General features: G+C 53.9%; 3 protein-coding genes and 1 non-coding gene across 7 annotated transcripts; all 4 read left to right on the forward strand.

The window, feature by feature from the left end:
• The first annotated feature begins 257 nt into the window (after positions 1-257).
• EHD2 (EH domain containing 2) lies at positions 258-17726 on the forward strand. 2 transcript variants are annotated; one of them, XM_037059612.1, is made up of 7 exons: positions 258-359; positions 2297-2761; positions 3735-3832; positions 8219-8625; positions 11497-11502; positions 13105-13269; positions 15995-17726. In XM_037059612.1, the coding sequence occupies exons 2-7, from the start codon at positions 2358-2360 to the stop codon at positions 16544-16546; spliced, it is 1632 nt and encodes a 543-aa protein (XP_036915507.1). In that variant the 5' UTR covers positions 258-359; positions 2297-2357; the 3' UTR covers positions 16547-17726. The 2 variants fall into 2 exon arrangements, with proteins under 2 accessions (XP_036915507.1, XP_036915496.1); XM_037059601.1 differs by lacking the exon at positions 11497-11502 and having other exon boundaries at positions 8219-8631.
• Positions 17727-19205: 1479 nt separating this feature from the next.
• NOP53 (NOP53 ribosome biogenesis factor) lies at positions 19206-27822 on the forward strand. 3 transcript variants are annotated; one of them, XM_037059637.1, is made up of 13 exons: positions 19206-19450; positions 19905-19969; positions 21770-21878; positions 22493-22692; positions 23055-23125; positions 24035-24130; positions 25389-25493; positions 25580-25786; positions 26153-26328; positions 26539-26605; positions 27302-27378; positions 27467-27523; positions 27763-27822. In XM_037059637.1, exons 1-13 carry the CDS (start codon positions 19227-19229, stop codon positions 27767-27769), a joined length of 1461 nt encoding a protein of 486 aa, XP_036915532.1. In that variant the 5' UTR covers positions 19206-19226; the 3' UTR covers positions 27770-27822. The 3 variants fall into 3 exon arrangements, with proteins under 3 accessions (XP_036915532.1, XP_036915523.1, XP_036915541.1); XM_037059628.1 differs by having other exon boundaries at positions 25580-25781; positions 26148-26328; XM_037059646.1 differs by lacking the exon at positions 27763-27822 and having other exon boundaries at positions 27467-27527.
• On the forward strand, positions 26648-26756 carry LOC118996498 (small nucleolar RNA SNORD23). The gene has a single exon (XR_005068503.1). It is a non-coding gene; the product is annotated as a small nucleolar RNA SNORD23 (small nucleolar RNA).
• Positions 27823-52093: 24271 nt separating the features above from the next.
• On the forward strand, positions 52094-56392 carry SELENOW (selenoprotein W). The gene is made up of 6 exons (XM_037059659.1): positions 52094-52207; positions 53642-53666; positions 53760-53813; positions 53980-54054; positions 54157-54255; positions 56028-56392. Exons 1-5 carry the CDS (start codon positions 52161-52163, stop codon positions 54235-54237), a joined length of 282 nt encoding a protein of 93 aa, XP_036915554.1. The 5' UTR covers positions 52094-52160; the 3' UTR covers positions 54238-54255; positions 56028-56392.
• The last annotated feature ends 12381 nt before the right edge of the window (positions 56393-68773 follow it).

The raw sequence follows: 68773 nt of genomic DNA on the forward strand, positions 1-68773 counted from the left end.
GGAGAGTTGTGGACGGAGGAGTCTTCTGAACTCACTGAAGTCTTTCATTACCATTATCCGTGCTGCGGTTACTGTTCTTTTCATTCCCTTGTTAAGGTAGAATCTCATCCTCTTCGCGAAGGCGCCCTCCCGCTGCCCACCAGGGGGCGCCAGAGGCCGGGCGCCCGGTTTGGGGGGGGGCGCCTCGTCCCGCCCCCCCTACTCCGCCCCACCCTGCCCTCCTCCTGGCTGCAGGCCCCACCCGGCTCAGACGGCTCCGGACTGGACCACGAGCACAGGCCGCTCCGCGGGCGCCTCTGATCCCCGCGGGACCCCTGCCCAGCCCGCCCGCCCTGTCCAGCCGCCGGCGCGCCCCATCGGTGAGTGGCCCCCCGACCGCGGCGGTCGCGACCCAGCCCCCGCCCACAGAGCCCTGGAGCCAGCCCTGGCACCCAGTTAGTGCCCTGCTGGCCCAAGACCCTCAGTCCTCACTCCGCCCAGTTTAACTGGCCTCCCCCAGTCCCCAGTCCCTCCTGAACCTGGCTCTTCCCCTCCCTCAGCCGCTTCCAGACTGTAACAGTGTCCCCCCTCTCTGCGTCCTTCCCAGTCTTGCCCAGGCCCCTCCACTCCCCCGACCAGCCTCCTGCAGTCGCTCTCAACTTCGCCTCCTCCCCAGTCCACTCAGCTAGGGGAGATCCCCTCCTCGGGGTCTCTCTGCACCGCCCTCCCACCCAGGAGTTCCTGTCCCACCTCACCAGCCCCATCTCGGGCCAGACGCCCCAAGCGTCCTTCCAGCACGACCCCCAGACCCCTCCCCCCTCAGGACGCTACCCAGGCCCCTCTCCTCTGCCGACATCCCAGCTCCCAGCTCCTGCCTCTGCTTTCCCTCTTCTTCCCAGACTCACCCGCCCTCCGCTTTTTTGAAAATCATTATGACTTTATGGGGTTTTAACGTACTTCACTTGCAGGTATTTCTGATGCTCAAATTGTCTGACCTTTGGCCAGTGAGGCCCCTTCAGGCAGGGTCCTGTGTCCCCCCACTCTTCCCTCCCTCTGGTCTGGGCTCATTTCTTTCTGTGTGGCAGCCCCAGAGTCAGCCACTTTTTTAAGGAGTCCCAGTTTCTTCTACTGGAAAAATGGTGTTTAGAGATAGGAGCAAAAGCCGGTCCTGTGAACAGACCAGTAGGATTACAGGCATCGACTTAGACCAATGAGGAAAAAAACAAACAAACAAACAAAAGCAAAGACACAAATGACTGGCAGCAGGAATGAAAGGGGGGACATCACTACAGATCCTACAGAAAGTGAAAGGCTGGGAAGGGCATGAGAACACAGCCTGGGCGCTGGGGGTGCTCATCGCTGCTGGGCTGGTCATTCTTTCTCTCTGTAACTCCTTACACCTATGAGAGGAGTGCAGGCTGGGGGGCCAGGCTGCCTGGAGTCCCAGGTGGAGCACTTGCTAGCCTGTTGGGCCAGGTATTGCTGTGCTTCTGTTTCCTGGTCAGAAAAGTGAGGATAATAACAGCCCTACCGTACAAGGCTGTTGTGAAGATTAAATAGAGCGGTGCCTGGCATTCAGTGATCATGCATGTTATTCTTGTAAGTGCCCCAGGGCCCTGGTGACCTGGGCGCACCTGGGTGCACCTGGGCGGTTTCTCAGGTTTATTTCCCACCCCTCTTCCTGGTGCCCTTGTGCCCAGCCACCCCATCCGTACATTTCACAGCTCCAGGCCTTTCCACACACCATCCTCTCTGCCTAAATAAATGCCCTTGTCACACCCGCCTCTGCAGGGATCAGCTCAAAAGTCAGCCCAGCCAGAGTTTGCCGACCCTGCGGCCAGTTTATCGTGGCCCCTCCTGGTGCCCGAGAGTCCACTGCCTGGCGTTTCCCAGGCATCACTGGCTGCTGGGTGCCCAGATTCCCACCCCTACACTGGGGGCTCTGAGTGGGTGGGAGCTGCTCTCTGGCCTGTTTCTGGGTCCACAGCTCCTGGAGTGTCACAAGGAGTGATTTCAGGGACAGTGAGTGAAATGATGGAAGGGGAGAGGGGAGGGAGAAAAGAATGAAGGGGTGAAGGGACGGATGGCTTCTCAGCAGCTTGCGCCTCCTTCCCTTTGCCCCTTGGTCTTCCACCACCAATCCTCCTTCTTCAGTTGTTCTCGCGTAATCTCTCTTCCTCCTTCGGGGTCGCCTCCTGCCATCCATCATCAGTGGTGTCCGCTGCTCCTCCTCTTCCTGGTCCACCTTGCAGCTCCCTTCCTTCTCCTCCTCCTCCACCAGGCAGCCCCCCATGCACACTCTCTGCCTCTCCCACAGGTAGCTCTGCCTCTGCGCATCCCCGGCAGCCGGCGAGCCCAGCGGGTAGCGCGCAGCCGCCATGTTCAGCTGGATGAAGCGTAGCGGGGCGCGGGGCCAGCAGCCTGAGGCCATCCGCACCGTGACCTCGTCCCTCAAGGAGCTGTACCGCACCAAGCTGCTGCCCTTGGAGGAGCATTACCGCTTCGGAGACTTCCACTCGCCTGCCCTGGAGGACGCCGACTTCGACGGCAAGCCCATGGTGCTGGTGGCCGGCCAGTACAGCACGGGCAAGACCAGCTTCATCCAGTACCTGCTGGAACAGGAGGTGCCGGGCTCCCGTGTGGGGCCCGAGCCCACCACCGACTGCTTCGTGGCCGTCATGCACGGCGAAACCGAGGGCATCGTGCCAGGCAACGCCCTCGTCGTGGACCCCGAGAAGCCCTTCCGAAAACTCAACCCCTTCGGCAACACCTTCCTCAACAGGTAGGCGTGCAGCCGAGGGCAGGGGGCCTCTTCCTGTCCCTCGTCCCCACCTCTGCCCCTTCCCTGCCTGGGCTTCTCTGTTTCTTGGCCCCAAGTCCCCTCTCCCCACCTGCTCTTCTGCCTTCCCTAGGGCAGCTGCTCGGCCAGGACAGCCGGCCTGCTGGGGTCGCACCCCGGCCTAGCTGGGCTGCTTTGGGCAAATGACTTGACCTCTCTGTGCCTCCCCGTCCTCATCTGGGAAATGGGGGGAACCGCAGTCCCCATTCCGCAGGGTCGTTCTGAGGACTAAGGAAATTACAACGCACCAAAGTGCTGAGCACATCCCCTGGCACAAAGGAAGCCTTTAGTAAACCTCAACTCTCATTTTTAAGAAGATATTTTATTTATTTATTTTGAGAGAGAGGGGAAGGGAGGGAGAAAGAGAGGGAGATTTCACATCGATGTGATTAGGGAAACACTGATTGGTTGCCTCTCCAATGCACCCTGATGGGGGGGGCGCAGACAAAACCTGCAACCCAAGCATGTGGCCTGACCAGGAATCGAACCAGCAACCCTCTGCTTTGCGGGACGACGTCCAACCAACTGAACCCCACCAGTAAGGGCACAGCTCAAACTTTAAAAAATATATATTTATTTATTTTTAGAGAGAGGGGAAGGGAAGGAGAAAATGGGAGAGAAACATCAATGTGTGGTTGCCTCTCATGTGTCCCCTCCTGGGGACCTGGCCTGCAACCCAGGCATGTGCCCTGACTGGGAATCGAACCAGCGACCCCATGCTTCACAGGCCCCTGCTCAATCCACGGAGCTACACCAGCCAGGGCTCCAACTTTTTAATAGTTATTTCTCTCTGTGCTGGTTTTCCTTTTCTCTTTAAGTCTTTTCTTCCCTGAACCTGAATGGCTCTCTCTCTGATGCGTCCTGTCCCCCTGTCTCTCCCTGCACCTACTGACCCCTGCCCTTCCTTCTACCCCAGGTTCATGTGCGCCCACCTCCCCAATCAGGTCCTGGAGAGCATCAGTATCATCGACACCCCGGGCATCCTGTCGGGGGCCAAACAGAGAGTGAGCCGCGGTGAGTGAGGCTGGGCGCCCGGGTGCGAGGGAGGAGGGCCCGGGTCTCCGCCAGGACTTGCCCCGGTGTCAGCTGGCCTGGAGCTGGCTGCGAAAGGAAGGGAACTAACTGGTGGAAGGGAGGCTGTGATTCCTGGTGCTGGCGCCCGTTGCCGGTGGGGGAAGCGGGTGGGTGAACAAGTGTGAACAGGCTGCAGCTGCAGGTCCGGGCGGGCGGGCGGGAGGACGAGAGGGAGAAGTGGAAAAGAGAGACAAGGAGAGAGAGACACACACCGTCAGGGAGACGAGAGGCCCAGAGGGCAGCGCCCAGTGGGGAGGCCCCGGGCGCTGGGCGCCCCTGGCTGGGTCTGGGCCACAGATGGGGCTGAGAAGGGGCAGGGAGGGGGACTCTGGGCGGGGGCCAAGGCCGAGGCTGGAATTTATAAACAGCTGTGCAGGGGGAGCGCGGGGGGGGGGGGGGGAGGCGAATTCCAGCGGGGCCTGCAGGGCCCGGCCCCCACCGCTGCCCAGCGCCGCTCAGCATCTGAGCCCCGCACCCCTAGCCTAGTGTGTGTCTCTCCTCCCCGCGCTCCGGAGGCCCGGAACTGGGGTAAAGGAGGCTGCAGTGCGGGCCAGAGGGGGCGGGAGGGTGGGCCGCGGGGCAGGGCGAGGGCGCAGAGGGTTACTGTGTCCCTGGCTGCGGCCCAGCGACACGCGTCCCCCGGGAGAAAGGCAGGGGCAGCTGCAGAAGCGATTGGGTGGGCGCCTTGCCAGCCCCGCGGGGGAGGCGGGAGGGGGGGTGGGGATTCCTGGGAGAGTGGAACGGAGTGGGGTCTCCAGCCAATGCAGGGGTGCTGGGTGGGGAGCCCAAAGGCAGTGGGGCGGGGGCGGAGTAGAGAACGGGGTCTCCTGCTCCGTGGCTGTGAGGGTAGAGGAAGAGGAGGAAAGCCTGCCTGCCTGTCTGTCTGTCTGTCTGGGAGTAGCNTAAACAGCTGTGCAGGGGGAGCGGGGGGAGGCGAATTCCAGCGGGGCCTGCAGGGCCCGGCCCCCACCGCTGCCCAGCACCGCTCAGCATCTGCGCCCCGCACCCCTAGCCTAGTGTGTGTCTCTCCTCCCCGCGCTCCGGAGGCCCGGAACTGGGGTAAAGGAGGCTGCAGTGCGGGCCAGAGGGGGCGGGAGGGTGGGCCGCGGGGCAGGGCGAGGGCGCGGAGGGTTACTGTGTCCCTGGCTGCGGCCCAGCCGCACGCGTCCCCCGGGAGAAAGGCAGGGGCAGCTGCAGAAGCGATTGGGTGGGCGCCTTGCCAGCCCCGAGGGGGAGGCGGGAGGGGGGGTGGGGATTCCTGGGAGAGTGGAACGGAGTGGGGTCTCCAGCCAATGCAGGGGTGCTGGGTGGGGAGCCCAAAGGCAGTGGGGCGGGGGCGGAGTAGAGAACGGGGTCTCCTGCTCCGTGGCTGTGAGGGTAGAGGAAGAGGAGGAAAGCCTGCCTGCCTGTCTGTCTGTCTGTCTGGGAGTAGCGCCTGTGTCTGGCTGACGGTGACTTCGTGTGCCTCTGAAGAACTGCGGGGCGCTCAAGGGACTGTGTGTCACTATGCGTGTGATGGTATCTCTGTACCGTTGTGTGCGTGCGTGTGCAAGCGAGTGTGTGCACAGGCTGGTGTGCATGCTACTCCTTTGTGTGAGTCTCACCGTGTCTTTGCGATTGCTTGACCCCCAGTACCCGCGTAGGCCCTAGACTGTGCAAGAGTGTGTCTGGGGGTCTGCAGCTTGCTGCGTGTGAACACGCGTGTGCTGGGTGTGTGCACACCCGCGTGAGCATTGGTGGGGTGTGTGGCTGCTGCTGTGTGTCCTATCTGTGAGCATGCCTGTGTGCGACCGTAGCACTAGGGAGGCCCCTGGTGCGGCCCAACCTGGGCTCTGCTATTTGTAAATAATGGTGGGACCTTGGGCGAGATACTTAACGTCTCCGTGCCTCAGTTTCCTCATCTGTGAAATGGGACTAATAATGGTATCAGCCCCACAGGTTGCACCGAGGGTTAACATTAAGTGTCAGAATGTGCAGAGCACTGAAAACGGTCTGTGGCACACAGTAGGTGCTGTGGAAGGGCCATGACTTTTCCCAGTGTGAGTGTGCATGCGCCTGGCTCCTCTTTGCCACGTCCCCTGTTCCCACTCTGACTCAGTCTTCCTCCCTCCTCCTTCCCTCCTATGTGAGGCATACTTTCCAAATCCGGGCTGGTGTGTGTGTTTGTGCAGACGCTGGGGAGGGAGGGGCCCCGGCGGCCGTCCCTCTGGCGACCCGCCCCTTCCTCCCCCCAAACAATGTCCCCCACCCATCCCATCCAGTCCCCAGCAGCCACCAGGAGTGAGATTCCTACTTGGCAGGGTGGGCTCAGCAGCAGCTCCCCAGCTGAGCGGGGTGGCCCGTGGGGGCCCCCACTCTGTGGCCTCCTGCCAGTGTGTCTTGAGGAAATCCCTTAATGTCTCTGTGCCTCAGTGTCCTCATCTGGAAAATGGGCATTATAGAGATGTCTGTCTTCCTGGGGTTGTTTTGTGAGGAATCAGGAAAAACGTGAAGTGATGTCAGGTGAGTCAGCTCTGGCTCATCCTCCTTCCTGCCCCCTCTGCTCTGAGGTCCCACCTCCCTCCTCCCAAAGCCCTCCCTGATCCTCCAGGCTGGGTCAGGCATCCACTCTGGGCTCCCGCAGCTCCCTGGGCTTCCCCATCCGGCCTGGCCACTCTGGGGACAGGTCTGTGTCCCCGGTGGACTGTGAGCCCAGTAGGGACAGGACCGGGCTGACTGAGCAAGCTGTGCCCCAGCACAGAGCAGGCAGCTCTGGGGACAGTTCCTGATGCCCCCTCCCACCCTCGCATACGCACACACACGCACACACACAGTGTAACACGCACCGTGACTAAACACCACGGAGCACTTGCCATGCGTTCGGTACTGGGCTTTGTTCCTTTAACAGTTTTATTGGGCTCCAACTTACAAGCCTGACTCACCCGTTTTAAGTGTAGCAGTTCAGTGTCAAGTACTGTTTTAAGCTCTTTATATACATTATTAGCTCATTCATATTCTTTTATTTTTAAAGATTTGATTTGTTTTTTTTAATTAAGATTTTATTTCTTTACGTTTAGAGAGAGGGGGAGGGAGAAAGAGAGGGAGAGAAACATCAGTTGTTTCTTGGTTGTTTCAACCAAGTTGGTTGCTATTCATGCACCGCCCCCCCCCCCACCAGGGATCTGGCCCATAACCCAGGCATGTGCCCTGACTGGGAATTGAACCAGCGACCCCTTGGTTTGCAGGCCGGTGCTCAATCCACTGAGCCACACCAGCCAGGGCTCATTGTTATTCTTTTAATCTTCACAACAGCCCTATGAGATCTGTTTTAGTATGAGCTCCACTTTACAGAGGAGGAGAGGCTCAGACAGGTTTCCTACTTGCTTAAGGCCACACAGCTGATGGGGGCAAAGCTGGGGTTCAAACCAGGTCTTCTGCTCCTGATCAAAGCTGGGGAGTGGCCATTGTGAATAAGTGAGTGAGTGGGGAAATGAGTGGTGAAAGGAAGGAAAGAATGAACCCATTGTTGGGATGGGTACTCCTCAAAGGCAAGGTCCTCGTCTGTGTGTCCTGTGTGGTATCAGGACCTGGCACACACCAAGACTCTCAGTAAATAGTGTTAAATTAATTAAAAAATATTTAGCCATGGCTGGTGCGGTTCAGTGGATTCAGTGCTGGCCTTCGAACCAAAGGGTCGTGGGTTTGATTCCCAGTCAAGGCTCATGCCTGGGTTGCAGGCCAGGTCCCCAGTAGGGGGTGCTCAAGAAGCAACCACACATTAATGTTTCTCCCCCTTTCTTTCTTCCTTCCTCCCTTCTCTCTAAAACTAAACAAATAAAATCTTTTTTAAAAATACAAAAAACATTTAACATCTGCTATAGCAAGAGCATAGCCAGGTGGCCAACATGAACTCTAGTTGCTGAATGGTGGGGAGATCGGCAGGTCTGGGGGGCGCCAGGGTGATGGAGGTACTTGCGGGGGGGGGGGCTGGGGAGGGATTCCACAGAAACACAGTCGTTAGGAAACATTTCATGTGTTAGCAACTTGTACATCGGGGCCAATGCACACCACTAATATCTGCTGAATGCATGCGTGCATGCATGAATGAATGGGGGTGATCGCCCCCTGTAGCTAGATGGCTTGAGGGACTGGGGCCAGAGTGAGGGGGAATTCTGGGGACCTGCAGGGCCAGAGCAGTGGGACACTCTGGGGACCTGGGTTATATCACAAAGACAAGGATTTTGGTAGTTCACAGCCTGGACATCTGGTCAGCCCGACATCGACCCAAAGGAGCCGGTGCCTCCGCGCGGCTGGAGGGTGGGGCCTGATCTCCGTCCCCTCCCGCAGGCTACGACTTCCCCGCGGTGCTGCGCTGGTTCGCCGAGCGCGTGGACCTCATCATCCTGCTGTTCGACGCGCACAAGCTGGAGATCTCCGACGAGTTCTCCGAGGCCATCGGCGCCCTGCGCGGCCACGAGGATAAGATCCGCGTGGTGCTCAACAAAGCCGACATGGTGGAGACGCAGCAGCTGATGCGCGTCTACGGGGCGCTCATGTGGGCGCTGGGCAAGGTGGTGGGCACGCCCGAGGTGCTGCGCGTCTACATCGGCTCCTTCTGGTCCCAGCCGCTCCTGGTGCCCGACAACCGGCGCCTCTTCGAGCTGGAGGAGCAGGACCTCTTCCGAGACATCCAGGGCCTGCCGCGCCACGCCGCCCTGCGCAAGCTCAACGACCTGGTGAAGAGGGCCCGGCTGGTGCGGGTGAGCCGTCCTGGGCGCGCCCGCCGGTGGCGGGAGTGAGCGCATCCCTAGCCTTTCCTCCGACCCTCCTCTACTTGGCTGCTAGTCACGGGGGTACCACCCAACTCTCTGATGGGTTCATTGTCTAATCTAAGAGGCTGGGCCATTCTGGTGCACTGAGGACCCAGGGAAGCCCAACTGCCCGGAGAGACTTGTTCCTCTCCCATTGCCTTCAGGTCTCTGCCCCTTTCCATGTCTCCCTGTCTCATCTCTCTTCTATTATTCCTTCCTGTGTCACCTACAACCAAATCGTACCATGTCCCACCCAGGACTCCTGTGTTGCTCAGCAAAAGCCAGGCCCTCCCTGTGGTCCACAGCCGCCCCCTTCCACCCTCCATCCCCACCCCCAACCCTCTCTGTCCTCATCTTCCACCCTCTTCCTATCGTTCACTGTACTTCACATTGGCCTCCTCAGTCCTACCTCAGGGCCTTTGCACTTGCTGGTTCCTCTCCCTGGAGACCTCCCCCTCCCCACCCCTCTCCCACCTGGCTGTCCCCCTGGCTCATTTGTCACCTCCATCTTGTCTTTACTCAAGTGTCACCTCTCAGGAAGTCTTCCCTGCCTGGCCTCCCTTTATATGAAAATAACTCTGCCCTCCCCCTACAAACCCCGCTTTATTATTTTTATTTATATGTTTATTTAGAGAGAGGGAAGGGAAGGAGAAAGGAAGGGAGAGAAACATCACATGCAAGAGATACATTGACCTGTTGTCTCTTGCACATCCCCAACCCAGGCACGTGCCCTGACTGGGAATCGAACCAGCAACTTTTTGGCTTGCAGGCCTGTGCCTAATCCACTGAGCCACACTAGCCAGGACCACCATTTGCAGGTTTCTTCATAGTAGTCATTACTAACTGGTCCTATGTTATGTTCATTCATTGGGGTTCAGTGTTACCAGATGCCTGTCCTCCACTTGCATTTCAGCTCTACAGAAGCAGGGCTCTTTCTTCCTTTGAATTTGTTCCCTGCTGTATCCCAAGCCCCCGGAACAGAGTTGGTGCTCAGTAAATGTTTACTGAACAAATGACATTGAACAAGCACTCACAGTGAACTAAGTCTCTTCTGGGCCTGGCCCTGGGCCACAGACAACGAAGGCCAGCATGGTCAGGGCTGGGACTGGGGAAGCCCAGGGGCAATCAGAGAGGGCTGCTTGGAGGAAAGGGCACCTGAGCTGCAGACTGGAGCATGAGGAGGACAAGGAGGAGAAGGGATTCTAGACAGTGGGAGCAGCAAGCACACGGACTGCAGCTGAGAACAGGGCAAGTTCAAGGAAGAGGGAGAATGTCAGGTGGATCCAGTGCAGGCCATACCAGTAACTGAGTCTGAAGCTGGGGAGGTGGGTGGGAGTCGAGCACCTAGGGCTGTGGCCAGGGACGTGCGCTTTGTCCCAAGAGCACTGGGGAGCCATGGCAGGGTTCAGAGCAAGGGGGGGGGACAGCGTCAGACTCCAGCTGCCTTCTGGCAAGGGTGGTGAGACCAGGGCACAGACCAGGGGGAGGCTGGGCTCCGAGGAACAAGGTGGAGCCTGGATGGGGACAGGGCCTCTGGGAGGTGGCAGAGAGCACTGTTTCCAGAGCCATTTTGGAGGCCAGATGGAACATTCATGGGGGAGCCTGCCAGGATGGAGGTGGGGCAGGAAGCTGGGCGAGCAGGGAGGCCCAGAAGGTTGTGGGGGGGGGGGTGGGGAGTGGAGAAGCTGGAGGTGTTGGTTTGAGGAGCCCTGAGAGGGGTGAGTCAGAGCCCCTGCCCCCACCCCAGGAATCCTCCCTGGGAGGGAGCGGCCGGTGTGGACCGGAGCCTTCAGAATCCACCTTTCTTGCCTTCTCCTCTTCTGTCTGCCTGTCCCTGTACAAACCCTTATTTCCACCTCGTTCTCCGTTTCTTTCTCTCTTCCCCTAACTTTTTTTCTTCCTCCCTCCTTCCTTCATTCTTTCTCCCTTTCTCTCCCCCCTCTGTCTCGCCTGGTCTCTCTCAATCTCTCATTCATTCTCTGCCTCTCTTTTCCTCTGTCCTCTCCTCCTGCTCTGCCTTATTCTCTTCCTCTCTCTCCTCTCCCTCATCCTGTCTGTCTGTCTATCATCTGTGTATCCACCTAGCTATCCCTCTGTCTGTCTTTCCTCCCGTGGTTCGCTCTCCCCCCCAGCCCCCGCCCAAAGGCTCCAGGCCACTTCACGGAGGCAGACAGCGCAGGAGCTGGAGCCCAGGGTCCCGGGCCGAGGGGCAGGGTCGGATGGGACACCTGGTGCCCCCGTCGGACAGGAGGTGGCTCCGGAAACCCGGACAAACCCCGGAGTCCGAGCCTGGGACCCGAGCCCAGGCCCACCCCTCCCTCCCACCTTATCTCTTCCTGGCACCTTCCCCTGTTTCCTCTCTGGAAAAGCCATCAGCTCCCTCCCGCCTCCCCTCTTCTGGGTCCCCCCAGTAGCCGCCCTTAGGCTCCACCCCCTCACCCGATTGGCCTGCTCTCACAGGCCACACCCACCATCCCAGCCACACCCCTACCCTGATTGGCCCTTCAGACACCTACAAACAGTTGTCCTTCCTGCAGATCCATCCATAGCTCCCCAGTGCTGCTCCAGGTGCAGGGTGCACTGTGACCAAGCCGCTGTCACATGTCACCTGCTCAGCCCCCTCCCCCCCGCGTACGATTCTGCCTGTTTTGGTCCCACCATCAAACATGCTCTTCCCCAGGGGTACAAGGCCTTTCTGGACTCCTGGTAGCCACCTCCCTTCACGAGGTCAAGTGTGGATGAGCCCTCTGGCCCTGCCCTTTCGCTGAAGCCAGAGATGCCAGGAGGGAATTTTGCTGGGCTGGGATAGCTGAGGCCAAGGTCTCGGGAGGGTCCACCTCTCCAGAAGCCAAATGCCCTTAACCTTCATGCTGAGCCTCTCTGAGCGGCCCAGGGACATTCACTGAACAGTCAGGGAGTGCCTGCTACGTGCCCCTGGCTGTTCCAGACCCTGGAGGTACAGCAGGGAGCCAGTTGTAATGGGGAAGTGGACATTAAATAAGCTATAGAACGATATTGTGCGTGACAAGGATTATGAAGACAAATGAAGCAGAGGATAGAGAGACTGGTGAGAAGTTATTTTAGGGACGTCAGGGAGGGTCTCCGGGGGAGGTATCGGAGCTGAGAAGAAGGGGAAGGGGGAGCTGAGTGGCGACGTGGGGGAGACCAAACTAGGCAGAGGGGGCAGCAAATGCAAACGGCCCCGAGGAGAGAACACATTTGAACCAGGAGCCAGGGCTGCTGGAGGAGATGGGCGGTGGAGGTGGTTGTGTGTGTGGGGGGGAGATTCAGAACCAGCCAGGGTCACCCAAATTTTTAGCATTCTGGACGTATGATTCATTTCACAAGTGCTTTAAATTGAACACGTCAGGTCATTCAGGCCGGGTCAGACAGGCTCCTTCCCACCCCTGACCCCCGGCTCTCTGGTCCTCTTCCCCAGAGGCAGCTCTGCAAGGGGTTTCTCATGCTTTTCCCGAGGGCTAATGTTTTTATGCAACCGTTCACCTTGAATTATTTAGCTTTCTACTTCACATGGGACATAGTACGCTCGTTACTCTGCCCTCCTTGTTTGCTTTTTGATAACGTACGTATGAGACTAGCTCACAGGTTCCCTGGTGCATTAGTTTATTCCACAAATATTTCTTGAGTGTTTTCCGGGCACATTGTGCTGGGGCTGAGGGCAGAGGGAACAATGAAGGTCCCAGCCCTCCTGGAACTCCCATTCTGATGGAAAGAGACAGAATACATACACCGACAGATCAATAAAACAATGATGAATGGCGATAAGTGTGGTGAACAGAACAGCCGTGAAGCTAGAAAACAATTGGACGGTGGCCGCTGGGGCGCCTGCTTGCCATTGGATGGCCTGTGTGAGGAGGCGGCCTCTGCCCAGGAGGCTGAGGGAGCCAGCGGCAGGTGCAAAGGCCCGGAGGTGGGAAAGGAGTTGGCATCTGGTAAACCCAGGAGGGCAGGGGAGGAAGCTGGAGCAGTGACTAGTGGGAGATACTGCTGGATGAGGCGGCAGGAGCCAAATCATGTACAGCACTGCTTCCCAAACTTTTCAGTCTGAGGGCCTCCTTACAGTCTTAAAATTACTGTGACCCCACAGAATTTGCCTGACTATATCTGTCTGTGTTGGCCGTACTAGAATTTACAACTAAGCAAACTTTTTTAAAAAAATATTTATTTATTTTTAGAGAGAGGGGGAGAGAGGGAGAGAAACATCAATGTGTGGTTGCATCTTGTGCGCCCCCTACTGGGGACCTGGCCTGCAACCCAGGCATGTACCCTGACTGGGAATCACACTGGTGACCCTTTGGTTCCCAGGCTGGCGCTCAATCCACTGAGCGACACCAGGCAGGGCGGAAACCTGTGTTTTAATGAGCCGTGAGGCAGGCTCAGGTGAGCTCTCTTTCCCCGCAGGTTCATACCTACATCATCAGCTACCTGAAGAAGGAGATGCCCTCCGTGTTCGGCAAGGAAAACAAGAAGAAGCAGCTGATCCTCAAGCTGCCCGTCATCTTCGCTAAGATTCAGCTGGAGCATCACATCTCCCCCGGCGACTTTCCCGACTGCCAGAAGATGCAGGTGGGGGGGGGCCTCCCGGGACGGGGAGGAAGGGTGCGGGTAAGGTGGGCTCCCGTGGGCTCTGCGTTGGGCCTGGAAAACGAGAGGGATGGGCGGCAGGTTCTGGAAAGCACCTTCTGCAAATAGTTCCGTGGGATCCATTTGAGATTTGTGAGTTAGGATAAAGGAGGGAAGGAACCCCCTCTCCAATAACTGTGGCTTAATTAAGATAGAAGTGTATTTCTCTCTTTTATAAGGGTTCTGGAAGATGATTTAGGGCTGGTTTGGTGCTTCCCAGGGTCAGGGACCCAACTTTTCTTAGTTCCCTTCTATGCCTGGCCTCCTGGCCCAAGAACCCCTCATGGTACAAAATGGCTGTGGAAACTCCAGCCCTTGTGTCTGCATTCCAGCCAGCAAGAAGGCAGTGGAGAAGGGAAGCTGATGGGATGGTCTATCTCTTTATACAACAGTGCTGTCCACTAGGACTTTCTAGGATGATGAAGGTGTTTTATGCTGTGCTGGCCAATATGGTAACCACTAGCCACATTAGAACTGACAGTTTAGGTTTTATTTAATTCCAACTCATGTCAGTTGAAATAACCACATATGGCTCCTGGATTGAACAGGGCAGTTCTACTCCAGTTGCACTTGTAACTTGTGCTGACATTTGGTTGGCCAGTACTTTGTCAGGTGGCCACAGCCAACTGCAAGGGAAGCTGGGAAGTGTAGTCTTTTCCTTAGGTGGCCTGGAACCCACATAATGTTCGGGGATTTCCCTACTGAGGAGGGACAGATGGATTTGGGGGACGAGTGGGAGGCTCCTTGTGTGGACAGGCCTAGGACTGACCAGCACTGGGGAAAGTGTTGGGCCTGGGTGCCGCGGTATGGGGTAAGTGAAGAGTGACCGGAGGTGGGCAGGGCAGGAGGGACCAAATCAGCATGGACATAGAAGTCCAGGCTCAGGCATGGAGGCGGGGCCTCGTCCCTGCCCAGGCTGAGCCTGTCCTGAGGGCCGATCTGCAAAGCCTGTGACCTTCGGGCCTGAGGGGTCTCCAAGCCCAGACAGAGGAATTACCTTGGCGGAATTGTTGCCTTGGCCGCTTAGTAGCACCACGAACTTGCATTAAGTCACTTCGTTTTCTGAGCCTCGGTTTCTTCAACTGGAAAATGGGCATCCTGCCAGTTTCTACCCATTGCTGCAAGTACTGAGTCGGCTAATGCTTGCCAACCCCTCAGAACTGTGCCTGGCACAGAGTTCGCACTGGATGAAGACTCTTCGCCCTTAGCACCACAGACACTTGGGGCCAGAGAATTTGTCCTTGTGTGATGGGTAGGGGTATTCCTGGCCTGTTTAGAGGCAATAAAAAGTGTCTCTAGACCTTGCCAACTGTCCCCTGGGAGGGAAGGGGCACCATCACCCACGGTTGAGAACCACTGGGCTAGATAACTAGCAGCCGTTACACTGGCATTTTTAAAAATTATTTATTTATTTATCTTTAGAGAGGAAGGGAAGGAGAGAGGGAGAGAAATATCAATGTGTGGTTGCCTCTTATGCGTCCCCTGCTGGGTACTGGCCTGCAACCCAGGCATGTGCCCTGACTGGGAATCGAACCGCGATTGTGTGGTTCGCAGGCCCGCACTCAATCCACTGAGCTACACCAGCCAGGGCTACACTGGCATTTTTATCCAGACAAATCATTGAGGCTTTCCCTCCCTGCAAGTGAGGGGAGTAAGTGGCAGAGCTCGGCGGAACCCCTGCAGCCTAGCCTTGGAGTCCTGTCCCCACTCTGTCTCACTGTTCACACCCCCATCTCTTTTCCTTTTGTAAATATTTTGTTTATTTTTAGAGAGGGGAAGGGAGGGAGAAAGAGGGAGAGAAACATCCAAGTGCAAAAGATATATCCATCAGTTGCCTCTCCCACGCCCCTCACTGGGGGCCCTGGCCCGCAACCCAGGCATGTGCCCTGACTGGGAATCGAACCAGCGACCTTCCGGTTCACAGGGGGGCGCTTACTCCACTGAGCCACACCAGCCAGGGCTCACACCCACATGTCTTTATGGTCACAGTCAGTGGGTCTCTCTGCCTTGGCTTTGGAAATTAATGTGGTGCCATAACACGGGTCAGCCTTTGTTGTCACTCTCCCGGGGGCGGGGGTAGGTGACAGAGAGGAGAGCTGCAGACTGAGAAGCCCTGTGACCACAAACCCCGCCCCTCAGCTGCTCTAGAGAAACAAGATGGCTTACCGGGGTGGGGGGTGGGGTCCAGGATCCCCTAACAGCCTGTCCACCCCAAAGCTAACCTCCCCATCTGGCAGCCAGCGCCCCAGCCCCTGCTGTGTTGTGGGGTAACAGAGCTCACGGAGTAACAGGGATTGAATTTTCTTAACTTGCAGCGCCTTGGGGACGCTGGCCTGGCCGGGCCGATTCTCCAGGGCTCTGGTAAAGCTGGAGCTGATGTCGAAACGTTGAAATCCTCCTCGACCAAGCTGGCAAACAGCTGCTGGTCTGAGTCATCGGAGGTCCCCGAGCTCTCTGCTGCCCAGTGATTCTGGGGCGCACCCGGCATGGGGAGGGGGGCGGTGGGACCCTGTCGCCCAAGTCCCTGCTGAGTGGTGGGTGACAAGCAGATATTCAAACACGACTTTCCTCTTGAGAAAGAGCTGCCGCCACCCAGTGCCACCAGGGGGCTGGGGGCCTTGGGGGTGGTGCCCCCTGACTTCTTGGTGCCCTCTTCCCCACCCCACAGGAGCTGCTGATGGCTCACGACTTCACCAAGTTCCACTCGCTGAAGCCGAAGCTGCTGGAAGTTCTGGACGAGATGCTGACGCATGACATCGCCAAGTTGATGCCCCTGCTGCGGCAGGAGGAGCTGGAGAGCACGGAGGTGGGCGTGCAGGGTGGCGCTTTTGACGGCACCCACATGGGCCCCTTCGTGGAGCGTGGGCCCGACGAGGCCCTGGAGGACGGCGAGGAGGGCTCGGATGACGAGACTGAGTGGGTGGTGACCAAGGACAAGTCCAAATACGACGAGATCTTCTACAACCTGGCACCAGCCGACGGCAAGCTGAGCGGCACCAAGGCCAAGACCTGGATGGTGGGCACCAAGCTCCCCAACTCGGTGCTGGGGCGCATCTGGAAGCTCAGCGACGTCGACCGGGACGGCATGCTGGACGACGAGGAGTTCGCCCTGGCCAGCCATCTCATCGAGGCCAAGCTCGAGGGCCACGGGCTGCCCACCAACCTGCCCCGCCGCCTCGTGCCGCCCTCCAAGCGGCGCCACAAGGGCTCCGCGGAGTGAGCCAGCGCTGCCCGCCGGCCGTCGCGCCCACTCGCCCTGCTGTGGCTCCCCAGCTTCGGTCAGCTGCGCGCACATCCCTGGCCCACGTGCACCCTGCCTGCCCTCCTTCCCCGCTGGATGGCCGGGGGTCTCTCCACCCCCACTGCCAGACAGAGGGGATCAGGGGAGGGGCAAGACTTCTCTGCTCACCCTTCACACCTCTGCCCGCCCATCCATTTAGGCACATCACACTGACACTAACACACACACACACATCCATCCATTCACCAATCATTCAAGTATTTATTGAGCACCTACTACATTCAGTGCTGGGGGCTCGTTCTAGGCACTGGGCATTCCAGAGGAGAACAGAGCAGGCACAGCTCCTCATGGAGCTGAGGTTCTTGGGAGAGAGCAGCTACCTGTCACTCACACACACACACACACACACACACACCCAGCCCTGACCAGTCACTCCCACCCTGTATTCCAGGTAGGACCCCTCACCGCTCCTGGTGAATGAGCAGCCACTTGGTTGAAATGACTAACAGGCCCCCTACTCTACTTCCTCTTGCCCACCCAGGCAAGGGCCCCTCCCACCCCATCATATGCTCAGGCCTTGGGGCCACTGGGGGCCCTGCGTGGGGAGACACAACCTCCCACTTCCTCAGATGGACCCCTCTTTGCCCCTCCCTCCAGCTCTGGTCACAGCCTGCTTTAACGAGGATCTTTAGGGGGTGGAAAAGCCCCTCCGATTTTTGCTCCTACCAGACTTCCCCCACTCGGGGGTATTTCTGTCCTCCACCCTCCTGCCTGGGGTTGAAAGCCCGGCCTGGCCCCTACCTCCCCCACAGCTGGTGGTCATAATTTGAGACTGCCGGGGCCCAGCCTCGCAGCCCATCAGTCCATATGGAGGTATAAAAGACCCCAGAGCTTTATTTTAGTCCCCTTTCAGGGGTGTCGTGGGGGTACAGGCTCTTGGTGCTACAGCCCCCTCCTCTTTCCTACAGGGAACTTGTACCCCCTTTCCTGCCATCACCCCACATTAGTGCTTGATCTTGGTGGGAACCCCATGGAAAAGACGGGGAAGAGGAAAATAGGGCGCTGGATGGGATTCCCACGCTCACCCCCCCACCCCCCGGGTTGGGAGGGGCCTGTGAACGTAACCCCACAGAGCGAATAAAGCCAAGGCTTTTCTCCACGTGGGAGTCAGGCTGTCTTGGGTCGGCCTGTGTGTGTGTGTGTGTGGGGGGGGGATCGCTCTGCTCCCGACCCCCAGGGAAGGAGAGCCCGGGGTAGGGCTTGAGGGTGGGGGCTCCTCTCCAAGCTTTCAGGGGCTGGGGTGGAGGCCATGACTCAGTGCCTATTGACTCAGCCTGGGCTGGGGGCCAGAACGACATATTTTCCGAAGAAAAGTTGCACTGGGGCCCTCCCTCCGGGACAACCCTCCCTCCCACCGCCTGCCGTGGGGCCTGGGAACCGAGCCCTGGGGCGCGGGGTTGGGCGCAACCTACCCCCGCCCTGTCCGCCAGCGTCCACCCATCGACCGGCATCCACAACTCCTGACACGTCACTCCCGAGCCCACGGGCTCCAGGCGGGGAAAAGAGGGTGCCGCCCGCAGGACCTCCACGTGCGCGCGCGCGCTCCCGCCCGGAGGGTTCGCGGTGGGGCGGACGCACACCCAGGACCACACCCGCGGCGCCCCGGGACGCCCTGGCCCCGCGCCCTGCCCGCCTCCGCGCGCCCGCTTTCGCGGCTACCAGCGCCCCCTGGCGGGCACTCGGGAGCTGGGCGGGCGGGCGGCGGAATCCCGCGCCCGGGACCTGCCACCTTCCTGACCCCCTGCGCCAGGCCGCCGCCGAGCTGGGCGGTGCGACCCCCCGCCTAGCTCCCTCCCTCTTGGTGCCTTTTTCCTTTTTGAGTCCGGAGCAGCCTTTATGAGGCCCTGGATCCCTTGGACGGTTGCCCGGGCCCGAGGGCCTCTGAGCTTCCTTCCTTATTTGTAAACAGTTAAGATTTAGTTGATTCTAGGATGAAGTTCAGGGGGCGAGACGGTAGCAAGAGCTAACATGTAGATGCCGGGCATAGTCTTCAGCGCTTTGAATAAATATATGTTGTCTTGTTTAATCTTCGGAATTATCTGAGGCAGAGGTACTGTTATCATCCCCATTTTACAGAGGGGGAAACTGAGGCAGAGTAAGAAGTTTGTCCCAGATTAACGACTTTGAGTGTGTGCTTCTAGGGTTCTAATAGTGTATGTTTCTAACATTTCTCCCATATAAACTTCTGTGCTTCCAACCTCAACATTCTGAACGCTCTTTGATTTCCAGGATTCTAGGAATGGTATGTAGCTAAAGGCTAAACTTTCTGAGATTGGGACGTATCTTGTTCCGTATCGGCCATTGATGGCTCCGATTTTTCTTTTCTACAAAAACTAGATTAAAAAATAATGCTCAGATTTAGAAATATCCCCGGGCGGCCGGGTGAGATGTAAGAACCTAGCACGCACCGCGGACGGGAGTCTGCAGAGGAGGGAGGAGCCATGCAACCTTTCTCAAGATGGCTGCCTCCTCGCGCCTCCGCCGCTCCGGCCACTTTACCAAGATGGCGGCCACCGATGAGTGAACGGGACATCTGCGCATGCGCACCAGTCCCAAACCGGATATCTGCTGCCGGCGCCTGGCTTCTTCCTTTAACAAGATGGCGGCAGGGGGCAGTGGCGGTAGCGGCCAACTTCGCTCGAAAAGCGAGGCCGATTCCGGCTTCCTGGGGCTCAGGCCCACTTCGGTGGACCCAGCGTTAAGACGGAGGCGGCGAGGCCCCAGAAACAGAAAGCGGGGCTGGCGGCGGCTCGCCCAGGAGCCGCTAGGGCTTGAAGTTGATCAATTCTTAGAGGACGTACGACTGCAGGAACGCACGAGTGGGTGCGTGGGGCGGGGCTGCTGGCAGCTGGGCCACGTTCCGCGTGGTCTGGCGTGAGGGCGAGCGTGCAGGGGCTCCCGGGGTGCTGGGGTCACCTGTCCCGGGTGTCCCCAGGGAAGCCGAGAGCGAGGGCTGGGGGAGGTCCCGGGTCGCTGGCTGGTAGTGTTACCAGGTAGAGGATTCCCAGTTACATTAGAAATCAGGTAAACAAGCGCTGTCATTTCCTAGCGTTTGTGTGCCCCGCTCAGCCCCCGAGCATAGTGAGTTTTAAGTTTTAAGTTCTGTAAACTGACGGGAGAAATCTTAGCCTGAAAGGGCCCCATGCCAACCAGAGGATGCTTGAATGAGCGTCAGCAGAGAGCTGGGCCCTTTCTGCGAGGTTAAACCTACTCCTTTTGCAGCGTCGTGCTGCCTCCCCAATGTCTGTGGCTGACGTTCTGTATTTCCATCTGCCAGTGGCTTGGTGTCAGAGGCCCCGGATGAAAAACTCTTCTTCGTGGACACCGGCTCCAAGGAGAGAGGTAAGGAAGGGCTTTGCGTGTTGCAAGGCAGTGATTGGTCGTTGTCCAGCCCACCGCAGCCTCTGAGAGCATCTGAGCTGACGACGTGGCTTGGATGGCAAACACCTTCCAAAAAGGGGCTTCACTATGAACAAGAGGACCTGGAATGAACAGAAAGCAGGCTAGGGACTGACTTAAAGGAGTCCAGTTTTCCTTTTGAGGTATCCGAGATCTCAGTGTGCAAAAGAGCCGGCAGGGGTCTGCCTTGATGAATAAATGAGACACAAAACAGTGGGGCTCGTTGGTTCGCTGAAAAGCAAGTCAAGGACCTGCTGTAATGAATCAGACTAGTTTTAGTTAACATGTGTTTTACCAGGAAATAGAGGATCCATTTTAATGAGTGAGAAACTCTTCTTAACCTGCTAGTCATACTTTGCCAGACTGCAGGGTTGGAAGTGCTGGAACAAGTGGAGGAGTGAGTTAGGGTTGTTGGGCTGTATGTCCAGTACTGGAAACAGACTAAGAACAGGCCGTCTGCTTCCACGGGGCTTGGAGAACGAGCTACAGGGGCTGCTTCTTGGGGAAGCTGATAGCTTTAATGGGCAATCGGCAAGCCGCTTTAACAGCCGACCCCCGACAGGGTCGTGTTGGAGATCAGTCAAGGGGCCTGTCCTGGCCAAAGTGAGGGCCTGCCCTCAGGAAAGGAGACCTGCAGCGAGCAGGTGAGAAAGGGCCAGTGAGGAGGATGACTTTGACCTAAGTGCGTACATCTGGGCTGCGGACAGAAAGGGTAGGTTCAGGGCCCACCAAGTAAAGGGTAGGGGGTAGTGAACGCCGCTTTGGCTATTGGGAAGTCTCCTTGGGGGACAGAGGAGGGGCAGCTTGTAGGTTCTGCTTTAAGTTAAAAAGGGAGAGTACTTGAACAACAGTAAAGTATATCAAAAAAGGTAGAAAGACCTTAGTGATTCTTTGCTTTCACAGGGGCTCCCTGTGCTTCCCGCCCGCGCGGCCCGTGAGGCGGGCGTTGACATTGGCACTGTGGGAGCACAGGGGAGCGAAGTCGTTTCCATGAGGTCCCACGGTTAATGGGAGGCTGTGGGTTTTGTCCCTGTATGTTTTCTCCTAGAGGCCTTATTTTTATCTTCTTAACTTTTTTTTCCCTTTTACTGATTCTAAAGAGAAGAATAGGGAGGGAGAAAGAGAGGGAGAGAAGTGATCGATGTGAGAGGGAAACCGATTGGTTGCCCCTTGGACACACCCTGAATGGGGACCAACCCAGGTGTGTGGCACGACTGGGAGTCAGACCCGAGACCTTTTGGTTTGCAGGACAGTGCCCAGCCCGCCGAGCCACACCAGCCGTGGTTACTATTAGGTTTTAGAAGTAAAGGCAGGAAACCTTCCTGTGCTGATGATCGGTCACACTGGGTCCTGAGTCCAGCTTCCTGGGCCTCAGCGTCACCGGCCACCTGTTCTCCTCATCGTTAGCATTGCTGGTTCTGTGGCCATTTCCCTGCTGTGCTGGAAAGCCTCCGTGTGCAGGGCTCTGGGTCTGACTCCTCTGTCCCTGGCACAGGCTGTGTCCAGTTGGCCCAGGAAATGGGTATGGTGGCAGTGGGGGGTGGGTGTGTGGCAGAGCTTAGGCACCTTGGGCCCTGCCTTTGGGGGCCTCATTCCTCAGGTGGGGGCCTGGAGTTAGCCTGGGGCCCCCACGTCTGTGCTGAGGTGCAGGCCCCATGGGACAGAAATGGGGTGGGTGGGGAGCTGGACTTGGGAGTTGGGGAGGCCAGAAGCCTCAACCCCTCTTCTCTCTCCCACCCCCAGAGCTGAACAGAAAGAGGACCAGAGAGCAGAAGAGGTCGTTGCTTGTGAAGAAGCCCCTCCGGGTCGACCTCATCTTAGAGAACACATCCAAGGTCCCCGCCCCCAAAGAGTGAGTGTCCTGCCACCCACGGACCCTCCTTTCCCACTGGGGCTGGGCCTCCTGTTTTCTCCACAGCAGCCCCACTCCCTGGCCCTAAAGGAACTTCTGGGGAGTTGGGGAGGTGAGGCTCACTGGGAGAACAGAGATGGGGGGTCGGGGAGGCCAGGGGCAGACTCAGGGTTGGAAGCACGGATTGGAGGGAGCGAGGCAGGAGCCGGGTGTTGTGGCTGAAGCAGGCGGGGATAGGGCCTGGACTGCTGGCCCAGGCTGTGGGGATGGGGAGAGGAGGGGACGGCTGGAGCCGTTGTCGGGAGGAGGGTCGGGCAGTCTCTCCCCTGAAGGGGCTGATGTCGGGATAGTGGGTGGGGTTATTCCCCGCCTCCAGATGGGAGATCGGTAATGTGTGATGCCTGGGAGACATCAGAGCAAGGGCCCCACAGACCACTATTGTGTGTGAACGGCCTGGGCTGGAGATGGACCTGGGGCTGGACAGGGTGGGAGTGGGCGAAGCTTGCCTTCTGAGGGCGGAGCTGCCGGAGGAGCTGCCCCGGGAGGGGTGGGGGAGCCCAGCTTTGGGAGGCCTCTGCTGCACCCACCTCACCTTGCGGCTCCTCCCGCCCCAGCATCCTCGCCCACCAGGCCCCCAATGCCAAGAAGCTCAAGCGCAAGGAGCAGTTATGGGAGAAGCTGGCAAAGCAGGGCGAGCTGCCCCGAGACGTGCGCAGGGCGCAGGCGCGACTCCTCAGCCCTCCTGTGGCCAAAGCCAAGCCCAAGCCCCAGGACACCGTAGAGCAGCCCTTCTATGATCTCTGGGCCAAAGACAGTGAGTGCCCCCGCTGTCACCTGGGGGCGGGGACACTGTGCCCTGCGGGTGTTGTCTCCACCCCGTGCAGCAGGGTTGTGCACCCCGAGGGGCCCTTTGCCGGTTTGAGCTTCCCTTTCCCAAGTGCGCTTTCCTGGGGGCCGGCTCTTGCCCCTCAGCCGCATGTCTCCTGCCTTCTGGAGCCTGACTGGGTGCTTTTGTTGCCTGCTGTTCTAGGCCCCTCGGGGTCTGAGAATCAGTTCCTCCCTGGCCTGGCTTCAGCGCCATCCTTGTGCAAAGGGGCGGGGTCGGAGAGAGCTCCTCGAGGCCCCAGGGTTCCCCACATGGGCAAGCCCCTGCAGCCACCCTCCCTGCCTCCGCAGACCCCCTGGAGCGGCCCCTGGCCGGCCAGGACACATTTTTCCTGGAGCAGACCAAGAAGAAGGGTGTGAAGGTGAGACTGCGTTGTGGGGCAGGGGTGTTCTGGGTGATCGAGCTCGGAGGAGGGGCTGGGAGCAGTGGGGACCGCCTGGTGTTTGGGCCACGGGGCCTGGGTCTCAGAGCCCGTCCATCCTGTGACAGGCGGGGCATGTTGGGGCGCCAGAGGGAGGGAGCGGAGAAGGTCAGGGAAACCCTGCGGCAAAGGGAGTGGCGGGCCTGCGAGGTGCGGGGTAGGGAGCTCGAGGTGCGGGGTAGGGAGCTCGGCTCCGGTTTCCAGGTTTATTCCTGGGGTGGTTTGCGTAGGGGAGCAGGGGAGCCCATCGTCGGGCTGTTCTGAGGAGGTGGGACTGCGGGGGAAGGAGGCACTAGGGCCGGGGTGTCCAGGGCCACCCTGTTTCTGCTGGAGGCCAGTGGAGGCCCGCCGGGTAGGGACGAGGGAAGTCCGAGGGCAGAGGGCCTGCCAAGGGTGCCGCTCAGCCCTGAGCCAGCGCTCCCCGTCACCGGGGTCTTGTGGAGAGGTGGAGGGTCCGGGCGGGCCCAGATTCTGTGTTTCTCACAGGGCCCCAAGGGGTGGAGGCTGCACTGTGCGTCTCTGTCGCTGTGCCTGTCCTGACAGACTCAGGGGTGGTGGCCAAGTTGGCTGTGCTGGACCGAGTGTTCACACAGGCCTGCCTCACCTTGGCTGCGGCTGGGTTGCCAGCACTTGTCTCAGGGAAGATAGGCAGGGCCCCTGCCTGCAGGGGGCTCTCGGGTCCTGGGATGCCACTCCAGGCTGCCATCCGTCCCTGGTTCCACCGCCTAGTGGGAGGCTGTGGGTCACCTGGAGCCGCGCCTGCCCCCAGGCTGGAGTCCCAGCTCTGGAGTCCGTGGGAACTTGAGCCCGGGCCCCGGGCCTCAGCCTGCTTTGGTTTTTGTCCTCCAGCGGCCAACACGTCTCTACACCAAGCCGTCCCGGGTGCCTGCCGTGGAGGTGACGCCCGCCGGAGCCTCCTACAACCCGACCTTTGAGGACCACCAGGTACACAGCCCTCCCCTGAGTCAGTGCGGAGCCACTGGGCTGGCATTTCCCTGCCTGGCACTTTCTCCGTGCCCACTGGGAGCGCAGGGTTCTGCAGTGACCGAGGTAGTCCGGGGCCTGCCCTCTTGGGGCTCACAGTGCAGTCGGGGAGACAGAGCTGTTCCCGGTGACGGCCCAGCGTGGGCAGGGCTGGGGAACCCCGAGGATCGCCCAATCCAGCCTTGGATTTCGGGGGGGGGGGCTTCCTGGGGGAGGGGGCAGCCACTGAGCCTGAGGGGGAGTGGCTGTGGGGAGAGGGGATGGGAACTTCAGGCAGGGGGCCAGCACGCACAGAGGCCCGGAGGCGAGTGAGTTCCTGGCATCTTTTGGGAATTTTATGGGACGTCCGTGCCGAAGGCCTCAGCGAAGCGTGAGCACCCGGACTGTGTGGCTGGAGACAGGCCAGCAAGGGCAGGCTTGGCAGTGAGAGTCCCTGCGTTCGCTTCACAGACAGTTGAGGAGCACAGGTGTCGTGAGCGGTGGGGACACACCCTGCCCGTGGGGAGCACGTGTCCCAGAGAGAAACCCGAGTCATAGAGTAGCTGTGGGCTGTGCATGAATGGGGTTCCGCGTCGTTCAGATTAGAGGGTTTCTTGTCCCACCGGAGCGGAGCCCGGCGCCCTCGCCCACTGATGGCAGTGTCTGCAGAGGCAGGCGCTGGCACCTGTCAGTGGGAGGGTGGGCGTGGCCACATGAGGGGACGGTGTGACCGCCGGCTGTTCCCAGAGGCACCGACAGGGCAGTGTGGGTGCTGGGGAAGGCGGGCCAGACAGGCCTCATGTTTGAAAGTCACTGGACTGCCTTGCAGAGATGTCATTCCTAGCACATGTGATTTACTCACAGGTGCAGCCCAGTGATTTTCCGTGTGTTCACTGAGCTGCATAGCCATTGCCACAGTTCTAGAATATTCTTACCACCCCAGAGAGAAACCACAGGCCCATCGGCCGTCCTGCGTCCCCAGTGTTAGGCAGCCACCACGTCCCTCCTGCCTGTGCACTTGCCATTCCTGAGCGTTGCGGGTAGACGAACTGCCCTTGAAGGGAGCCGGCAGAGCAGTGGGGAGGTTAAGGGTCAGGGAGCCCCCTCTGGCCACTGTGGGGGGCGGGATGAGCCTGTGACGGGGGCATCAGGGTAAGGAGGGCGGCACGAGTGGGGGCCGGGTCTGGAATCCTGGGAGAAGCCCCTGGGGCTCAGTTTGAACCCAGCCCTGCTCCCCCAGTCCCTGCTCTGGGAAGCCCACGAGGTCGAGCTGCAGCGGCAGAGGGAGGCCGAGAAGCTGGAGCGGCAGCTGGCCCTGCCCCCCGCCGAGCAGGTGGCCACCCAGGTGAGCTCGCGCCTTTCCGCCCGCCCCTCCTTCCCTGGCTTCTCTCCTCCCGACCCTCGCTGACACTGTCCCTGTCCCTGTCCCAGGAGTCTACGTTCAAGGAGATGTGCCAGGGGCTGCTGGAGGAGTCCGACGGGGAGGGGGAGCCGGGCGAGGACCAGGGCAGGGGCCCCAAGGTGGCCGGAGAAGATGCGGACGGGGACACCCAGGCCTTGGCCACGCCTGCCCTCCTGGCCACGGTGGAGAAGAAGACGGAGCAGCAGCGCCGGCGGGAAAAGGCCGCCCGGAGGCTGGTGAGCACCGCGGGCTCCGGTCTGCGCTCCCTGCCCCTGCGGCCCTGTTTCTTCTGCTTTCGCTGCTCTCTGTCCTGTCCATGGCCCGCCTTCTCCACTAGCCCCTGCAGGCGTGGCTCCTGGTTTAGGGGAGACAGCAGGGGCAGGCTGGGTCCCACTGCTCATTGTGGGGTCAGGGGGTACCTGGGATTTACGGGCCACTGACAAACAAGGGGGGACGGTTGCTTCGGCAGACCACACTGTCAACTACCTAGAGCAGTTGGCCTGTTGCGACCTGGGCTTGGTGGCCAGGAAAGCTGTCCTGTGGGACAGGCCCCGCAGGGCAGCAGGTGCTGGGCGGGGCCCTGACTCCAGCTGTCCCTGCAGCGCGCACAGCAGGCCTCGTTGCGGGCTGCCCGGCTGCGGCACCAGGAGCTCTTCAGGCTGCGTGGGATCAAGGCCCAGGTGGCGCAGCGGCTGGCGGAGCTGGCCCGGCGGCGGGAGCAACGGCGGGCAAAGCGGCTGGCGGAGGCCGACAAGCCCCGCAGGCTGGGGCGGCTCAAGTGAGGCCCGGGCTGGAGGCTGCTGGGCGGAGGGGGAGGGGGGGGCGGTCCTGGTCCCCGTCCTGGTGCCTTCCTGCGGGTGCTCAGCCTGGCCCCCCTGGAAGGCCGTGTTTTTCCCCAAAGGCCCCCTGCCCAGCCCACTCGTCCCCAGGTGGCGATTTGTACTCTGTACCCTGGCCCAGGCCCCCAACACCTTGTCCCCGTCCCCAGGTACCAGGCCCCCGACATCGACGTGCAGCTTAGCTCAGAGCTGTCTGGCTCCCTGCGGACCCTGAAGGTACTTGCCTGTCCAGGTGGGGAGGTGCTGGGGAGGAGCCTGTGCCCAGTGATGACACCCATCCTTGCTCCCCGTGCCCCCAGGGGCTATGGGCGACACCATGCCTGCCCCAGGCTGGGCCGGTTGGGCTGAGGCCTGGGGGCTGAGGGCACGGGCCCCGAGACTGTGGTTCCCTGGGGTGAGGGATTGGGTGGCGTGTTGGTTTGGACCTGTGACCCTCAGAGCGCCCTTCTCCCGTTACGGCCCCTGCCTCCTTCCCTCGCCCTCTGCAGACCCAGAGGACTCAGCCTAAAGCGCAGAGTGGACCTTGTCCCTTCCCACTGAGAACCTTCCATGGCTCCCAGTGCCCATAGAGGAAGCCCAGGTCCTCAGCCGGCCACAGGCCCTGCGTGGGCTGGCCTGCTGAAGGCTGACTGCGCCCCCCTCTCCGACCCCTGGCTTTGCCTCCCTGCTCCCTTTCCCACTGCACCAGCCTCCTTCCTGCGGTTCCTCCAAGCCTGGCTCAGAGGCAGCCGCGGGTGGGTGCCCATCAGCCCACGAGCTCCGGGCCGGCTGAGCCCCTGGTGCCTGTGGCGAGCTGGGCGCCTCTGCTGTTGGGGAGATTCCGCTGGAGCCCTGGCTGGACCCTGTGGAGAGGTCGCCGGGCCTGGGGTCCCTGCCAGGCGCCTTCTGAGGCCTCCTGCTCTCTGTCCGCAGCCCGAGGGCAACATCCTCCGAGACCGATTCAAGAGCTTCCAGAAGAGAAACATGATCGAGCCGCGGGAGAGAGCCAAGTGAGGGCCGGGCGCCATGGGGGAGGCGTCAGAGCCGCCGGAGCTGGCTGGGCTGGCCCGTCACCGACTGCTCTTTTTTCTTCTCCAGGTTCAAGCGCAAGTACAAAGTGAAGCTTGTGGAGAAGCGGGCATTCCGGGAGATCCAGTGAGTGACAAGACACCCCCTTCTCAGTGGCGTCCACTGGGTCGTTGGCCCATCTCAAACCCTGCCTCTGTGGCCAGTGGTTTTGAGGGTCAGCCCACCAGATGCACCTGAACTCGAGTTGGGGCAGGAGGGTCCCAGAGCAGAAGCAAAGGGGTCCAAACCAGAGGAGGATGTCGAGTGGGCAAGAGTGTGGGACCCCACTCCCCTCGTGTCCCCTCAGCTTCCCCTTCTGTCCCCAGGTTGTAGCTGATGTAGATGCCGGAGTCCTCACCCTTCAATAAAGCACCTTTGGACCACCACCCTGGGCCTCCTGTGTTGCTTGTCCCCTGCTGGGGGCAGTGTCTCTCTGTCCCCTGCTGGCACCGAGCCTGGTGAAGACCCAGGACGTGACAGGGCCCCACCCTCGGGGCCAGGTGGCAGCCTGTCCCCAGAGTGAGGAAGGTCTTACAGGGGGCGGGCGGGTGGGCTGGTTGGTGTGCAGGGGAGTTGAGGGGGCAGGTCCACACCTGGATTTCTGCCCCAGCAGGGAGCCCCCGCTCTCCGCCCCAGGGGAAGGAGGCGGGTCTGGAGGACAGCCCTGTCCCGTGGGGGTGGGGGCAACAGTCAGCACTTAGCTGTCCTGGAGACACTCCCTTAGTGACCTCCCCACCAGGGGGCTCTACACGTACCCCACTGTGAAGGGGAGGGAGCAGAAGCACTTGGGAGGGCGTAATTCTCCCCCCCATACCTGCTGACCACTTTTGGAAACAATTCTGTAAGTGGTAGAGAACTGTATTCTCAGTGTGTGTCATGGATACGTTGCATAAGGTACCAAAACCACGCTGTCATCCTTGACCCCTGCCCTGCGTTCAAACCTGCAGAGGCGGCTGTCACTGCAGTTTGGGTTGACGGTGCCATTATGGCCCTATTTTACTTTTTAAAGATTTTATTTTTAGAGGGGAAGGGAGTCAAACACTGACGTGGGAGAGAAACATCACTCGGCTGCCCTGTGCACACACCCTGGCCGAGACCGAACCCGCAGCCCAGGCACATGCCCTGACCGGGAATCGAACCTGTCACCCTATGGTTCTCAGGCTGGCACTGCATCCATTGAGCCACATCTGCCAGGGCTCTAACTTGCTTTTTAGTGCATCTTAGAGAACCTCAGGTGTCTGTACAAGGTGCTTCCTCATTCCTTGTCACACCCGAGGACTTCCGCTATAGGAGCGTGTCATGATCTCACTTGGGCCCCTGTGGCCCCTAGTGACGCTGGAATGAACAGCTGTGCCTGGACCGTTCCACGTGTGTTGGGGACAAGAGCCCAGAAGCGAGCCTCTGGGTAAAGCGGGGTTACCTCTGAGGGGTCATTGGACGGTCAGCCAGGCGGCCATGCGGGTCCTTCCCCTCCAGCTGCACGGGAGCCCACTGGTTCCCGTGTGGCTTCACTGCTGCGTGGCCTGGCCGTGTTCACGGGGCCTGGTTCCAGCAGGTCAAGCATCTCTTCGGAGGGTCCCTGGCAATTTCTTCCTCTGTGCGGGGTCAAACCGACCATTTTCCTCCTGCGCCGTTTGTCCTTTTCTTGTTCATTTGTAGTTGCTCTTTGTTAATTGTGGCCCTGAAGTCTGTCATACATGTTACAAGCATTTCTCCTGGGCTGTGCCTTGGGGCTTTGTGGAGGGTATCTTGTCAGAAGTGCTGAGTGTTTTTAGTTTTCTGTTATCTTTTCCTATCTTTTACTGCGGCCACTTGGGAGGTTTTCTCCAGGACAAGATATTTATAAAAATAGATCAAGCAATTTATAAAAAATACTGATGAGGGGAGAGCCTAATGTCAGAGCCTCCCCCGTGTCCTGTGACAAAACATTACAACTTGAAGGAACTTCAGCCTTGACCTCTGACCCAGTAAATCCCAGGGAGGGAGGCCGAAGGAACCTGCTGGAAGAGGGGAGGAAGCTTCACGTCCAGTGGTGGCCGTCAGCACATCCGCCAAATGAATGGACGGGGTGAGGTGGTCACAGCTCCTGGGGCAAATTCCGCAGCCGGGACGCGAAGCCGAGTCCACAGGAAATGCACGCATTTTACTGCCTGGGGAAATTGCCTTCCCCCGTTGCCAGAAAGAGAGTTCTGTGACAAAGGCGCGTGTGCGTTCCATTGCATGTCTGTTACCTTTCACACTGGCGTTTTACAGCAAAAGAAAAACAAACCTGGAAATGCTGAGCTCCTGTTAAACGATTTGCAAAGAGCATAAAACAACAGGGGTGAACGGACCGGTTGGGGGCAGATGGGTGCCCAGACGGACCGTGAACCAAGCTCAGTGAAACGTGACTGTTGGAGTCCAGGCGGTGGGGTATATGGGAGGTTTGACTCCACCATTTCCTAATAACCACAGGGAGACCAGCACTTAGGGGTTTAGGGAGATGCTAATGCAGGTTTCAAGTTTCGGCCACTTAACTGGCGCTCGTTTCTTCCAAGGCCTTATGCCTCCTTTTGAATTTGTAACTGATTTTTTCCTAAAGCAGGTTCCCCAAACCATAAAGCTTCAAGCCCCAGAAAATCTGGACCTGCCTTCTGATATAAAAGGAATTGAAAGGACTACCCACCAACGGGGTAATCGATGCCGCAGAAGGAACACGACTTGGCTCTTTAAGAGGGTGGCCCTGGCTGGGTAGCTGAGTTGGTTGAAGCCTCATCCCCATACACTGAGGTTGCGGGTTCGATCCCCGGTCAGGGCACATAGGGAAGCAACCAATGAGTGCATGAATAAGTGGAACGACAAAGCAATGTCTCTCCCTCTCGAGGGGCTCCCCGCCCCTCAACTTCCTTTCTCCAAAAAACAGAACAAAAAACGATCAGAGCTCATCTGTGGGCAGCAGCGTAGGATTGTCAAGGGCATGGTCAGGGAGCCGGGCGTCCTGATTTCAAACCCCAGCTCTGCTGCGCAGCAGCTGTGTGGCCCTGTGGAGGGTACTCACCCTCTCTGATTCAGGGTCCCCATCTGCAACGTGCACACCACGGTGGCACCTTGCGGTTTGTCACTGGGGTTATGGGAATTTGCACAGGAGAGCGCTCAGAACAGGGCCTGGCACGTGGTAAGCCCGTGATGAGTGATACGAAAACAATGTCCAGAAAAAAAATGGCTTAAAAAAATCCATGGAAACTTAGGATCTGTGCCAAAGGCGTCTCTACCTTTTGACCCAGTGATTGCACCCCAGGGAACTCACCCTGAGGAAGTGGCCGGAAGCGCAGGGGAGGCGTAATGCGGAGAGGCAGGTCCCACAGAACGCTGTGCAGAATGGAAGGAAACCTGGTAATGGACTTGGGCAGGCCCGGCTGCCCTCCGGAGGGAGACCTCTGTGGCCACTAACGCAGGGGCCGGGATGCTTGTGTAATTACCGGGACTTGTTTGTGCGCTGATGCTTTTGTGGGGAGAGCAAACCGGATCTGGCACCGCTCACAGCGGGGGCTCACCAACCCTGGGCCCGGGTCTCTGGGTGTGGGGCAGGGGGCCGTTCCAGGGGCTCCTTTCTCCTTTTGCTCGGAAAGCGGAGCGCTGTGTGTTTCTGGCTGAGCTGAAACACCGGAGATGTCTGGCTGGCTGGAGAGAGCGGACAAGCACAGTAGCGCAAACCCAACCCAGCAGAGCAGAGCAGGCCAGCGGGGGGTCCAGGCCCCGGGGCTGCCTCCCAGTTGTGCTGTTTTCCCGACCATGCTGGGTCACGATGGAGCTGTTTTGCATTAAATAAAGTTTCCTTTTCCACCGCACCCCAAACTGGGATCCCTGCTGCTGCTGGACTGGCGCCAGAGGCCCTCCTTGGCGTCTCTGTCTTCCTCACATCTGCTTTTCTGCCTCTTTGCTTCCTCCCTGCTCTTCCTTTCCGGAGAACGCTGGGGGGCTTGGCTGACCGCCACCCATCCTGGTCCCTGCAGAGGCTGGAGCTGCCACCGCATTTCCCAGGCACTCTTGCAGCGGGTGCTGGACGCAGAGCAGCCCCCGCAGTTAGAGTCCCTCCAGAGAGGTGGATGGCGGAAGGGATTCATGGTCACAGCCAGGACTGAATGTTCTTGAACCCGGTGGTGCCAGGTGGTGGTCTCAGAGGCAGCAGGGCCCCTGCTCCCTTGGTCCGTGGGTTCTGCAGTGTGTCGTCACTCTGGGCATCGTCCCTGAGGGTCAGGCCCAGGACCCACGGCTCCAGCCCCCCAGGGTGGACGCACACCTGGTGCCCAGCATTGAGTACCTTCCCGTTTAAAACACCGGGAGTGGTTTTTGTGAGATTTCAATCCTTGACCTTGGCAATCATGCACAGCTTTCATTTTTTTTTAATTCTAAGAGCTTTCTGAGGTAAGCATGAAACAAAACCCAGTGTGAAAAAGTAATGTAGTTTCTGTGTTCATTTGCCAGCAAAAGAGAGGGGGGTTCAGAGAAGGCAAGGGACTTAACCAAGGCCAAGAGCCAGGGTCCAGGCAGGACTTTCCTCCATTCCACTCAGAGAGCCCAGGCTTCCAGGAGCCTGTGGATTCAGCTGAGGCTACCTCCACCCCTCTGTGCCTTACCTGCCCGGCATGTACAGGAGTGGGGGAGAGGAAGTGATGGTTTACAATCCTGGACCTGCTCTGGCTGCTGTGGCTCAGGCGACTGAGCATCAGCCTGTGAACCAAAGGATTGTCGGTTCGATTCCCAGTCAGGGCACATGCCTGGGTTGCAGGCCAGGTCCCCAGTTGGAGGTGTGCGTGAGAAGCACTCAGTTGATGTGTCTCACACATGGATGTTTTTCTCCCTCTCTATCTCCCTCCCTTTCAATCTCTCTAAAAATAAATAAATATAATCTTAAAAAATATTTAGCCGAAGTGAAGTAGGAGAATGGAACTCATTTAAAAGATAAAAAAATAAAATAAAAGCCTGCAACCCAAACTCTGGAGTGACACTCACATAAGTCCCCCAGGCCAGCGACATTACAGATTCCTCTCTCTGTTTGTAATTGATAACCAAGGGGAGAATGTGGCAGGTGAGGCCCAAGCTGCAGCCTGGGGCCAGCGAGAGTCCTCCGACCCTGGGTGGGGAACAGATTATAGGATGCAAGAGATGAAGCAAGGGGCTGGGGCTGGGGTGGGTGGGGGCACCCAGGGAGAAAACAGTTGTAGTCGTCCAGGGGGGAGATGATGGTGTTGGACCAGAGGGGACTCAGTGGTGGTAGGAAAGGGTCAGATTCCGGATCACTTTGAAGGTGAAAATGTCCAGACTGGAAAAGAGGCTGCGTGTGGGGGTGAGAGGGCGGGAGGAAGACAGAAGACGACCCCAGGGATGTTCTGGGTGGAACAGGTGGGTGGATGGAAGGGCCCTCTGCTGAGATGGGGCGCAGATGGTTTCGGGAACGCAAGCTCAGGGGGAAAGCAAAGCCCTAACTGGCTGGCGCGGAGACGCAGAGGGAGACACGGTGCGGGAAACCGAATGCACGAATGGTGGAGGCATGAATTAAACAGGCAGCTGAGCTGCAGACAACTCAGGTGAGGGGAGTTTGGGGCAGAAAAACTCGACTTTGTCCGGATTAAGCCTGAGCTGCCTGTTAGGCTTGTAAAATGGTGGAGAGTGGGCAGCGGCTGGAGCCAGGAGCCGGAGCTCGGGGCCAGTCCGGGATTCGCGGGGTGCGCGAGCCTGTGGGACTCGGGCATTCGAGGCAGCGGGAGTGGGCGCTAGAAGCCGAGTGTAGACGAAAGCGGGCAGGAGGGAAGAGAGGGAGGTCGAGTGGAAGGAAGGGCGGGAGTAGGGGATGGGAAGGGCGGCAGCAAAGAGGGCACAGCAGATGAGGCCAGAGAGGGGAAGAGAGGAAACCTGGGCGGCGGATGAACCACTCTGGCCCCCATCCCCACCCCACAAAACTGGAAGTAACCCCAGCAGGGAGGGGAGGGCTGGGCGTCCAGCCAGGGGATGGATTTCTGCCAACTGCTTTGGGGAGGGGAGGGATCCCGGGCGGAGACCCACCCCCGGGAGTACGTGGGGGTGGCCTGGTGGCGCTGCCGGTGCTCCTGCGTGGACATAAATGGCCCCCTCTCTCGGCACGTCCCTTCGTGGACAGTCAAATGCAGCATCTCCCAAGTTCAAAGGGAAGCGGCACGATGAGAGGCAGTGGCCGCCAGGGGGCGCTCAGAGCCCGCGCCGAACCGGCCTGGGAGCCCCGCCTGGGCTCTCCTGTCGCTTCTCCTATGCTAAGCCCTTTCCCGTTTCACTGTCCCCGTCTTTAATAAATGCACCCTCATAGTCACCTGGACTGATGTTACGAAATCTTTCCCACCAAAGAACCCACATACTGCCGGCTGGCCTGAGGCAGACCCGCTCAGGGCCAGGCCCCCTGTCCTGTAACAATCTCAACCAGTTAGGTCAGAGAGAAGCAGCAAATGAGAACAGAAAGTTGTAAAATACAAAAATGTACCATAGGACTCCCGGCCACGATGGAGGTGTAGGTGGAAACACTGTACCTTTTGGCACAACCAAATTTAAGGACAACAAAGATTTAGGAAAAAAAAAAACACAACCAAAACAGACAGAAAATTAAACTGTACGGAAGTCTGACAATGAACCATTCATCCAGACCGGTAAGAGGGGCAGAGGCAGCGGCTGGTGGAGTGAGGTCGTGCAGGAAAAAGTGACCAGACCGACTCAGGTGCACAGGTGGCGGATGGCAGACCCCAGCTGTGGGGTGGCGACGGGCAGACCCAGTGAGGGGGCAAGGCGTCTGGCTGACCGCGGTCACACATTCGTGCACAGATAAACCAGGTGAAAAAATAAACAGTGAGACAGACCACGAAACCCAGAGCCCCAACGCCTTGAAATAACGCCTAAAAGCACCGATTGAAAAAACTTTCGAAGGTTGAGGTGCCGGGAGAGGCTCCCAGCCTCACAGGAAAGTTTGTTGGAGAGACCCACACGGTCCTGGCACATACACAAGTCCACGCACCTGGGAACCAGCACCAGAAGGGCCCAATTTGTTCGTGGAAAGCGGCAGAGGGGACCGAAATCCGAGAGCGAGAGGAACAAACGCCATGGCCCCTCTCTGACCTTGCCCCCACATACAGGTCACAACCCAGTGACTGGGCTGCCCCGCCCTGGTGATCACCTAGGGCTCCGCCCCTCATATGTAACAGGTGTGAACAGACCAAAACATTATGGCTCAAGAAGAACAGCTCAGAGCCCCAGAGCCAATACTTCTAAGCAACAAAGAGACAGCCAACCTATCAGATGCACAGTTCAAAATACTGGTGAACAGGATGCTCACAGAACTGGTTGATTTTACTCACAAATTAGATGAAAAAATGAAGGCTACACTAAGTGAAATGAAGCAAAATGCACGGGGAATCAATAATGATGGAAAGAAAACTGGGGCACAAATCAATGGAGTGGACCAGAAGGAAGAAAGGAGTATCCAACCAGAAAAGAATGAAGAAATAAGAATTCAAAAAAATGAGGAGAGGCTTAGGAACCTCCAGGACATCTCTAAATGATCCAACATCTGAATTATAGGGGTACCAGAAGGGGAAAAGAAGAGCAACAAGTGGAAAACTTATTTGAACAAATAATAAAGGATAACTTCCCCAGTCTGGCAAAGGAAATAGACTTCCAGGAAATCCAGGAAGCTCAGAGAGTCCCAAAGAAGTTGGACCCAAGAAGGAACACACCAAGGCACATCATAATTACATTAGCCAAGATTAAAGGTAAGGAGAGAATCCTAGAAGCAGCAAGAGATAAGGGGACAGTCACATACAAAGGAGTTCCCATCAGACTGTCAGCTGATTTCNTGTCCATAAACTCCCTTTAGTTTATGCCCACATGTCTCAAGTTCTTTAGATTCTATATTTCCCCTACTCTTCTTGCCCTCCTCCCTATCTATTTTTTACCTACTGTCTATGCTACTTATTTTATGTATCTTCTCCCCCCTTCTCCTCCTCCCACTCCCCAGTTACTAACAATCACACCTAAAACAAAAGCAAACTAAGCGGACAGCTAGATCAGGAGCAGAACCATAGAAATGAATAATAAATGGAGGGTTAGCAACAGGGGAGTGGGAGGAGGAGAAGGGGGGAGAAAATACAGAAAATAAGTAGCATAGATGGTAGGTAGAAAATAGACAGGGGGAGGACAAGAACAGTATGGGAAATACAGAATCTAAAGAACTTGAGACACGTGGACATAAATTAAAGGGGGGGAATGTGAGGGGGAGGGGGGTGTGCTGGGTGGAGGGGAATGAAGGGGGGGAATAGAACAACTAATGGTATAATCATTTAAAAATATTTTTAAACAAGAAGAAAAATGTACCATAGAAAAAACAACAAAGACGTATTTTGTTAAAAACGAATACAATCAATAGCTCCTGCAAACACTGACAAAGAGAAAAGGAGAGAAACTACAATATGAAGAATGAAAGGACATGACTGCAGACCCAACACTAAAGACACTAAGAACGGCCAGGGGGCATTATGAACAATTTTATGCCAAGAAATTTGAAAACTTACACGACACATTCCTAGCAAAATACAACTAAGCAAAAATACAACTACCCAAAGCAAACACAGACACAAAATGGGAAATACCTATTAAAGAAGAGAAATCCATTGGCTGCGATGGGAGTAAAAGACAGAAAACTGTGCTTGAACAATTAAATCTTAAAAAAGAGTAATCCATCATCTCAAATTTTCACACACACAAAAAAACACTCCTTGAGCATTTGGCTTCCTCAAAGGACATCACGTAACAACTAAGAAAGAAATTACAGTGACCTCATGCAAACTTTTGAGGCCTTGACGTAGAGGGAACCTTTCGCGTTTTCTTTCGGGAGGCCTGTGCGAAGCCCCCTGTCCAAAAACTCGGCAAGAACATTAAAATGAAGGGAAGGCACAGGCCCTGAGCGTGGGCAGCCGCGACCTGGGTGAAACGCTGCCCCACGGGGCCGGGATGTGTGCAGGAGAGCGACACGCGCACCCCGGCCTGGCTGCATCCACTTCGGGAATAACATCGCAGGGACGCAAGAAGCGTTTGATGGTCAAAAACCAAGGAAGGTGCTTTGCCGCTTCATCATCTTAAAGAGAACATCACATCCTCTCAATATACACAAGAGAAGCATCTGATAAAACCCCCCAAACCCACTTCTTTTCTCCTTTTTTGAAAGTTGTACTCTCTTTTATCTTCCTTTTCTCCCCGAAGATTTTATTTATTTATTTTTAGACAGGGGAAGAGGAGAGAGAAACATCAATGTGTGGTTGCCTCTTGCACGCCCCCCTACTGGGGACCTGGTGCGCAGCTCAGGCAGGTGCCCTGACTGGGAATCGAACTGAACTGGCAACCCTCTGATTTGCAAGCCAGCACTCAAGCCACTGAGCCACACCAGCCAGGGCTCTTTTTTTTCAAAAATTTGTTGTTGTTTTTTTAAAGATTTTATTTATTTATATTTAAAGGGGAAGGGAAGGAGAGAGGGAGAGAAATATCAATGTATGGTTGCCTCTCGTGAGTCCCCTGCTGGGAACTGGCCTGCAACCCAGGCATGTACCCCGACTGGGAATTGAACTGCGATTGTGTGGTTCACAGGGCCGCGCTCAATCCACTGAGTTACGCCAGCCAGGGCAAAAATTTGTTTTTTTATTAAAGATAACAAACTCTTAGAAATGAAGAAGAGAAGTGAATCCCTTAACTCGCAGAAGGACATAGGCAGAATTTCCCTACAGGAAACTCCGTGGTTGACGGTGAAGGGCTACAAGTTTCGTCTTTCCCCGGGAGTGAGACGGCCATCAAGTCCTCGCCGCCCCTGGGTGCCGTTCCGGTGGCCCCCATGCAGCAGGAGAGAAAGATGCGATCGAGGGAGGAAGGACATAGAGGGTTTCCTGGTTTAGAAAAAAAGAAAGAAAACCATAATTTTTTAAATGATGTCATGAGTGTTTAGGTAGGAAACCCAGAAGAATCTATAGATAATTATTTAACATTAATGTGGAAATGTCACAAGATTACTGGATACAAGTTGATAAAACACTTTTAGTTTGCCTTGGCTGCTGTGGCTCTGTGTACTGAGCACCAGCCTGAGAACTGAGAGGTTGCCGGTTCGATTCCCAGTCAGGGCACAAGCCTGGACTGCGGGCCAGGTCCCTAGTACGGGGTGTGTGAGAGGCAACCACACATTGATGTTTCTCTCCCTCTCTTTCTCCTTCCCTTCCCCTCTCTCTGAAAGTAAATAAATAAAATAGAAAAAAGAAAGAAAGATATACGCCTGTCCCTTTAAGGATGCATACTGGCTTCTTATCAGCCCTGGGCCAGTCTGGAAGGAAATGCACTCTCACCTCCACCCCATCCGACTGGCCTGAACTCTGTCTGATGTTTGCCTGGAAAGAGATAAGAATTATTGCAGCGAGAGGAAGATAAGAGTCCTCCTGGTGCTAACAAATGACTCGGTTCAGTTTGCTTTCCTGTTTCACAGACAGTTCTCGCACAAGTCAATTGTTCCGAATGTTTGCGCACAATCAAACGCATGACATGTTTTAAAGATTTTTTTGTGTGAAAATAAATGGTGCTCACAATGGTAACCAAGGACATAAACGATGCAACGGTGAAATCACTGGGTATTTTCTCCAAGGCGCGTTGATCTGACAAGTGTTTATGGAGTGTCCATGGTGTGCCAGCCTCTCAGAGCTTTAGACGCTGGGCACACACCTGGGAGGGGATGAAACAGAAAGACCCAGAGGGCACCTTCTCGCAGGGGGAGACAGTTAACAGCATCAAAAGATCATACGAGCCCTGGCTGCTGTGGCTCAGTAGATTGAGTGCCTACCCAGCTATGAACCAAAGGATCGTGGGTTTGATTCCCAGTCAGGGCACATGCCTGGGTTGTGGGGCCGGGTTCCCCAGTAGGGGGCGCTCAAGAGGCGACCACAGATTGATGTTTCTCTCCCTCTCTTCCTCCCTTCTCTCTCTCAAAATAAATAAATAAAATCTTTTTAAAAGAGGCAATATCATTGTAAAAAAAGAATTGGGAAACTTTAGTTTAAGGTGATAGTTAATAAGCTTTGTAGTTAATATGGGTACAAAGCTATTGTTGCAGGAACTGAAGGTACGTGCCCCACTGTCGGGAGCCGACCAGCAGTCCCTTGACACAGTTGGGACGGACGAGATGCATCTACACAGCAGAGGCCACTGTGCCATTCACCTGTTCCTTTAATGTTATATAACAATCTCTATAAAAATAAAGCTTAAATCAAACTCTGTGAGTTCGGTCAGACCCACAGAGGCTGGCTGTTCTCCGGCATCCAATTGGGTGTCTGACTCGTCATTGGTCGCCTCTGCCATCCATCCTTTGGGGACCCTGAGACCTGCCGAGGCTGGACCCCGGCAAGCAGTGCCTGAACAGGGACCTGGAGGTAAGCCCCCTCATTCTCGGGTTGGCCAGGACCCCACCGTAGGGTTTCGCGAGCCCCCTCGTGTGAGTGAGGTTGTGGTGGGAAGAAAATGAGAACTATATTGAGAAGCTATGGGCTGTATTGAATCTAAATAGAGAAGACTCTTTATTGAAATCATTCAACATATGCTTAATAAGAAAGGTATAAGAGTTACTGCTCATCAGATAGGTAGGTTCCTACATTTTGTGCAACAATGTTGCCCTTGGTTCCCTGAAGAGGGTGCAGTTAATATAGACACCTGTCTCCTTTGATGACAGTATTAAGCAATACTATGCTGACCATGGGCCCAAGGATGTCCCTGTTGACACTTTCTCTCTCTGGCTATGGCCGTACCCTGAGGGCACAGGTCAAGCATTTAAAAGCCACAAGGGTGCTCACTGCAACTAAGCTACCTGTGACAGGCCACGCAAGGAGAGGTAGGCTTGAGAGAGAGCGGAATAAATTTTCCTTTCAAATAGCTTTTTTCCTAAGCACCTCTGCGTATTCTTTCTTTAAAAGCTGCTTTCGCAGCCCTTTTGATTCTGCCTTTTCCCTCTGCCTGCCTGTGAACAGAAAAACAGACAATAAATGAGTGTTTCCCCAGTAGCTAGTTAGGGTTTAGAACGGGCTGCGGAATCTGAAACGGCAGAAATCAAAAATAAAAAGGAAACCTTTTAACAACAAGTACGGGCTCTCTAAAGAACAAGAGCAATGTTTTATGCTAATTTAACAGTTTTTTCAAGTTGCTTCATATCTCTCTGATAAAGAATCTTTAGACTTATTTAGGAAAAGTTGGGCAGAAATGGAAATAGCACCAGGTGGTATGAGATAAAGACTAGGACTCACTCCCTCCTTTGGAGGATTTACTTTGAAAATACTGGTTTGCTTGAATTTTATTTTTGTTTCTGTTTTAAAAATAACATCTCAGTCTCAAAATATTTCTTTTTAAAATATATTGTATTGATTATGCCATTACAGTTGTCCCATTTCCCCTCTTCATTCCCCTCCACCCTGCACACCCCTCCCCCACCATTCCCCCCCTTTAGTTTATGTCCATGTGTCACAAGTTCTTTAGATCTATATTTCCTATACTATTCTTGCCCTCCCCCTATCTATTTTCTACCTACTGTCTATGCTACTTATTCTCTGTACCTTCTCCCCCCTTCTCCTCCTCCCACTCCCCTGTTGCTAACCCTCCATGTGATCTCCATTTCTACGGTTCTGCTCCCAATCTGACTGTCCGCTTAGTTTGCTTTTGTTTTAGGTGTGGTTGTTAATAACTGAGTTTGCTGTCTTTTTACTGTTCATATTTTTTATCTTCTTTTTCTTATATAAGTCCCTTTAACATTTCATATAATAAGGGCTGGGTGATGATGAATTCCTTGAATTTGATCTTATCTGAGAAGCACTTTATCTGCCCTTCCATTCTAAATGAAAGCTTTGCTGGATAGAGCAATCTTGGATGTAGGTCTTTGGATTTCATGACTTGGAATACTTCTTTCCAGCCCCTTCTTGCCTGTAAGGCCTCCCTTGAGAAATCAGCTGACAGTCTGATGGTAGGTAACTGTTACCTTGGTAGGTAACTGTCCCCTTATCTCTTGCTGCTTCTAGGATTCTCTCATCTTTAATCTTGGCTAATGTAATTATGATGTGCCTTGGTGTGTTCCTTCTTGGGTCCAACTTCTTTGGGACTCTCTGAGCTTCCTGGGTTTCCTGGAAGTCTATTTCCTTTGCCAGACTGGGGAAGTTCTCCTTTATTATTTGTTCAAATAAGTTTTTCACTTGTTGCTCTTCTTTTCCCTTTCTGGTACCCCTATAATCCAGATGTTGGAACGTTTAAAGATGTCCTGGAGGTTCCTAAGCCTCTCCTCATTTTTTGAATTCTTGTTTCTTCATTCTTTTCTATTTGGTTCTTTCTTCCTTCTGGTCCACTCCATTGATTTGTGCCCCAGTTTTCTTTCCATCATTATTGGTTCCCTGTGCATTTTGCTTCATTTCACTTAGTGTAGCCTTCATTTTTTCATCTAATTTGTGAGTAAAATCAACCAGTTCTGTGAGCATCCTGTTCACCAGTATTTTGAACTGTGCATCTGATAGATTGGCCATCGCTTTGTCTCTTCTCTTAGAAGTATTGGCTCTGGGGCTTTGAGTTGTTCTTCTGCTTTGCCATAATGTTTTGGTCTGTTTGTGCCTGTTTTGTATGAGGGGTGGAGCCTTAGGTGTTCATCAGTGCGGGGTAACCCAAGTTGCTGGGTTGTGAAGCTGTATGTGGAGGCTGGGTCAGAGGGAGTGATGGCACTTATTTCTCTCTCTCTCTCTCTTGGATTTCCTTCCCCTCTGCCGCTTCGCACAAGCAAATTGGGCCCTTCTGGTGCTGGTTCCCAGATGTGTGGGCTTGTGTGCATTTTAGGACCCTGTGGGTCTCCCCAACGAACTCTCTTATGATGCTGGGAGCCTCTCTCAGCACCTCAACCACTGAAAGTTTTTCCAGTTGGTGATTTTAGGCATTATTTCCCGTCGCTGGGGCCCTGGGTTGTGTGGTCTGTCTCACTGACCATTTTTAAACCTGCCTGGTTTGTCTGCGTGTGAATATAAGTCTGCTTGTGAGCCTTACTGGGTTTTTGTCTCTGCACACACCTGGTCTGCCAACCACTGCCTTTTCCTGCTGAGACCCCTCTCTGCAGGCCGCCAACTTCGCCCCCCTTTCAAGTCTGGATGAATCATTCGTTGTTGTCAGACTTCCGTACAGTTCAATTTTCTGTCTGTTTTGGTTGTGCTTTTTGTTTCTAAATCTTTGTTGTCCTTAAATTTGGTTGTGGGAGGAGGTACAGTATTTCCACCTACCCCTCCATCTTGGCCAGAAGTCTGACAGTGATCTCAGTCTCAAAATATTTCAGTGACTACAATGAGATCTCTAATATTGTTACATCATAAGGATTCTACTGAGAAAGAATTTAATTTGATTGTTTAAAGCAGGAAAAGAGATCTCACTTCCCTCAGCCAGTAAAAAGCACAGGAAGAAAGCTAATGAGAAAATGTGTCTTTTAACCACCCTGATCCTCCTTCTGGAGGCCCAGAGAGTGCTTTAGTCCTAAGAACAAGAGGCATGGAGCTTAGCATCTCCCCCCTTGCAGTAGTCAATAAGAATTAACAAAAAAGTAAAGGTATTTGCCAACAGAGAGAAAACTGTTTCTAAAAGTTGTGAATGTGTTCATAAGTTTGTCAATCTAAAGCATGATGGAAGTGATATAAGAAGTGTGACATGTTAAAGAAATATTAAGAATCTTCCATATTGATGCCAGAGCTGTGACCTTTATTGTAAAACTGAGAAATAGGTGTACTATCTCCCAGGGAGAACTAGCCCTTCTCCACGGGAGACAAAGTACCATTTTTTAACTCAGTTCCTGTAAACACTGATCATCTCCTTGGGGAAGAACTGGCTATTCTGCTGAAGGGAACGGTCAGTCAATCGAGTCACAATAGGCCCTTGGCGCATAACCATTTTTGTGTCAAACATGTTCGAGCAGAATGCCCCTCACACTCCCCATTTTCCTTGCAAACTCTAAACCTAAAAACTACCAAGTCCTAAAGACAACAAGACCGTGAACTTGCTGCTCCAACTCATTGCAGTTTGCAAAAACAGCAGAGGGCCTGTCTTTCCAAGTTAAAAAAAAAAAGGCACTTTTAAAACTGAGGCTATTTTTCCACCAACTGCTCCCTACCTACCGCAAACAGGAAAACCAAAGGGTTAATAAAGGAGCCCTTCTAGAGGGGCAAAAATCAGACCCTCGACGTTACACAAAAAAGTAACAGAAAAAGTTAAAAGACTGCTTCTTTATCATTCCTAAGCTGAGCGAATTATGGAAGAATGCCCTGACTGCCAAGCCCTTTTGAGACTGATCAGGAAACGGGCTCCTTGAGCGACTTCGTTAAACGGTGATGTACAAGGAACGGCCGTTGCTGCAGCTTTGAAAAGTGAGGCACAGCCTCTTTAATTTACACACTGACCCTCAAGACATCACTCAGCTCCTTCCTCACATTGAAACTGCTTCGTTGCAGACAACAGAATGGCTCTCTTTCCTTGGTTACAAGCCTGACAAAAGCACGGTCATCGGAGAACACAACCCTTCTTCGTGGGACGTGTTTGGGCTCATGCTTCCATCCCAGGACCTCTCCGTGAAGGAACTAGGAGAGCGGATTTATTAACTCAACATATTATCTCCTTAGCAGCGGGGGAAGAAGCTACTAAGTCTCATGCCTTACATCACCAAAATGCTTCTACACTCAGACTGCAGTTCCGTATACCTATAGAATCGGCCCCCTAACATTGTAGGCGACAGTGGTCATTATCCTACTCATAGTTCTTGCCTTAGTGCCGGAGTTAATCCTCGAGGACTCAGACCCAATGATCTCTGGCAGACGGATGTTACTCACGTCCCATCATTTGGAAAACTCTGCTGTGTGCACGTGTGTGTGGAGACCTCCTCACAGGCTATTATGGCTTCTTCGAGGACTGGAGAAGCTTGCAAAGAGGTAGTACAGCATCTGTTTCAGGCATTTTCTTACCTGGGGATGCCCAAGTCTCTGAAAATAGACAGTGCCCCTGCTCAAAAACGTTTGTATTACTTTCAATTTAGTACATTGAACTAACATTCCCTATCACCCCAAAGGGTGAGCTATAGTGGAACAAGCTCATCAGACTTTAAAAATCCAAATATGAAAATTGCAGGAAGGAGAGTGTAAGTGCTGCTCCCCACATCAGATTTTACAGCATGCTCTTTTTGTTCTTAATTTCCACAATGCCAACTCCGATGGAAGTGCAAACTTCCAAAAACATTGGAATCTGGAGAATACTAAACCGAACCCTTTAGTGACATGGAAGGACCTGATTACCAGGCCACGGAAGGGTCCCGGTGTGGTTCTGACCTGGGGAAGAGGACACACTGTGTTTTCCCACAGGACGCGGACTCCTCCGTTTGGATGCCAGGTCGCCTAATCTGACCCTGTGGATAAAGGCCGTTGTCCAACTCCACCACCTCCACCGCCAGCGAGCACACTGTTGCAGAAACTTCCTTCGACTCTCCCAGGAGCGCCGCTGTTTCTAATCCAAACACCCCTCTCGGCGAACCAGCCGATTCCACCACTCGGCACCAGGAGCCGAGGAGACAGAAGCCGCCGCGGCCTGGCTTGACCAACGCGAACACCACGCCCCCTACGTGGGGCCAGATCGAGGCACTCACTGAGGAAGCAGAACAGAGTGCTGCTCGGCGGCACGCGGCTAAAGCCCCTTCTGCCTCGTGTGTTGCCGTGTTAGCTGTGCTCGCGTGTCAGGTTCTTTTGCTTTCGCTTTACATCAGATACGTGGGCATACATCCCTGAACCTGCTATCCTTCAGTTAGCAAGGTGGGAAATGGAAAATATCCCCGTCTTTATACGTAACCCCAAACTGCTGGGAGGAGAGTCCAGTTCTCCTAGTACCCTGCAAACTAAGGACAATTTCACTTTCTCAGGAATTTCCGCCTCGCCACTTGTTTGCTTTTCCTTTATGGGTGATCCCCCGACTCCTGGATGCTGAAATGCTTCTCTCAGACCTAGACTCACCGACTCTCCTCCAGCCACTGAGAGACGCCAAGACCTTCAAAGCCTACGAGAAATACGGTCTATAACCTTTATGGCTGTAGCAGATGGCTGCCCCTATGGCCGCCCCTCCTGCTCATTTTCTCCCCTGCGGTCCTCTGAGTGATACTGTTGGGATTTCTATAGACAGGGTACCCCGCCGTGGAGTTCTTGTGTGTTTCCCACAGGAGTCCTACAACAGGTTCCGCAGCCTTCCTAGTCAGTTGTCGATTGGTCTGTCACCAATCCCACTCTGCCTTTAGGCAAATCTCCTGTTCTCCCCTTCAGCGTATTTTCTCCTGGTTATGTCTCTGGAGCAGTTCCTCCAAATTCTTCTATAGCACAACGGTATTCAGCAGGATGGGTTGATGGTATCTCGACCAGGACAGTTGACAATAAACAACATATTCAATCTAAATTATGGCAATTAGTTGCCGCCACGGATGCTGTGCACATAAGACGCCCTAATAAAACTACCGTTGCCCCAGAAATCCATTTTATTTCGGCTTGTGTACAAGCCCCTGATGCCCTTTTAATAAAAAGGCCCCAAAGTGCACTAGACATCACTATAAGAGATAAGGAAACTCCTGTCTACTCTGTCTCTGGCAAAGACTGCATATTAACTAACTGCATTTCTCAAAGAAGCCAGACAGATGTAGTTATAATTGCCCAGCAGCCGCCATACATTACGCTTCCTGTGAAATTAGACATTCCTTGGTGTGACAGTCCGGGTCTGCACGCTACTCAGGACATGAGCAATGCACTTTCACATCAGAAAAGGTTTCTTGGGGCTTTAACAACTGGTGTCACTGCCCTTATGGCCGTCATTGGAGCAGCAGCAGCCCCCACCGCTGCTTCAATACAAGGAGTCCACACAGCCTGGCCCATAGATCAACTGACAAAGAATGTCACTTTCGCCTTGGCAGCTCAAGAAAATAAAGACACAAAAACTAGAGGCGAAAGTTAATGCTCTAGAGGAAGCAGGAATCCACATAGGGAACCAACCACTTTTACTTAAGGGAAGACTTATGCTAAGATGCCACGCTGAATATCAGTGGGTTTGGGTTACTCCTCTTGAATATGATGTCTCTATAGTTGCTCGGTTCAACATCGTTTGCCAGGTATGTGGAGTAATAGTGATATGGGTTTAGATTTCAAAACTTTACATCAGGAAATTCAGGATATGAGTTATTCTAATCATGCGCTTCTACCTGGATCTCCAGTAGCAGGTGGTTTTTAAAAATAAACTTCAAAGCTTTGTCAATGATCAAGATTTCATATCCTTCATAATTAGTTTGACACTTATCATGGGAGTCGTGCTAATTGGAATCTTTCTTCTTCCAGTTGCCTTCCGACTCCTTGCAAGAGGAATCAGAGGAGTACGATTAGAAGTGGAAACCTTGAGCTCAAAAAATAAAAAAGGGGGGGGATGTCGGGAGCCGACCAGCAGCTGTCCCTTGACACAGTTGGGACGGACGAGATGCATCTGCACAGCAGAGGCCACTGTGGCTGGACTTCCTGTCTGTCTCTCCCTGCCTGCTTGTCTTTGCAATGAATAGGTGGTGGGATTTTTAGACACCTGCATTTCAGGCACAATGATCCACATAATTCCAATGAAGTTGTACAAAGTGATTTCTTGGCCAGAGAACAAAGTCCCCCCTAACGAAGTAGCCCCTAAATGTCTAAAAATTGATGGAGTAACTGCCCCTCCCCTACCTTGGACAGGAATATATATCAAGTAGAATGAGCCAGATAAAAGAAGCAGGAGAAGCTGGTTAACTATTACAGACTAAGCACGTAGAAACAATTACCATAGAGTTAGAGTTCATAGTGCATAAAGAAATATTTTAGTTCTGCCAAGATGGAGGCATAGGCGGAAACACTGTGCCTTCTCCCACAACCAAGTTTGAATACAACATAGACACAGCCAAAGAACAGAAAACTGAATTATGCGGAAGTCCGACTACAACAAACCGTTCAACCGGGTCGGAAAGAGGGGCGGAGCCAGCAGCGGAGCAGGGTGCGGCAGGACAGATCCCCCCACCCTAGGCGTGAGATCGCCCAGTCTGGGTGTGGGGCAGACTGACCGAGGTTGCACATTCGTGCACAGTGAGACGGACCACGCAGGCCCCAGGGGGCGAGGGCTGACGGCAGCGGTGCACTCGCATGCAGTGGGATGAAACGCACAGGCCTGGTGCGGTGGCAGCTGCCGCACATGTGGGGGCTGAGGCGGGAGGCGGCAGACAGGACGTCATTGCTCCTCTTTGACCCCGCCCCCACATACAGCATCACAACCCAGTGACTGAGTTGCCCTGCTCTGGTGAACACCTAGGGCTCTGATCCTGCTACGGAACAGGCACGAACAGCCCAAAAGATGGTGCAAGAAGAACTCAAAGTCCCAGAGCCAATAACTCTAAGTGAAAAAGAAATAGCGAACCTCTCAGATGCACAATTCAAAACACTGGTGATCAGGATGCTCACAGAACTGGTTGATTATGGTCACAAATTAGAGGAACATATGAAGGCTAAGCTAATTGAAATGAAGGGAAATGTCCAGGAAACCAGTAGCAATGGAAAGGAAACTGGAACTCAAATCAATGGAATGGACCAGAAGGAAGAACAAAACATCCAACCAGAAAGGAATGAAGAAATGAGAATTCAAAAAAATGAGGAGAGGCTTAGGAACCTCCAGGACATCTTTAAATGTTCCAACATCCGAATTATAGGAGTACCAGAAGGGGGAAAGAAACAGCCATGAGTGGAAAACGTATTTGAACAAATAATAAAGAACTTCCCTGGTCTGGCAAAGGAAATAGACTTCCAGGAAACCCAGGAAGCTCAGAGAGTCCCAAAGAAGTTGGACCCAAGAAGGAACACACCAAGGCACATCATAATTACATTAGCCCAGACTAAAATGAAGGAGAGAATCCTAGAAGCAGCAAGAGATAAGGGGACAGTCACCTACAAAGGAGTACCCATCAGACTGTCAGCGGATTTCTCAAAAGAGACCTTACAGGCAAGAAGGGGCTGGAAAGAAGTATTCCAAGTCATGAAATCCAAAGACCTACAGCCAAGATTGCTTTATCCAGCAAAACTTTCATTTAGAATGGAAGGACAGATAAAGTGCTTCTCAGATAAGGTCAAGTTCAAGGAGTTCATCATCACCAAGCCCTTATTATATGAAATGCTAAAGGGACTTATATAAGAAAAAGAAGATGAAAAATATGAACAGTGAAAGGACAGCAAACTCACAGTTATTAACAACCACACCTAAAGCAAAAGCAAACCAAGAGGACAGCTAGATCAGGAGTGGAACCATAGAAATGAAGAACACATGGAGGGTTAACAACAGGGGAGTGGGAGGAGGAAAAGGGGGGAAGAAGGTACAGAAAATAGCATAGACGGTAGGTAGAAAATAGATAAGGGGGAGGGCCAGAATAGTGGGGGAAATATAGAATCTAAAGAACTTGAGACACGTGGTTATAAACTAAGGGGGGGAGAATGGTGGGGGAGGGAGTGTGCGGGTAGAGGGGAATGAAGGGGGAAATAGAACAACTGTAATGGTATAATCAATAAAATGTATTTAAAAAAGAAATATTTTAGACAGAAAGATAGCTAGCTAAGTTGGATACCACAAAGGCCTTGTAATAACTTTCCTATAACCACTGTTCAGTGTGACGTATCCTTTGCCCCATGCCTAATTCTAAGAACCTTAATAAATGATAAGACATCTAAAGCTGTGTACATATAGCTAGTTCTAATTGTCTGATTCATGGCTCTCCTGGTCAAAATAACCTTTGTTGGACATAACTTAATCTGTGGACTTTCCTGTACTTTTTCTAGTTACCTCTGCATTGGTTTTTTCTGCTTAACTGATCACGCCATGCACCCGTTCCTTTCATGTTATACAACAATCTCTATAAAAATAAAGCCTAAAGCAAACTCTATGAGAGTTTGCTCAGTCAGACCCACAGAGGCTGGCTGTTCTCCGGCATCCAATGGGGTGTCTGACTCTTCATTCGTCGCCTGCGCCATCCATCCTTTGGGGACCCTGAGACCGGCCGAGGCTGGTCCCCAGCACCCCACCCCACAACCCCATTCCTGGAGACCGCAGGCAGTTCCACCTCGAAGCCCCAGGAGGGCTGGACGTCCTCAGGATCATATCTGAGCCCTTGTGCTCCAGGGAGAGAGGTCCCGCAGCCCAGGACACAGGACACAGGACACAGGACACAGGACACAGGCAGAAAATTGCGGATCAACAATCAGCAGATGGCAGGACGTTAGGGAAATTGCCGATGGCAGCTCTTAACGGATGGACCTCTTCCCGGAATCCCAAATCCCTCACCTCGGCTTTTTCCTCCTTATAAAAAGGCTAACGTGAGGGAAATGCAAGAAGGTCTGTGAGGGCACAAACCCTCCATCTTCTGAGACCACAGGCCATCTGAAGAAAGCGTTTGTAAGGACTCAATCCATCTCTGTTTATGGGGCCTGGTAGGTGACAGGCGGCACGAACGCCCGTGTTTGTGGTTTCCTAGTTCTCACTAGTGCTTTTGCGTCATCCTGAGGTGACATTGTGAGGTGTGCACTGTCGTCGTGCTGTGTGTCTGGCTGGGTTGCGGTTTGCCTGGGTGTGCAACTGCGTAGCAGGTTCCGGTGCACACGGAGTGTTACTATTGGTTGGTGTGTGTGTGTGTGTGTGTGTTTGTGAGAGAGAGAGAGAGAGACCCAGCCCCGAAGTCCCAACGAATTCCTCCAGCTTCCCCACTTCAGGACAGCAGGGAGCCCTTGGTCCTGGGTGGCAGGAGTGGGGGTATCTTTCTTCTATTGAGGCCCCGGGCAAGTTCTCAGATGGTCCACAAAACACCCTTTGAGCTTCTGCCCTGTGTCTGGCCAGCTGCAGAATGTGCTGGGAATGTTCCGGGAGCACGAGAAAGTGCAGAGGGGACACGGACTCNCAACGAATTCCTCCAGCTTCCCCACTTCAGGACAGCAGGGAGCCCTTGGTCCTGGGTGGCAGGAGTGGGGGTATCTTTCTTCTTTTGAGGCCCCGGGCAAGTTCTCAGATGGTCCACAAAACACCCTTTGAGCTTCTGCCCTGTGTCTGGCCAGCTGCAGAATGTGCTGGGAATGTTCCGGGAGCACGAGAAAGTGCAGAGGGGACACGGACTCAGCCCAAGGAGACACGGACACAGCTTGTAATGGTATTGTTACAAGAATAATTTTGGGGGGGGAGGGAAAGTCATGACTCCTACAGATGGAGAAGTAAACATGAGTTAAAGGTTGGGGTGATACACACCAGCAATGCCGGAAGTTCCCAGCGAAGCACCAGACACGAGGAGAGGAGAGAGAAGCAGGACAAAGATTATTTCTCAGCCTCCAGAGGAAACCTTGCCGACACCTTGGTCTTGGAGTTCAGGCCTCTGGAACTGTGCTGCAAGTTTCTGTGATTTAGACGCTCAGTGTTTGCCATTGTACTGTGTCACGATGGCCCCGGCAGCAAACACAGATGCGTCCCAAATGAGATGTCGTTTTCCACTGAAGACAAGCTTTCCCTACAATATGTTGGGGCTGATTACTGGAGGGTTGTTGGGAACCGCTCTGCCGGGTTTCAGGAGTTGTAACTGCCCCCCAGGGCTAAGGCTGAGTGAGCGACCTCCAGAATGTGAGCCACTAAGGAGACAAAGCTTGTCTCTGGCAGCAAACGCTGCTTCTGCTTCTTCCCCTGCCTTGGTTAGTCAGTGACCGGTAAGACTCCTCAGAGGAGGGGCAACCTAAGCCAGACACGATCACTTGGGAGGCCATCATGGAAGGACTTGGGGGGCTGCAACAAAGAGGGAGTGTTGACCCTCCCTGCCCCCCATATTCTGACATAGCCCGAGTCCCCATGTCCTCTGGGAGAAGCGCTTCCTGGCTCTAATCCACTTAAGCCTGAAAACCTATGATGGGGTAGGCAGTGCAGCCCTTTGCCAGCTGGAGAGGGTTCTAGGGTGATGGGGCATAAGAAAGAATTCCTCAAGTCCTGTTATACCTGCTTTGCTTTCATTCATATGATAAGGGTTGAAGCAGGAAATGAGTATGTCTCCCAAAGTTTCTGCAACCGCCTTACCTGACAGACACTGACTCAGGCTAAGGCTTTGGATTTCTTTGAAATGTTATCTACTGTTTGATCTTTACCGCCTGTATTCCTGTGTATTACAACCCAATAAAAGCCGTTGAGGAAGGGGCTCTTGGTCTTTCTCCTCTGAGAGATTGGCCACCTCTCCTCCCCAAGCAGATCATGTCTTGGTAGTTTCATTTTCATCCGTGGTGGACCGGGGGACTTTGCAGGTGCAGTTGCCCCCACAGAGGGTAAGCACGAATCTGGCAGGAGAGGGTAATGACAGCCTGTGCAAAGGCCCTGAGGCAGGGCAATGGGTGAGGTTCCTGAAGAGAAAGCAGTGCTTCCCTGTGACTGGGGCTCTGAGACAAGGGGCAAGAAGGGACCCATGGCACCAGGCAGAGGCAGATGGTGCTAAGGTTTGGGGTTTTGTTCTGACAGTCCTGGAAGCCACTGAAGGAGAGTGTGTCCAGGACAGGGACTGCGTCCAGCCCCTGCCCTTAAGTGCTTCACGTCACAAGCTCATCACGTCTTTCCGAGACCACCAGGATCAGAGGTCACACAGCAGCAGGGGTGGAGTGGCGTTTGAAACTTGCCTGCCACCTGCCCTGAGACGTCAGGGTTACAGCGGGTTAAGAGGAAGACAGAAACCGGGGCAGGAAGACTGCCCAGCAGAGTCCGTCTTTACTGAGCTGCTCCCATGGGCCGGCCACTGGTCTAGTTCTTCCACCCACGTGAGGCTCACGTGGGCCCCAAGAGGGAAGTGCCCTTTTCAGGTTGCCCTCTCTCCTTAGTCTCACCCTCCCACCACTGTACCCCCAGAACTAGGGCTGCAGGTAGGTCCCCTGTACAGTCCCTGAAAGTCCCGACGCCCGTCTTCCAGACGGGGAAACGGGGGATCAGAAAGAGGCGCAGGCGCTCCAGCACCTTGCAGGAACCCCTCGTTTCCAGGAGCTGGAAGGCCCAGAAAAGAAGGGTTGCTATGGTGATCAGGCGTCAGGCGGGTCTTAAAAAGGCAGCTGGAAGCCCTGGCGCGCTCCCTGGAAACCTCGGTGGCGTGGGCCGGCCACTGCGAGCCCCAGATCCTTCCGGACCCGGCCCTCTCGCCCTCTCCAGGGCAGAGGAGGGGCCCAAAAAGCAGCCCCTCTGGGACCACCTGGTTAAACTGCCCCCCTCCTCCGCAATTTCCCTTCCACCGAGACGGGGTGGGTTCTAAACCCCGCCCCCAGTAGGCCGTACCATGCAGGCCCGAAGGGGGGATCCTGGAGGGAGGATCCCTGAGGGGACGCGCAGAACTTCCTTCTGTCCGACACTTCCTGGCCCACCTCGAGATGGGGGGAAGTTTGGGCGAAACGCTCAGCGGGAATGGGCCGTGGGGGCGCCTCGTTCCCCGCTGTGGGCAATTCTCCTCTCCGCACCCCCCCCAGCGTTGGTTCGCGCCGTGGGGCGCGGAGGTTGGTGCTAGGTGCGGGGCTTTCTCACTCGGACGCAGACCCCGCCCGTCCTCGGCCGGAATCGGCGGTTGCTAGCGTTCGGGTGGATGCTCCGCTCGCGCGCCATGGGGCTCGCGGTCCGAGTCGTTTATTGGTGAGCACGACGTCTGAGTCCCCCGCCCGGACCCAGTGGAGCTGGGCTCCGGGGACTGGGGCGGGGGGCGTCGGGGGCAGGTCCCCTGGGGACCCTCCGCGAGAACGGGGAGTCCCATGTGGGTGGGGTGGGCGTGAGCGGGGCGTGGATCCAAGCGCCTTGACCCCTGTCTAGGTCCTGACCTTCTAGACCCCTCAGGTTACAAACGTAGGCCTGAGACGCGGGTGCGGCCGTTGGAAATCTCCCCGGTCTGGGACCCGCTTTGGGGGCGGGTGGGGCCCGAGTGGTACATGGGAGAGGAACCTCGGTCAGCGCTTAGCTGTCCCCTCCCCCAGCACCAAGAACAGTCGCGGGGTGTGGCCGGAGTGTTGTGAATGTTCGAGAATATTCCGTGTGGTTTGGAAAGGAATACGATGGATCTACCTCACTACTAACCCTGCACCAGAATTTTCTGGCTCAGTTTCCCCATCTGTAGAGGGAGAGGGATCTGAATAGTCCCCGCGGATGGAGCCCTGTGTGTTTTAACAGTTCGATCCGAGTCCCGGCGGGGGAAAGGCCCGGGGAGGACCTGGCATGGGAGGGTCGGGCATTTTCTCTCGCAGACCAGCCCTCTGGCACGTGGTGCAGCGCTGGCGTGCGCTGGCAGGCTGGCCTGTGTCTTTGAGCGAATTTGTGCTGTGCAAAGTTCCCCTACCAGGAACCTCTTGAGGGAGGAGGCTCTGAGCTCCATTTTACAGCTGAGGAAACAGGCTGGGAGTGGGGCAGGAGGGGCAGTCGCTGGCGGTCAGGACTGCAGCTCATAGTCCAGGTCCAGCTCAGCAGGGCCCGAGTGGAGCGACCTGCGCAGGCCCTCGCCAGGCCTGTGCCCCAGACTCGGGTCCTGAAATAGCCCGCAGAGGGGGCTGGGGAGGCGTTAGGTTTCATCCTCGGGTGGGGCAGGGCCTTAGGGCACCCTCAGACCTTCCAAGGCTGGGCGGGCAGGTAGGGGTGCGGGCTGGGCAGGGGTGGGGTGTTGTTTCTGCCGTTCTCATCCTAACCCAGTTCTCTTCCATTCCCTCCCTCCCTCCTTCCTCCTCCTCCCTGTGGTTTTCTCGTCACCCCTTTTCCCTGCACCCCTCTTTCTGTCCTTGGCTCCCTTGTCGGTTTCTGTGTGTGCATGTATCTGCCTCCTTTCTACACCCCTGTCCCTCCATCTCTGCCCACTCCCCAACAACCTCTGTCTCTTTCCTCTCTGTTGAGGATGTCTGTCCCCTGCTTGGTTTTATCCTTGCCCCTCTTCACTTCTTCCTGGTCCCAACCCTGTTTCCCTCCATCACCTGCCCCCTGCTCTCTGCCCATCCACCCCTGCCCCCCCCTCCCCCCCCTCCCTTTGTGTGGATTCCCACCATCTCCCTCCGTTTCTGGGCCTCACTCTGTTGGACTCTCCCCCACCAGTGGCGCTTGAGGCTACAAGCCCAAGGTAAGCATAGTGTCCGGCCAGGCATCCGGGGAAGGCAAGGGAGGGCTAGCTGGCGTGGCCTCTGATGACCCCTGTCGTGACCCTCCCTTACAGTATCTTCAGCTCAAGAAGAAGTTGGAAGATGAGTTCCCTGGGTGCCTGGACATCGTGAGTCTGGGGGACGGAGGGAGGGTCTCTGACACAGGTCCCACCACCTGTCCGGTGGCGTGGGGCAGCCCGACCCTTCACCCTGGCTCTTCCTTTCCCAGGAGGGGGGCGGGTGTCCCCCAGAGAGCACCTCAGCCTCTGCAAAATCTCTGTCTCTTTCCCGCAGTGTGGCGAGGGGACTCCCCAGGTTACCGGCTTCTTTGAAGTAACGGTAGCAGGGAAGTTGGTTCACTCCAAGAAGGTCTGTCTGTTTGTCTGTCCTGCCTCATTTTTGGACTGTTGGGGGCTGGGGGGTGGGCGGGTGTCTTGGACCCGGCTGACCACATCCATCTTCCTTCCCCAGAGAGGTGATGGCTACGTGGACACAGAGAGCAAGTTTCTGAAGCTGGTGGCCGCCATCAAAGCCGCCTTGGCTCAGGACTAATGGGCCCTGAAGGCAGAGGTGAGAGGGCTCAGCTCCTAGACTCTAGAACTGACTCCTTGTTCCTGACAAACTCTGAAGTGCTGGTTTCCAACCCCCGTACACCCCAGAGCCAGCAGCTGTTCCCGCCCTGTTCTCGAGATCCTAGAACTGCGTGTGGGCAGCTTCCGAGCCTGGTTCCCAGCTTGCAAGCCAGTATGTCCCAGATGAACCCCAAATCCCACCTGCCCTGAAGCTGGGCACCAGTTACTGGCTGAGTCCGAGCCAAATTCTGGCCGCTGACTTTGGAGAACCTAGAAGCACGTTCTACCACCCTCCAAACCTGAGTGCCAGGCACCCCACTATGGCCCCCCATCTCTAGAACTGAGTATCCTATCTCAGAATATGGCGGACCCCGGGGCTGGTTCTTAAATGCTTTCAATGCTGGTTCCATGTCTTAGGGTGCTTTGCCAGGACAGAGTGAGGTCATGTTCAATGTGAACTTGGACCTGCAGATGTCAGTCAGCGCCATGCAAAAGTGCAACAATGCGAATGCCGTGCCTTGAGTACGGATCATAAATGAAGAGAGCCCCCCCCCCCCGATTTAAAAAACCCATGAAGAGTCCTGTGAGTTCAAAGCTGCGTGAGCTGCGTGCAGATGGGCCGGCCGGTGCTCTAAGGACAGTGGGACAGGGGCGCTCCCCGAGTGGGGCCTGACCACTTCCCGCCTCAGACAGGGCCGTCCCGTGCAAGCACACGCTGCATGCTACTTCCCAACGGTCAGTAGCTCAGAGGCGCTCCCATAATTCTGCGTGAGGTTTACCCGCATTCCAGAGGGGTCCATCCGTGGGTGACTTCGGCCCACAGGAGTGAAAATGGCGTTGAGTCAAGAAAGGGGAGTGGGAGAGAGTGGTGCTCGTTTGCATGGTTTGCCAGTGCAGTTTTGGGGTCTCCAGTGCCAGCCCCAGGTTTGGAGATCTGCTAGGAGAACTCACGGAACCAGGCAAAGCTGTTACCCCTGGTTACAACGCTTCGTTACAGGGAAGCGATAGAGATTAATGTCAGTGATGGGAAGAGGCAGTGGGCAGCGTCCAGTCGTGTGGACAGCATTTAGCCCCGCCCCCACCCGTGGTTTATGACAGCAGGCATGGAGTGTTGCTGGCCATTGAAGGTCACCTGAGACTTGGTGTCCTGGGTGTTCCCTGGGGGTCAGGCATGTAGACGTAGTTGATGGCCTGCGTGGCCGACCTCAGTTCTAGCCCGTCCAGAGGTGGCGAGCTACCGCCTCCTGGCCAAGGCCCCCAGGGTTGGTCACCTGGTTAGTTGTAGGGGCGCCGGTATGGTCCCAGGCAGACCAAGACCCTCTGACCAGGCAGGACATTCCAGGGTCACTCCCAGGTAGCCTGTCTCTGGGGCAGGTGAGCCCCACGGAATCTGCGGGTGACTAGAGGTCTGACCTGGAGTGGTCTGGGTTGGGGGAGGGTCGGAGGAACCAGTTTCGGTCGTGATGGCTTCTCTGGAATAGGACCCGGGACCAGCTATGGAGGGCTGTATAAGTCCGCTGGGGCCACCCACTTCCACACAGGGGCCCCCCCTTTCCTCATCGAAGTTTCTCAGGGCCATCTCGAATGAGGACTGAGTCTGGGCCCGCCTTGCCTCACTGGGTTAGAGTTTCCCCCTCACGGTTGTCCACGTTCCTTGTGCCTGCCTCCTCTCCCTGTGGTGCCTTGTCCAGAGTCTCCCTCCTGTAGGCCCCAGCCCGGCCTCTCTCCCGGCAAGCTGACCCTCCACCCCCACCTCTTCTCTCTGCGCAGTTCCGTGACCTTGGCCCTGCCCCTCTCAGCAGACGCTTCATGACGGGATGGACTGAAATGTCTCGTGGACACCGGTTTTTCCCCGATGTTCTGCGGCCGCCGGGCGGGGCAGAGATCAATGCCCCTGCTCTTTGCCTGCGTGTGCGTGTGCACACGTGTGTGTCTCCCTGGAATCTAGCTTTGCACACCGGCCCTCCTGCTCCCCAGTCCCCCCTGTTCACCTTCTCCCTGTCTCCTCCGCTGGTGTTTCTGTTCCAGGCTCCCTTCTCAAGGCTGAGCCTAGAAATGGATCCTGATGCGTGAGGCTCAGGTTTCAGCCCTGTTTGCAACAGTTCACAATTCAATAAATATTGGATGAGTTTAACAAGTCGTGCCTGTGCCTGTGCGGGTTCTGCCTCCGTTCTGGGAAAGTGGCCCCAGCGCTGAGTGACCTGGCGCCTGGCTGATGAACAGGCAATTCATAGCAGCTCTGAGGTCTCGCGGTTGGAAACACGCAGCCGTGATACGAATGTAAAGAGACTCCACTCCCAGACCAGTGCTGGTTTGCAAGGGTTGCTGTGACAACGCAAGGCAGACCAGGCAGCTCACACTACCGACATTTCTTCTCTCAGCGCTCTGAAAGTTGCAAGGCTGAGACCAAGGTGGGGGCTCGCAACTGGTTTGCTTTCTTCCGGAGGCCGCCACCTGACATGCAGGCAGTCACCGCCTCACTGTGTCCTCACGTGATCTCCGCATGTGGGCCCTGGTGCCCTGTGTGTGTCCAAATGTCCTCTTACAAGACACCAGTCAGTTTGGAATAACCCACTTTAACGGGCTCATTTTTTAAAAAAGGTTTTTAGAGCAGGAGGGAGGGGAAAAAGAAACATCCACGTGAGAGAGACTCATTGGTTGCCCTTCCTACGAGCCCTGATGGGGATCGAACCTATAACCTGCGTATGTACCCTGACTAGGAATTGAACCCATGATCCTTCAGTTTATGGGATGATACTCCAACCAACTGAGCCACCTGGCCGGGGCCAGACTGCCACTTCTGAGTTCTTGGCAGTTGGGCCTTGTTGGGGGAGAGGTTTGTCTCATAATGAGACTGTTCCTGGGGAGAACAGGGTTGGAGGTGTCCCTCTCCCTCCAGCTGGGCTCGTGGTTCCACTGACAGAATGTGGGAGAAAGGGCGTGGGGGGAAACTCCAGGGTAGAGACAGGACATGCCCCACAGGTCTCTGGGCCTCTGAGCACCCCATCTGCCGAGGCCTTTGGGGGCCACCCACCTGCTATGTAAGCAAATCATCCGGCTGACCCCAACGTCAAGGGGACTCGGATGCTGGAAGAGGCTTTAGGCCTTGCTGGCTAAATTAAGGCATGGGGTGGGTTGGATTAGCCCCCTCTAGCAAGACCAAGGAATGTTGTCCACTGACAAAGCTGAAGGAGGACCCGAGTTATTGGCTGTCACATCATGCCACACTGTTTTAGGTCAACTGCCAGGGTCAGTCACACTGAGGGTGGGGTGCTTGGGCACCCCCATCACTGTATCAGAGTCATCGAATGCACCACCGGCTTCCGTATTGACATTCGGGACTTGAAGCCTCCCAGGCCCGCTTGTTAATGTTTTGCGTGGCAAGGCCTTGAGAGCTGGGCGTCTGGCCACTTCCGTCCTGCTCCTATTCAAATAAACCTCAGACCTCAGCTGGTTCATCTTTTTAGAATTCCCAGTGGGTGATGGATGATGTGGCCCTGCAGGTGTGATCCATGTAATAAAGGGTAGGTCCTGGAGGCTATTATTATGAAGTGAAGGTATTTCAATGTTAGGAATAGATCTTTCAGAAGTCCTTTCTCTGAGGACTATATCTTATGGGTTTCTACCTATCCTGAAAAAGTCCATTCAGATCAACTGAAACACATAAACAATTTTTAAAAATTTACTTATTTATTTTTAGAGAGAGGGGATGGAGGGAGAAAGAGAGGGAGAGGAGCATTGATGTGTAAGAGATACATCCATCAGTTGCTTTTTGCATACCCCCAAGTGGGGACCCCGCCCGCAGCCCTATTTGTATAAAATCCTGCATTCAAAAAGGGGAGCGGCCCTGACCAGTATGGCTCACTTAGTTGGGTATCATTCTGCAACGCAAAGAATCGCTGGTGGGTCGGGGCACATACCTGGGTTGTGGATTCGGTCCCCGGTCGGCCGTACAGGTGGTAACTGATCAATGTTTCTCTCCCTTTTCTTCTCTCTAAAAATAAATAAATAAATAAAATCTTTTTTAAAAAAGAGGGGGAGGAGAGTCCTAGAAATATCAACCACCGTTTTTAATTTTAATCTTATCCATGGAGGAGAGAATGCCACGATCTTATTTTCACTTAATTCACACCTTCAAGCTAAGAGACACCAGCTGGAGGAGCCTCGGTGAACCCCTCCGCACAGTGAATTTTTTCCCAACAGCGTCACCACGTGTCAAACTTGTGAACTGCATCTTCCCGATCCCCCCTGTCTCCATCACCCGGGAGCCGTGGGACGTGTGTTTGGGCGGGAGCGGGGGCGGAGCGGGGTGCGGGGTGCGGGGTCCCAGGGTAACTCTATGGGATGGCTTCTGGTCATTCAGACTCAGTATAGCCAAGTGAGCCATCATCTTTGGCTTGGTGACACGCCGCTGTTCAAAACATTAAGGATGAGGGTAAAAAATATATTCTCTCTCCTCAAATTCTTTCACTCCTTCTTGTCTGGGGGACCTCAGAGAAGTGACCTCACCTCTCCGGGGGAAGGTTTGGGGGCGGAAGGAAGCAAGGGAGTGAGGGTGGGCGATCAAGGCAACCCCACACTGGGGTCGGGCATGGCCAGGGTCAAGTGCAAAATGAGAGATTTTGCCTTCAATGCCTTTGGCAACCCTGGCTTTTCCGGGGCAACCTCTGCCGCCCAGATCTCCTTCCCGAGGCTTAACCGCCACACGTGGGCGTGGGACCAGCCTGTTTTGCATCGCTCCTTCCGTACGGGAGTTCTGTTCAGCCCGTTTCCCGATGATTCTCCAGGGGGACTGTTCGGCGATTGCGCTGTAATTCGAGGTGGCTGTGGGAGGAGTCGAGCACAGCCTTTCCCGCTCCTGCGCTCAGGCCTCTGCTTCCCCCGCACCCCCATCGGGGGAGCGACTGAGCCCCCCTCCCACCTTCGCCCACCCTCTCGGCCAGGCCACTTCGCGCTGCCTGCTGACAGGCAGCTCCTCCTACTTTTTTGAAATTTAATTTTTGAAATTATTTCTGTATTACTTTTTAATCTCTTTTAGGGTTTTTAATGGAAGAATTGCAGGTTTTTAAAAGTATATTTTATTGATTATGCTATTACAGCTGTCCCATTCTTTTCTCCCCTTTATTCCTCTCCTCCCTGCACGCCCCCTCCCACCTACATTCCCCCATCTAGTTCATGTCCATGGGTCATACATTTAAGGTCTTTGGCTTCTCCATTTTCCCATACTATTCTTAACCTCCCCCTGTCTATTTTGTACCTGCCATTTATGCTTCTTATTCCCTGTACCTTCCCCCCTATTCTCCCCCTTCCCCCAGCGTGCTGATAACCCTCCTTCATTTCTGTGATTCTGTTTCTGTTCTAGCTTTTTAGTTAGTTAGTTTTTTTCTTTTTTAGGTTCAGTTGTTGGTTGAGTCTGTTAATATTTTACTGTTTGTATTTTTGATCATCTTTTTCTTATTTTTAAAAAGATTTTATTTACTTATTTTTTTGAGGGAGAAAGAGAGTCAGAGAGACATCAGTGTGTGGTTGCCTCTCGTGTGTCCCCCACTGGGAACTGGCCTGCAACCCAGGCATGTGCCCTGACTGGGAGTCGAACCGCGATGGTGTGGTTCGCAGGCTGGCGCTCAATCCACTGAGCTACACCAGCCAGGGCAATAGACAATAATATTCTATGTAATAGATAATAAATCTTCATCCGATGTAAGACCACAGGAAAACAATAAAAGCCTGTCTAGGCAAGGGTCGGCATGCTCCCCTCTTGAGGGAGTGGCTGAGGCACCCATAGGCACTCTCCCCTTGAGAGAGTAGTCGTGCCTGTTCCCTTTTCCACACAGGATTGTTGTCACCTGAGCATTCATTCTCGCTATCAGCCACAACAGGAGGACTCTGCTGGCCAGAGTCTGCCACATCTGGAGCCCAAACAGGGATGCAAAGACTATCAGCCAAGGCCGTTGTGGTGAACAAACCAACGTGGGTGGAAGGTGCACAACAGCCCAGGTGAGGGCCGACGACCCCGAGTGCTTTTCGGAGGGCATAGGGTGTGTTGCATTTTAGGGGAAAAGGGTATCTTTCCAAGGTCGCCCTCTCTTGCGACCGCACTCTCTTTAGTAAGCAAAAGCCTTGCTCACTCTCTCTGGCAATCGCCACACCTCTCAGGCACAGGTTGAGCATTTAACAGCCACAAGGGCACTTGCCACAACAAAGCCACCGTGACAGGCCACGCAATGAGAGGTAGGCTTGGGAGAGAGAGCAATGAACTTTCCTTTCAATGAGCTTTTTTTTTTTTTTAAAGAGCCTCCGTGAATTCTTTCTTTAAAAGCTGCTTTTTGCAGCCCTTTCAATTCTGCCTTTTCCCTCTGCCTGCCTGGAAAGAAAAACACAGATAGTAAATGAATGTTTTGGTTTCAACCGGACTCCGAAGATTGCTTTGAGAACTGAGTTAGTTAACAAGGTTGTTTATGAGTGTCTCAGCCTTTGGCTGGGGCACCGAAGAGGCATGCCTCCCTCTGGCTTGAGATCTCAGGTGTTCCTATGTGAGTATTGGCCATGCGGAGGTGTCTGGGGTCAATCTCCATGCGGAGATGCGCAGGGGCCTCATAAGGAATGCCAATCACAGTAGTTTAACTCTCAGCTCGGTCAGGGAGCGCAATGCAAAGGTTGGTCACCTGGCGCTTCGAGCCCCTCTGGCAGTCTTAGACGCGTGGGAAAAACCTGAAACCCATGAGTGGGGTTAGGGTACCCTGGGTACCAGGCAGCCCTCCCTGACGGTTTTCACCAACAGTACATTTTTGACCCACCACACTGTACATCCCAATAGCTAATTAGTTAAGGTTTAGAATGGGCTGCGGAATCTGAAACGGCAGAAATCGAAAGTAAAAATGGAACTTTTTAACAACAAGAATGGTCTCTTTAAAGAACGAGAGCAATGTTTTGTGCTAATTCAGCAGTTTTAAAAAGCTGTTAAATATCTCCCCGATAAGGGATCTTTAGACTTCATTATTTAGGAAAAGTTGGGCAGAAGTTGAAACAGCGCCAGGTGGTGCGAGATAGAGACTAGAGTCTCACTCCCTCCTTTAGAGGATTTAATTTGAAAATACTGGTTTGCCTGAATTTTGTTTTTATTTCTGTTTTAAAAGTAACATTTCAGTCTCAAAATGTTTTAATAAATAGAATGAGATCTCCAATATTGTTACCTCATAAAGATTCTACTCAGAAAGCATTTAAATTGATTATTAAAAAAAGAAAAAGATCTCACTTCCCTCAGATAATAAAAAAATGCAGGAATGAAAACAATGAGAAAATGTGTCTTTTAACCATTCTGAATCCCCAGGGACTGCTTCAGTCCTGGGAACGAGCTAGGCTGAGCTTAGCATCTTCCCTCCCTCTTCTTCAACCTCCCTAAAAATTTCCAAGGGCACTAGATAATGAGACAGCTCACTTTTGAGCACATTGCAAGAATGCAGCAATCATCAAGAATGAAAACAAAAGTCAATGCATTTGCCAGTAAAGAAACACTGTTCCTAAAAGTTATGAGTATATTCATAAATTTGTTACTCTTAAGCATGCTAGAAGTGGGATAGGAAAAGAATCTTTCTTGTTGAGGGACTTCCGCCAAGATCCAGGCGTAGGTGGAAACACTGTGCCTTCTCCCACAACCAAGTTTGAATACAACAAAGGTTTAGTAAACAAAGTCGCAGCCAAAGAACAGAAAATTGAAGTATATGGAAGCCCAACAACAACAACCAACCCTTCAACCGGGACCAGTAAGAGGGGCAGAGCCAGCGGCAGAGCAGGGTCAGGCAGGAAAGATCACCCCACCCAGGCTCACAGGCAGCCAGGGTAGCAGCGCGGACCTAGTGAGGGTGCAGGACAGGCTGACCGCAGTCACACATTCGTGTGCACAGACAAACCAGCAGAGGAGTGAGCGGTGAGACGGACTGCACGGCCCCAGCGGCGGCAGGAGGCAGAGGGGACCGCTATTGCTTTCCTCTGACCCTGCCCCCACATACAGCATCACAGCCCAGCAACTGAGTTGCCCCACCCTGGTGAACACCTAGGGCTCGGCTCCTCATACATAACAGGCACAAACAGTCCAAAATATGTCTCAAGAAGAACTCAAAGTCCCAGAGCCAATAACTCTAAGTGAAAAAGAAATAGCAAACCTCTCAGATGCACAATTCAAAACACTGGTGATCAGGATGCTCACAGAACTGGTTGATTAACAGTCACAAATTAGAGGAACATATGAAGGCTAAACTAATTGAAATGAAGGGAGATGCACAGGAAACCAATAGTGATGGAAAGGAAACTGGGACTCAAATCAATGGAGTGGACCAGAAGGAAGAACAAAACATCCAACCAGAAAAGAATGAAGAAACAAGAATTCAAAAAAATGAGGAGAGGCTTAGGATCCTCCAGGACATCTTTAAACGTTCCAACATCTGAATTATAGGGGTACCAGAAGGGGGAAAGAAACAGCCAAAAGTGGAAAACTTATTTGAACAAATCATAAAGGAGAACTTCCCCAGTCTGGCAAAGGAAATAGACTTCCAGGAAATCCAGGAAGCTCAGAGAGTCCCAAAGAAGTTGGACCCAAGAAGGAACACACCAAGGCACATCATCATTACATTAGCCAAGATTCAAATGAAGGAGAGAATCCTAGAAACAGCAATAGATAAGGGGACAGTCACCTACAAAGGAGTTCCCATCAGACTGTCAATGGATTTCTCAACAGAGACCTTACAGGCAAGAAGTGGCTGGAAAGAAGTATGCCAAGTCATGAAATCCAAAGACCTACATCCAAGATTGCTTTTTGTTTTTAAAGATTTATTTATTTATCTTTAGAGAAGAAGGGAAGGAGAGGAGAGAAATATGAATGTATGGTTGCCTCTCATGAGTCCCCTAGTGGGAACTGGCCTGCAACCCAGGCATGTACCCTGATTGGGAATTGAACCTCGATCATGTGGTTCACAGGCCCGCGCTCAATCCACTGAGCTACATCAGCCCGGGCCAAAATTGCTTTATCCAGCAAAGCTTTCATTTAGAATAGAAGGACAGATAAAGTGCTTCTCAGATAAGATCAAATTCAAGGAGTTCATCATCACCAAGCCCTTAGCATATGAAATGTTAAAGGGACTTATATAAGAAAAAAGGAGATGAAAAATATGAACAGTGAAAGGACGGCAAACTCACAGTTATTAACAACCACACCTAAAGCAAAAGCAAACCAAGAGGACAGCTAGATCAGGAGTGGAACCATAGAAATGAAGAACACATGGAGGGTTAGCAACAGGGGGGTGGGAGGAGGAGAAGGGGGGAGAAGGCACAGAAAATAGCATAGATGGTAGGTAGAAAATAGATAAGGGGGAGGGCGAGAATAGTGGGGGAAATATAGAATCTAAAGAAATTGAGACACGTGGTTATAAACTAGGGGGGGAGAATGGTAGGGGAGGGAGTGTGTGGGTGGAGGAGAATGAAGGGGAGAATAGAACAACTGTAATGGTATAATCAATGAAATATATTTAAAAATTTTTTAAAAAGAATCTTCCTTGTTTATGCCAGAGTTGTGGCCTTTTATTGTAAAAATAAAATATAAGCGTACTATGTTCTGAGGAGAACTAGCCCTTCTCCATGGAAGACTAAGTATTACTTTTTAACTCAGTCCCTATAAACACTGATCATTTTCTTGGGGAAGAGCTGGCTATTCTCCCAGAAGGAACGGTTAGTCAATCAAGTCACAAAAGGCCCTTGGTACAAAATCCTTTTTGCCTAAAACAGGTTTGAGCAGAACGCCCCTCATACTCCCCATTTTCCTTACAAACTCTAAATGTAAGAACCACCAAGTCCTAAAAACAACAAGATAGTTAACTTGCTGCTCCAAGTCACTGCCAGCTTGCAAAAACAGCAGAGGGCCTGTCTTTCCAAGTAGAGGGAAAAAATGGCCCCTTTAAAACAGAGGCTATTTTTCAGCCAACTGCTCCCAACCTATTGCAAACCCGAAAGCCAAGGGTTAAGGGCTAAAAGACCAGAGGAGCCCGTCCAGAAGGGCAAGACTCAGACCTCCGAAGCGAAACAAAAAAAGTAATAGAAAGAGTTAAAAGACTGTTTTTTAACCATTCCCAAGCTAAGCAAATTATTAAAGAATGCCCTGACTGCCAAGCCCTGACTAAGACATCTCCGCCCACAGAAGTTAACCCTCGAGGACCAAGCTCTCCAATGATTTGGCAAACGGATGTCACTCATTACGCTCCCTTTGGAAAATCCAGGTACATTCACATTTCTAATGATACTCACTCTGATGCCCTGTGTGCATGAGCTTTCACAGGGGAATCTGCTGAACATGGACAAGTCCATTGGCTTGAGGCCTTCAGTCACTTGGGTCGGCCTCAGCCAATTAAAACCCATAATGGCCCAGGATATCCTGCCCATTCTACTCAGGCCTTCCTTCAGCATTGGACTATCCAACATAAAACAGGAATACCTTATCATCCAACCGGTCAGGCAATTGTTGAACGGGTGCATCATACCTTTAGAAATCTTATTAAAAAACAAAAAAAGGGGAGTAAGGAGTCTACCCCCCGCCCCACATTTGACTACGTTAGCTATGTTTGCCTATAATTTTCTAAACTGTGATGAATTACTCTGTATACCAACTGAGAAACATTTTCAGAAAAAAGAGTCAAAGTCATCTTATCCTCAGGTTCTATACAGAGGTCCGCTGGGAGATGGTACTTGTCAGGGTCCTGTAGATCTCTTAACACGGGGAAGTGGGTATGCATGTGTTTCCATCCCTACAGGTCCTGTCTGGCTTCCAGCTGAAAGGGTGAAGCTTTATAACAAAACAGACTCTGCTACCTGGAGATGAAAACCGATCAGCTGGCAGACCAGGGGGCCCAGCTGGCACTGGCCAACTAGAAGGAAACAAGCACCGGATTCTGGTGCCAAAAAAGGCAGTTGATGTTGCTAAGTACTTGCTAGTTTCTTTCTCTGTTCTTATGGACACTTTGTGTTTTCCTTTAAAGGAGCAACTTTATGCTGCAAGCAAAGAGCAATACAGTAATTACTATCAGCTCTTCATAGCAACTACAGTTGGCCTGCGTACCCAGGGGAGGGTTTATCATACTCTTGACCCTCCTCCGGTTCCTCTTTGTACTTTAGACAAGAGCCATAAAGACTCCGTCTCTTGGTCTTTGTGCAGAAGACCGAATGTCACTATTGCTTTTTCCCCAAAAGGACTTTTGTAGTGGAGAACTGGGGAGCTAATTGGAAGGTACTGGCTAAGTTTGGCACAACAATAGTTTCAGCTCTGCCTGAAGTCCCATATATTACTATGTGGTGGGAGGGGCCCGGTACTGGGGCACCTATACTCAGAATTGTTTCTCCCAACCACCCTAGCCCTTAACATTACAATTCATGGAAAACGGGCTTGGAAAATGGGCTTGCCTTTCATTATATACAGAATGCATCTGTATATAAGAATTGTATGTGATCCTAAAGGTATCCAAGGATACCTTTTTTTAAAAATCAAATTGACCCTCTTTTTAAAAAGATTTTCTTTATTTACCTTTAGAGGGGAAGGGAAGGAGAGAGGGAGAGAAATATCAATGTGTGGTTGCCTCTCGTGTGCCCCCTGCTGGGAACTGGCCTGCAACCCAGGCATGTGCCCTGACTGGGAATCAAACCGCGATCGTGTGGTTCGCAGGCCCACGCTCAATCCACTGAGCTACACCAGCCAGGGCTCAAATTGACCCTCTAAAACAAGATTGGGTCACAGGTTGTACCTCTCACCCTTACTTGTTTTTGTCAACTCCAGGGACAGCTCAAGTCTTTTATAATAAATCAACAAAAGTTTATTCTTTGCCTGTCCCTGCAGGCTCCATAAATGCCAGCTGTCCTACTCATCCTAATATTACTCAGTTAAGTCTCACTACAGTTTATATAGTTAGAAGACAAACTCAAATATGGGTGCCTGTGAACGTAACCAGAGCATGGGAAGATCCCCATGGCATAATAGCGCTTAACAATGCCCTGGCCTCTGTAAGAATCTGATGGTTTTCTGGCACTTTAATTGCATGTATTGTTTCTGCTATAGTTCCCGTGGCTACTGTGGCCACAGCAACCACTGCCCTCATTGGGTCAGTTCAGACTGCTCATCCTGTTGATGTTCTCTTACCCAGTTCTACCCTAGAAATGCTTCAACAGGCCCAGATTGATCAAGAAATCCTGACTGGACTTTCTGCCGTCGAATCAGCCCTCAACTGGATCGGAGAGCACCAGGATGCGCTAGTGATCCGTCAGCAGCTGACCTGTGATCCTGGTTTCTCCAACCCGTGTGTCGCCCCACTACAATGGAACTCCAGCCAATGTTCCTGGAGGGATATGCAACATCATCGAAGAGGAGCTTTCTCTACTAATTTAAAGGGACACATCAATCAATTGCAACTGGAGTTACAGCAACAGTTGCAGGACATCCAACGCTTAACTACACAGGAGATTCTTCAAACCCTTAGTGATAATCTTGGCTCGTTAAACCCAAAACGCTGGTTTGATGGACTCAAGATTGTGGGTCACTGGAGCCGCTGGTTGTTTACTGATTTTATTGATATTTTGTATATTACTGGCGCTTACAAATGCATTTGCCAGATGCATTTACAAATTATTTGCCCAGGGACACAAAAAGAGACCAGCAAGTAGCAAGTCTTGTGGGATATATCACCACAACAGCCTCAACAAAGAGAAAAAAAGGGGGGGGAATTGTAGGGGACCAGTTTGTCTTGGCCTGGCCAATGTGACTCAGCTCTGTATGGAAAACCTACAGAAGCGAGGTGGTGGGCAGGAGCCACACCTTCACACCGAGTTTTCCCGTGGAAATCAGGCCTAGAAAATGCATACAGATTGTTATGGCTTGCTCTTGCTAAAACTGCATCACCCTGGTCTAAAGCATCAAATGTGTATTGTCTGTCTTCAAGGTAATATCCAAAGCCTGTATAAACTTTCCCAAAGACAGAGCTGATCAGCTCATCGCCATTCCCCTCTGCATGTTATTTTCATTTCCTTGATTGTACCTAAAATGTAGACAATAATATTCGATGTAATAGATAATAAATCTTTGTCTGATGTAAGACCCAAGGAAAACATAAAAGACTGTCTAGGCAAGAGTCCGCATGCTCCCCTCTTGAGGGAGTGGCCAAGACACCCATAGGCACTCTCCCCTTGAGAGAGTAGTCATGCTCACTTCCCCCGCTTCCCACAAGGATAGTGGGTCCTTTTGGTGCTGATTCCTGGGTGGGTGAGTTTGTGCACATTCTAGGACACTGTGGGTGTCTCCAGCGAACTCTTCTGTGACACCGGGAGTTTCTCCTGCTGCCCCAACCCCCAACAGGTTTTTACAGCCAGAGGTTTTGAGGCTTTTATTTCCTTGTGCTGGANGAGAGAGTAGTCATGCCTGTTCCCTTTTTCCACACAGGATTGTTGTTGCCTGTGCATTCATTCTCGCCGTCAGCCACAACAGGCGGACTCTGCTGGCCAGGGTCCACCACAATCTTTCACCTTGGGTAATGTAATTACAATGTGCCTTAGTGTGTTCCTTTCTGGGTCCAGCTTCTTTGGGACTCTCTGAGCTTCCTGGATTTCCTGGAAGTCTATTTCCTTTGCCAGACGGGGGAAGTTCTCCTTCATTATTTGTTCACTTTCTTGCTCTTCCTCTTCCCCTTCTGGCACCCTTATTATTCGGATGTTGCAACACTTAAAGTTGTCCTGGAGGTTCCTAAGCCTCTCCTCATTTCTTGTTTCTTCGTTCTGTTTTGATTGAATGTTTGTATCTTTCTTCTCCAAATCGTTGATTTGTGTCCCAGTTTCCTTCCCTTCACTGTTAGTTCCTGTGTATTTTTCTATTTTAAAGATTTATTTATTTATCTTTAGAAGGGAAGGGAAGGAGAGAGGGAGAGAAATATCAATGTATGGTTGTCTCTCATGTGTCCCCCAACGGGAACTGGCCTGCAACCCAGGCACGTGCCCTGACGGGGAATCGAACCTCGATCCTTTGGTTCACAGGCCCACGCTCAATCCACTGAGCTACACCAGCCAGGGCCTGTATATTTTTCCTTATTTCACTTTGCATAACCTTCACTTTTTCCTCTATTTTGTCATAATGCTCAACCATTTCTGTGAGCATCCTGATTGCTAGTGTTTTGAACTCTGCACCTGATAGATTGGCTATTTCTTCATCATCTAGTTGTTTTACGAGAGCTTTGATCTGTTCTTTCATTTGGGCCATACCTTTTTCTCTCAGTGCACCTGTTATGTATTAAGGGGCGGAGCCTTAGCTATCACCAGGGTGGGGCAACCCAGTCCCTGCGTTGTGGGGCAGTACATGGGAGAGGTCTGAGAGAAAACAGTGCTGCTTGCTCAGCTCTCCGCTGGCTTTCAAAGCCTGTATAAACTTTCCCAAAGACAGAGCTGATCAGCTCATCGCCATTCCCCTCTGCATGTTATTTTCATTTCCTTGATTGTACCTA

This window comes from Sturnira hondurensis, unplaced genomic scaffold, assembly GCF_014824575.4.
Source record: "Sturnira hondurensis isolate 20B ecotype Veracruz unplaced genomic scaffold, ASM1482457v3 Scaffold0001020, whole genome shotgun sequence".
NCBI lineage: Eukaryota > Metazoa > Chordata > Mammalia > Chiroptera > Phyllostomidae > Sturnira > Sturnira hondurensis.

Excerpts from the sequence above, each read along its gene's own strand:
- EHD2 (XM_037059601.1), top strand. The coding sequence starts at position 2,358 with ATGTTCAGCTGGATGAAGCGTAGCGGGGCGCGGGGCCAGCAGCCTGAG. Across the intron at positions 2,762-3,734 it reads GGCAACACCTTCCTCAACAG|GTTCATGTGCGCCCACCTCC; the intron begins GTAGGCGTGCAG and ends CTTCTACCCCAG. Across the intron at positions 3,833-8,218 it reads CAAACAGAGAGTGAGCCGCG|GCTACGACTTCCCCGCGGTG; the intron begins GTGAGTGAGGCT and ends CCCCTCCCGCAG.
- NOP53 (XM_037059637.1), top strand. The coding sequence starts at position 19,227 with ATGGCGGCAGGGGGCAGTGGCGGTAGCGGCCAACTTCGCTCGAAAAGC. Across the intron at positions 25,494-25,579 it reads CCGAGCAGGTGGCCACCCAG|GAGTCTACGTTCAAGGAGAT; the intron begins GTGAGCTCGCGC and ends TCCCTGTCCCAG. Across the intron at positions 26,329-26,538 it reads CGCAGGCTGGGGCGGCTCAA|GTACCAGGCCCCCGACATCG; the intron begins GTGAGGCCCGGG and ends CCCCGTCCCCAG.